The 52,014-nt window shown below is 51.0% G+C and overlaps 3 protein-coding genes across 3 annotated transcripts in view; all 3 read left to right on the top strand.

Annotated features, from left to right (window-relative positions):
• Positions 1–2,167: 2,167 nt before the first annotated feature.
• LOC130581612 (lysosomal alpha-glucosidase-like) lies at positions 2,168–13,945 on the top strand. Its single transcript, XM_057379838.1, has 20 exons — positions 2,168–2,246; positions 3,922–4,450; positions 4,651–4,796; positions 5,752–5,917; positions 6,399–6,495; positions 7,438–7,557; positions 7,780–7,898; positions 7,968–8,099; positions 8,885–8,995; positions 9,765–9,878; positions 10,039–10,123; positions 10,949–11,066; positions 11,412–11,545; positions 11,647–11,798; positions 12,251–12,399; positions 12,532–12,673; positions 12,834–12,932; positions 13,042–13,206; positions 13,286–13,432; positions 13,640–13,945. Exons 2-20 carry the CDS (start codon positions 3,932–3,934, stop codon positions 13,700–13,702), a joined length of 2,778 nt encoding a protein of 925 aa, XP_057235821.1. The 5' UTR covers positions 2,168–2,246; positions 3,922–3,931; the 3' UTR covers positions 13,703–13,945.
• Positions 13,946–14,764: 819 nt separating this feature from the next.
• INTS1 (integrator complex subunit 1) lies at positions 14,765–42,644 on the top strand. Its single transcript, XM_057379839.1, has 47 exons — positions 14,765–14,912; positions 15,031–15,321; positions 15,868–16,064; positions 16,265–16,402; positions 17,026–17,185; positions 17,520–17,625; positions 17,882–18,068; positions 18,182–18,327; positions 18,624–18,765; positions 19,091–19,267; positions 19,502–19,610; positions 20,221–20,341; positions 20,981–21,058; positions 21,532–21,689; positions 22,846–22,942; positions 23,337–23,428; positions 23,756–23,816; positions 24,201–24,398; positions 24,685–24,814; positions 24,958–25,137; positions 25,226–25,375; positions 25,924–26,103; positions 26,287–26,391; positions 27,180–27,347; positions 27,658–27,769; positions 28,088–28,249; positions 28,998–29,144; positions 29,523–29,621; positions 29,978–30,102; positions 30,790–31,350; positions 31,888–32,047; positions 32,667–32,807; positions 33,145–33,325; positions 33,409–33,532; positions 34,055–34,173; positions 35,132–35,219; positions 35,814–36,040; positions 37,022–37,145; positions 37,611–37,744; positions 38,104–38,296; positions 38,575–38,702; positions 39,175–39,287; positions 39,829–39,942; positions 40,768–40,838; positions 41,340–41,431; positions 41,507–41,616; positions 42,031–42,644. Exons 1-47 carry the CDS (start codon positions 14,855–14,857, stop codon positions 42,144–42,146), a joined length of 6,870 nt encoding a protein of 2,289 aa, XP_057235822.1. The 5' UTR covers positions 14,765–14,854; the 3' UTR covers positions 42,147–42,644.
• Positions 42,645–51,628: 8,984 nt separating this feature from the next.
• MICALL2 (MICAL like 2) overlaps positions 51,629–52,014 on the top strand; it is a 24,008-nt gene continuing 23,622 nt past the window's right edge. Inside the window, exon 1 of the mRNA XM_057379849.1 lies at positions 51,629–51,880. Within this exon, the coding sequence (XP_057235832.1) occupies positions 51,738–51,880 (143 nt within the window). The 5' untranslated portion in view covers positions 51,629–51,737. The remainder of the gene's footprint in view (positions 51,881–52,014) is intronic.

The following is a 52,014-nucleotide window of genomic DNA, read 5'->3' as shown; positions in this document are numbered from 1 at the left end:
TTCTAATCAACTGAGTTGCCTCCTCTGGACTCACTCCAACAGCTCCACGTCCTTCCTGTGCTCTGGACCCCAGAGCTGGACACAGCACTGAATCTGGGTCTCACCAGAGCAGAGCACAGGGACAGAATCACTGCCCTTGACCTGCTGACCGCTCTGCTTTTGCTGCAGCCCAGGACATAGTTTGCTTTCTGGGCTGCAAGTGCCTTGTTGGCTCATATCCAACCTCTTGTCCACCAGCACCTGCAAGTCCTGGAAGGGCTGCTCTTGATCCATTCATCCCCCAGTCTGGGTTGATTCCAGGGGTTACCCAGACCCAGGTGCAGCACCAGCACTTGGCCTTGTTGCAGGGTGAACAATGGTGGGGAGACATGTCCTGGGCACCCCAAGGCTCTCTGGGGAGYTTACAACTTGTTCCCTGGGCTCCCTGAGGTGGCCACTGGCCAGCCTTGTCCTCCTCCACCATCTGTGGACCGGCCTTTGCCCAGCAGTGCCTGTCTGGGAGTCCCCCAAGCATTGCAGCAGGACCGAATCCTGCCCAGGGCTGGATCCTCAACCCAGTCTTAACTCGGGCAGCTACAGGATCTGCTAAGCACAGTACCCTGRCCCCAATGKTGTGAGCAGCATTTCAGACCCCAAGAACRTCCAACAATGATGATAATGCATCARAAMACGTAATAACAGAGGCAGTTGTTTAAACCAAACTGTCTCCATTGCAACTGGGTTCCTTTTGATTTCTTTGTGTCTGTAACAGTAATAGAAAGTCCATGTTATCCCCCTGCAATTTGTGCTTTCCAGACATGAGGCCCAATATTGGAGCAGCTCTAAGAGCTGTAGTTGAGGCTTTGAGCAAGATCCCATCTTTTCCTGATCCTTTTGAACAACAAAAGCTGCAAAACATGGGGAGTCTCATGTCTGGCACAGCCCCATGGATCTGGGCAGCCAGAGCAAGGTTTAGGCAAATGCACCKCCCTGATGTTAAGAAATCCTCATTTATCATTGGAACTGAGCTAATGAGGTTGGCTAAAGCTGCCGGGTGGTGGCATGAAGCTGCTGCCCAGTGTAGCTGCAGCTTCTTTGGCCTTCACCTCTCCCAGATTTGCAGACATTTGTTGAAATCCTGCACTGGGTGCTGGGACAGGGTGAGCCAAGGGTTGGAGGGCAGATTTCAGCCATGTATTCTCCACTGATCCCTCTGAGATTTGTCTTCGGATCTCCTTTCCATCCAGGAGGATGGACAAGAAAAGCAAGGAGAGGGGTGCTGGTTTGGGAGTCCTGGGGCCATGTCCCCAACACAGCCACCTCCCTTGTGCCCTCTTTGCATGGCCAGAGCCATCCTGTATCATCCCAGGTTTATCCCTGAGATATCCCTGGTCCTCCTGGCAGGAGACGTGGGCTGGCCAATCACATGTGGCAGGAGGGGAGCAATTTTGTCACCTCAAATTCTGTTCATGGCTGAACTGCCCTGTTCCCAACAGGTTACTTTTCATTTTCAGTCCCTGCGGGAAGTACCTCTGTTCCAAAGGTCTGTTTTCATTCTCTGCTGAACTTTAGACTGCAGTGGCCTTATTGTAAACAAGGAGCAGCTCTCCAGTCATTTTAAAAAGTGGGACAGCCTGTGCTTTAACACACTTGTTAAGCAGATGAAGAGGAGTGTATGGGAGACAGTAACATGGTGAAAACTTGCATGGAAGAAGGGCTGTGTGTGGGTTTTTGTGGGTCTGGCCTGTGTCCTGTGTGCTCAAAACACATCATGGATCCCTGAAGCCACAGCGCAGGGTTCAGCACGGGGACCTCTTTCACTCTGCTTTGGATAAAATGCTGTCACCCTGCAAGGGGCACAGAGGCATTCCTTCTCCGGATTTTGACACCCTGCGTGCATCTAGAAATGCACTCGGGGAAAACCTAAGAATTCGCTGATCTCCCATACGCACTCTCCACTCTTGAACAGCACTCATCGCAGATACAAACATTAAAAATAAAACTAAAAAAGCACACCAAGCCGAGGAGAGAGCGAAGGAGGGGCGTGTACGGATGCGCTGCTACTAGACRGGTGCGGTAGGAGCCGGCAGAACTCGTCGGGTGTTTACGGCGGAGCCGTTCCCGGCGGAGCTGCGGAGCGGGGAGCGCTGCCCGCCCTCTGCCCGCCTTCTGCCCGCTGCTCGCCCGCCTTCTGCCCGCCTTCCGCCGCTGCCCGCCCGCTGCCCGCTGCCCGCTGCCCGCAGCCACAATGTCAAGAGGAGACACGTGTATGTAAGCGCCGGCACGGCCGGAGCGGGGCCCGCGGGCGGGCGGGGGCTCCCGGGGCTCCTACCGGACAGCCCGGCTGCGCTCCGCCGCACCCGCCCCGCGGAGCCGCCGCTGCTGCGGGCCGGGAACGGGCCCTGCGTGTGTGTGCTGCTGCCGTGCCCAGCTCCCGGGGCTGATAGGAACCCTCCGTGCATGTGCTGCTGCTGTGCCCAGCTCCCGGGGCTGACACAGGCTCTGTGTGCATGTGCTGCTGCCGTGCCCATGTCCCGGGGCTGGCATGGACCTTCCGTGTATGTGCTGCTGCCGTGCCCAGCTCCCGGGGCTGGCAGGAACCCTCCGTGCATGTGCTGCTGTCGTGCCCAGCTCCCGGGGCTGATAGGAACCCTCCGTGCATGTTCTGATGCCGTGCCCGTCTCCCGGGGTTGGCACAGGCTCTGTGTGCATGTGCTGCTGCCGTGCCCATGTCCCGGGGCTGGCAGGGTCCCTCCATGCATGTCCTGTTGCCGTGCCCATCTCCCGAGGCTGGCATGGACCTTCCGTGCATGTGCTGCTGCCGTGCCCGTCTCCCGGGGATGGCAGGGACCTTCCGTGCATGTGCTGCTGCCGTGCCCAGCTCCCGGGGCTGGCACAGGCTCTGTGTGCATGTGCTGCTGCCGTGCCCATCTCCGGGGCTGGCATGGACCCTCCGTGCATGTGCTGCTGCCGTGCCCATCTCCCCGGCGGGTTGAGCCGTCCCGGAGCCGCCCGCCCGTGCGGAAATAAAACTAAAGGCGGAGGCGCTGCCGCTCCGGGAGGTTCACGGCCAGGCCCCGGCGGGTTGAGCAGCCGCGGTGGCCGAGCTGGGGGAGCGCTGCCCGGGAATAAAGCTGTTTGCGGGGGTTGGAGCCGCTTTCTGAGCCTTTGGAGGGAACAGGGTCTGAGTGACAGTGACAGGAGATGGAGAGAAGAAAGTTGTGTTTCTTTTTTAAGGTGGTGAGATTGTTCCGTGCAAACTCACTAGGAGAACGGGGGGTCTCTGTTCACTTAGAGTCCGAGAGATGTTTGCTTAGAGTCTGAGAGTGTTAGCATCAGTTTTTATCAGTGAGAAGCAAGGACTACTGGCAAATTCCCAGCCATCCCATGCCCAGCCCTCCGCGGGTCTAAAACCTCTGAGTCAGGGCTTTGGATAATGATGACAAAGGATGCTCGAAGAGAATGCYCAGAGCAGAAGATGCTCGGAGCAGAGAATGCTCCACACATCGGAGCCGCAGCTTTCAGCACCACAACTCTGTTCCTACAGACAGAGCAAGCTCGATTTTGCTTGCACCTTCCAGAAACACTGCAGCACATTAATTCAGACTGGGAAAAACTGCTTGAGGGGCCATGCTTCCACCCCGCAAGAGCAGATGGGGGTTCAGGCAGACGGTGCTTTGTCCTCTGGGGTTGATGGGGAGTCAGGAGTAACCATCTCCCCACACTTAGCAGGGTCAGGACCACCCAACCTTGGCAAAGCCTTCCTTTGCCCGGTTTGCCAGGTGCATCACAGGCAGAGGTGCAGATGTGATGTTGCAGGGTGCTGAGGTGGGCAGGCTGTGCCTCAATCAGGCATCAGGAGAGGAGGAAGCTGTCCTTGAGGCCTGAGCAAGCTCTCCCTCTCTGTCTCCTTCACACCTGCCCATCTCCCCTTCCTTCCAGCACCAGGACAATGAAGTCATACCAGAAGCTAAAAACAACACRGGCAGCATGCCGGCTGGAAGAGGAGGGGGCTGCCCCCGTGCCCACCGGCCAYGGGAAGCTGGCCCCATGGTGGGTGGGCACTGGACTGCTGCTGTGCTCCGTGCTGCTGAGCACCATCACTGTCTGGGTGCTGCGGCAAGTGTCGGGGGGCTGGCTCGGCCCCACGCCGCCCCCCAAATGTCTCGTGGTGCCTGAGATCCATCGCTTCGACTGCTACCCGGAGYGGCGCCAGGTGGTGACCCAGGAGCTGTGCGAAAGCCGGGGGTGCTGCTTCATCCCGAGTCCCCTGCTGGAGGAYGGCAGGCAGGGGGTGCCCTGGTGCTTCTATCCCCCTGATTTCCCCAGCTACAGCCTGGAGAGCCTCAACCGGACAGCGCTGGGCATGGCGGGGCTGCTGGTGCGAAGGGAGAAGGCTTATTACCCCCGGGACGTCGAGAAACTGAGGCTGGAGGTGGAGTTTGAGACGGACACGCGGCTGCACATTAAGGTGAGCTTCGTGCTGGTTGTCCTCAGGAGCCTGTTTGCACTCCTGACCCCTGAAACTGCTGTCCCATGGGTGACCATCCCATGCTTGGACCGAATTTGGAATGTGCTGTGCTCCAGGCATGGCTKTGTGGGGCTAATGAGCATCTCCTCTTTGCCCTCTTGCTTTGCTGGTCCTTAAAGYGCTTTTTCTCCTTTTTGCAGATAACAGATGCAGCCAACCCACGCTATGAGGTTCCCCTCGATGTCCCCCGGGTGAAGAAGAGAGCTGAAAACCCCATTTACAGCGTGAACTTCTCCTGGGACCCCTTTGGGGTGGTGCTGCAGCGCAAGGCAACGGGGACAGTGCTGTAAGAACCCACCTTGTCATCATACTGTGGTGGGGGGGAGAAGCTTACCCCACCCTGGGCAGGCTCCAGCATGCTTCCCAGAGGTTTTTTTTAGGAAAACTCATGCTGTGAAATCTCCAGCCAATTATTACTCTTCATCTTGCATCTTTTGAGCACTGCTCATATGGGGATGTGACAGCATGTGGCTTCTAGGCCATGTGCTTCTTATGGCCATGGCAGAGCTGTGTGGGATCGACACCTCTCCAAAAACTTCCCAGTGCCTTGATTCCTCGCTGGGTCCTACAGAAGCCCAAAACTGTATAGGTCCTGGCACATTATCACTCAGTGTCCTGGTGGCTCAGGAAAAGGGCCAGTGAATGGTTGTGGCTTTGCCCTCTCCCTGTTTTTGGGTTTCCCTGGCTGTCCAAGCTATAGGGGCACCCACAGCTCCAGGCTTTTAGTGGAAAGGGACTGCGGGTAACTTTGCTGTACTTTTTCTGTCACCTGCACAGCTTTGCCCACACTAAGTTGGTGGCAAGCACCAACAGCTGGGCAATGTCTGGCCAGGGTGTTTTAGGATTCCATCCTTTCCTCCTCCTCCCTGTTTGCTGGTGTCTGTGGCCTGTCCTGTACTTGGGAACTGCTTATCAGTGACAGCAGGCTGAGAATCCCCGAGGCCATATCGCCWTGGTGGTTAATAATAACCTGGGTGGAAACTTCTGGAGTCAAAGGGAAGGCTGTTCTGTGCTGGGTCAGGCTGTGTTGGGCTTGGGCTGCACCTTGTGTCCATCCAGACCTGAATTTGCTCCTGGAGCAAAGTGCTGGGGCTGGATGCAGGGTGGGATGTGCTGCTGACTGGCCCTTGAGATGCTCTGAAAGGAAGGAGATCAATTATTGATCCTAATGGGTAAATGGATCCTAATGGGTCCCAGAATCCTCTCTTGACCCTCTCTCTTCCTCGGTATCACCCTGGCAGGCTCAACACCACCGTGGCCCCGCTGATCTTTGCTGACCAGTTTCTCCAGATATCCACAACCCTGCCGTCCAGGTTCCTCTATGGGCTGGGGGAGCACTGTGGCAGCCTCCTGCACAGCCTGGACTGGAACACCCTCACGCTGTGGGCCCGTGATGCYGCTCCAGAGGTACATCTGCCCTCTCCCCGGGGCTGTGGGGGTGAGGACAGGGCTGCCACTCTGCTGTGCTTTGGACAAAGCCTGGGAAAACACGKCTGGGAGAGGCGGGGGATGGCCGAGGCTGATGGGCAGGTGTGTGCCAGCGAGGATTTCAGAGCTGTTACACAACACTCTTGGCTCTCCGAGGGCGCTGGGTGTTTCCTCTCCACCCCGCTCCTCGTGCAATGTGTTGTGGTGAGGCAGGAGCCTTCCTGCTCACCCAGCCCAGCTCAGCAGCAGCCCCTGAGCTGCAGGGAGAAGAATCCTCTGATGGCCTTCAGCACCAGCTYTGCAGCCATCCTCATCACTCACCTGGTCCCCCCGAGAGGTGACAGATAGCTGGCTCTGTGGTGGCAGCACATGCAGCTCAGAGCCATCTACTCACCTTCAGTGACATGGGGCTCTCCTGCTTTTCCTTTTTTGCTCTCTTACTGTCACCTCCTCCTTGCAGGGATCGTTCAACCTGTACGGCGCTCACCCCTTCTACCTGCTGATGGAGGAGGGTGGAGATGCTCATGGCGTTTTCCTCCTCAACAGCAACGCCATGGGTAGGTGTCCAGGGCACCCGGGGCCAGCTTGTCCCTGACAGATTGGGACAAACAGGAGCCGCTGGAGTGGCCAGTTTGGGAACTTGGGGYGAGAGGAAGCCATAAAAGGGAAAGATGTGGTTTGATGGCTCCGTTATTGAGCGCAGCCATCTGTTTCCTGGCTACGGCGAGGCTCTTTAGCAACTGCCGAGCAGTTTAACCACACGCCCAGCTGCCCAGTTGCCATCAGGAAGGAAAATCCCCTGCACACAGGACCATGGCAGTTCCCCCCCTCTGAAATGTCCTTGTCCTCAGGCCTGGCAGCAGCGGGGATGCCGTCTGTCRGCTGTGCTCTGCCCAGATGTGCAGCTCCAGCTGTGCCCAGGGGCTCTGCCTGTGTGTGCCAGCTGTTAACAGCAGCTCCTGCGAGCTCTGCCATGCTGGGGGTGGCACCAGGGCCACCTGTCCCTCCCTGCAGCTGCTGCTTGCAGCACCAGGGCTCCAGCAGCTCCAGCTGTGCTCAGCTCTGTTGTGCTGATGCTGCTGAGGATGAGCTCCTGCGAGATGCAGCCACCTGAGCTGAGGTGCAAAGGCTCCTTCATGTGAAGAGCCCTTCCCAGGACAGGCTTTGCTCACACATGCTTGCTTACAAGTAGCTCTCTGTTCACTTAGGAGGGGATTTTAGAACATGAAGGAGAGCACTGTACTTAAGTGCTTAGTCTTGGTCCAGCTGATGCAGATTTTAGCTTAAARAGCAGATTTTCAAGATAGCATAAATCAATGATCTCTCTGGGCTGTGATGATTTAAGCTTCYAGACACACATTTAGCATCTGCTGAGTGCAAGGCAGGGATTTCTCTATTCCCCTGCCTGTGATGCTGCCTGGGCCCCACTGTGGGGGCTGAGATCTGAGGGTTGCTCCTAAATTGTCACTGCCTTTTTCTCTTCTCCTTCCCRCTCAAAGAGGTGGCCCTGCAGCCTACTCCGGGCCTGACCTGGAGGACCATTGGAGGGGTGCTGGATTTTTACATTTTCCTGGGGCCCARTCCCARCATGGTCATCCAGCAGTACCAGCARGTGATAGGTGAGTGCYCAACCCCAACATGACTATCTGCATGCCCACATCCCTGTCGACCCCAGCTTTACCACCCTCCCCAACCCTCCCAGCCAGGGAGGGATCAGCATCCCCCAAGCCCTTCCAGCACGCTGAGGTSAGTGATCACCTTTTGTCCCCTCTCTCCCCATTCTTTTGAGATGCCACTGCCATTTCAGAAAACCCCTCTGTTCTCCCACTGTCCCACTGCAGGATTCCCAGCCATGCCACCCCTCTGGGGTCTTGGCTTCCACCTGTGCCGCTGGGGCTACAGATCCAGCAATGACACCTGGCAGACTGTGAGAGCCATGAGGAACTACCAGATCCCCCAGGTAACCCCTCAGACCTGTGGAGCAGGGGKTCCAGTCTCCATCACCCAGCCCTGAGCCTCTTTCCTGCAGGATGTGCAATGGAATGACATTGATTACATGGATGGGTACCGGGACTTCACCTTGGATTCCCAGAAATTTGCCTCCCTCCCCTCGCTGGTGGAAGATCTCCACAAACATGGGCAGCGCTACGTTATCATCTTGGTATTCCTCCTCCTCCTCTCCCCCTGCTCTGCATTTGCTGGGATGTCAGACAGGGCTGTTAGGGATGTTCAGACAGGGCTGTTATGGATGTTCAGATAGGGCTGTTAGGGATGTTCACATAGGGCTGTTAGGGATGCTCAGCTGCTCACCCCTGGCCCTGTGAGGCCGGTTCCCAGTGCTGGTCAGGCAGCTGTAAACCACCACTGAAAATCCCTCTAATGCAGGGACCAGAGACATGGGACAGTTTCTTGTGCTCTGCTCCTGCCTTTCTGAGAGGGTGCAAGGATGTCCCTGACCCTGTGGGTGTAGGAATGGAGGAACTKTGGGTCAGGCAGTTTCCCTTGTGGGTGCTCAGCTGAGGTGCCCTCACACCCCCATAAGTGCTGGCATCTTGTGACCTGGTTGTGATATCCTTCCCTCTAAGGAGTGAGGACCAGAAGATCCTTGTGGGGAGAAGGTTGGATTTCCTCCTCACTGAACTCCCTGTAGCAGCCCAAGCTTGTCCATGACCTGACATTTCTTGCATAAGCACAAGATTTCTTGTATTTGTCCCCCCTCCCCAAAACAAGCTCATAACGAGTCCTGGGGACTTGCAGAAGTRGCATTTTAGAAAACATGCCTGGAAGCGTTGAACCAAGTTTCTCTTCCCCTTGGGGGGAAGCAGCTGCTGTGTGTGGGCTGTGGCTGACCCTGTCTGGGTTCTCTGCTGGGAATCACACCGGTCTGGCCAGGGGAGGGAATGGGGCTGCCCGGGATGGCACTCACCCTCTGCTCCATCCCCCCAGGATCCTGGAATCAGCAGCACCAGCCCAAATGGCTCCTACTGGCCTTTTGATGAAGGTTTGAGACGGGGYTTGTTCCTCAACACCAGCCAGGGGCAGCCGCTCATCGGGAAGGTGAGGAGGAAATCCCAGCCCCGTGGCTTGTGCAATAGCAGGACTGGGATTTCATCACAATAGAGGGAAAGCCAAGTGGCCAAGGGATTTCTCTGGGAGAATTGCCAGAGCCTGTCTCAGCCCTTGTCCTCGTGTGTCACCTCCTGGTGTCTTCGCTGGCCCYGGGAGCCAGCCCGTGGAAATCATATGAGCTTAACAGAGTCAGCAGTGCTGCCTAAGGCTGGTCATCTGATTTGCCTCCCTTCCTGATTCTGGTGTGAGGGGAGGTTGGCTGTGATGGTCAGGGTGCCTCCAGATCTGCTCTGCATCTGTTCTCTCTCACTCTGACCCCCCTGGCTGTTTTCTTCCACCTGCTCTCCCTCGCCATCTCCAAGGAGGGGGCTGTTGATATAGCCTGCAAACGTGGGGGAAAATGAGTTGGCTAAAAGTCCTGGAATGAGGCAAATGGAGAAATCCTGGCTTTTCCCTGACACGTTCTTGGTGAGGTGGCATCCAGCCTTGTGCAACTGGAGACCGAGCAGCTGCTCCATCAGCTGCCCCTGCCCTCGGGCTGTGGGGAGTCCTCAGCACCTCCCAGTGCCATGGAGGAAGGAGGGATGCTCTGTGTGCACTGTCCAGGGCTCAAAGCGTGGGCTGGCTTTATTTTCTGTCTCACTGTCTGTTCCAGCCCCAGGTGAAATCCCTGCCATGCTGTGGTACCCTGTTCCCYGTGGCAGCTCCCCACAAATCACCTGCTTGCTGAGCTCATGGATTTGTGGTGTCCCYGCAGGTCTGGCCTGGTTTCACTGCCTTTGCTGACTTCTCCAACCYAGACACACACCAGTGGTGGCTGGAGAACCTGCAGCACTTCCATGCCCACGTGCCCTTTGATGGCCTTTGGATCGTAAGTCCCTCCTTGCTGCTGGGTTTCTCCCTKCCCACAGCTCAGCTCATGCCTGGTGTGTGTCCTGGCAGGATTGTCCCTCAAGGGCAGCTTTTCCAGGTCTACCATTAATCCCCCAAAACCACACCCTTGAAATCACTCCACAATTTTCTTTGCTTAGGACATGAATGAGCCGTCCAACTTTGTGGATGGGTCTGAGCACGGCTGTCCCCCGGGAGAGCTCGACAACCCACCCTACACTCCGGGTAAGTGGAGAGATGAAATCCAAGGCTGTGCTGGTGGTACTGTGTGCTCTGAGATCRCTGCCAACCCAGTGTGGTGGGGGAAAGCCATTTCTAAGAGACMCCGTGTCTCTTTTACACCCTGAATGTCTCCTGCATGTGTGGTTATCTGTGTCTAAACTTGTGGCCGTGTCGGGGTGTGGGATGGAGCTGTCTGCTTGAGCTTTTGGCGCTGGGTTGGCAGTGATAACTGGCTCCTGTGGAGGAGTCCACATCCCCTGCACCCCAGCAGCAGTGTTGCCTTGAAAGGYCAGTTTTTAATAATGACACAGACACGGTTAAGGGGATAAAAAGGGTTTTACCTCGGTATTTGGGATCCCAGGTGCACAACTTGATGGCAGAATGCACACAGTGTACAGCACGGGTACAAGTTTTATAGGTTTCAGGAATTAGCATATCTATCTAGGATTCCCCAATAAGAAACTTAACAAATGCAGTAATGTCCCCCTATTCTAATGAATCCCCCCAGATGAGGCCAGAGCCCAGTTTACACAGGATGTTCTGGACAGAAGGCTTCACCCAAGGCTGAGCTCAGGTTTAAGCTTCACCCAAGGCTGAGCTCGGGTTTAAGATAGCACAGAGCACACTGACTCCTTCCTCAGGATGTTTGGTCTCTCTGCCCAGCAGAACTCCTAAACTAAGCTGGAATATCAAGCTTCAGGAATTACAAACATGTTGGCTAAGGGGTACAGGCGGATGCATAGAGGGTACAGAAAGCATAAAAGGGAAAAGCAAAGATCATCAGGCATCAGCAGCAGCAGGTGCCAACTGGGCTCTCCCTCCTTGCAGCCGTGCTGGGCGGTTCCCTCTCCACAAAGACGGTGTGTGCCTCGGCGCAGCAGAAAGCCTCAGTGCACTACAACCTGCACAACCTCTACGGGCTGATGGAAGCCAAAGCCACAGCCAGGTACCTGAGCATCCTGCTTCTGACAGCYTGGGGATGGGCTGGGACAAAATCCTTCTCAGAGAACAGGGAAAGGATGGGGATTTGAGTGTCTGATCTGAAGGGAGGAGCTCTGGCTGCTCACAGCCTCCAGGATGGGAATAACCCAGAAGAAGGGAGCTGGTGCTGCTTGGGATGGGTGRATGAGGCCAGTCCTGGTGCCATGCCTTTGCCATACTGCTTGGGCTAGCTCTGTGCCACCGCAGAGCTGCCAGGGCCTGGAGCTCTCCCTCAACTGCTGTGGGGTAAAGCAAACACCTGGTGGGCTGCTCTTACCTTGTGAGCCCAGCTCTCCYTGGTGTTTTCCAGCGCCTTGATCCAGATCCGGGGGAAGCGCCCGTTCGTCATCTCCCGCTCCACCTTCCCCGGCCAGGGCCGCTACTCGGGACACTGGCTGGGTGACAACCAGAGCAAGTGGAAGGACATGTATTACTCAATCCCAGGTGGGTGGCACAGACCCCCCTACCAGCACCCCCAGAGCTTTCTGCTTATTTGGAGATGTCTCCAAAACTCCCTGTGCTTTGCTGAGTGTCCTTGYCCTCAGGGCTGCTGAGCTTCAGCCTGTTTGGGATCCCCCTGGTTGGGGCGGATATCTGTGGCTTGGCGGGCAGCGCCTCGGAGGAGCTGTGCACCCGCTGGATGCAGCTCGGGGCTTTCTACCCCTTCGCCCGCAACCACAACAACCTGAACGACAAGGTCCAGGCCAGGGGGAGGTGTCCCAGGGGTGGGGGGTGGGATGTGGGGTGGGATGCTGAATGGGGGATGCAGGATGTGGGATGGAAGGGGTGGGATTTGGGGTGGGATGCAGGAGGGAGGATACAGGATGTGGGATACAGGAGGTGGGATGCACGGGGTGGGATTTGGGGTGGGATACAGGAGGGAGGATACAGGATGTGGGATACAGGAGGTGGGATGGAGGGGGTGGGATGGAGAATGGGTGATGCTGGTGGTGGGATGCAGGGGGTGAGATGCAGGATGTGGATGCAGGAGGTGGGATCCAGGAGGTGGGATACAGCATATGGGATGCGGGAGGTGGGATGGAGGGGTTGGGATGCAGAATGGGTGATGCAGGATGTGGSATGAAGGAGGTGGGATGCAGGATGAGGGTTGGGAGTGGGACAGCTGCCGAGTCCCCACGTGTCCCCCAGGCCCAGGACCCAACAGTGTTCAGCCCTGTGGCCAGGACAGCCATGAAGGACGTGCTGCTGACCCGTTACTCCCTCCTGCCCTTCCTCTACACCCTGTTCCACCGTGCCCACGTGCACGGGGACACCGTCGCCCGGCCCTTGTTCTTTGAGTAAGACCATCCCCACTGGAGCTGGGGACACGCTTGGGCTGGATCCCAGAGAAGCTTGGGCTGGATTCCAGAGAAGCTTGGGCTGGATCCCAGAGATGTGGCCGATCGAGCGGCGTCTCCATCCTGCCGCAGGTTCCCTGGGGACGTGGCCACCTGGGATCTGGACAGGCAGTTCCTGTGGGGCCGGAGCCTGCTGGTGACCCCGGTGCTGGAACCCGGGGTGGACTCAGTCACAGGTTATGTCCCCCGAGGCACGTGGTACGACTTCTACACGGTGAGGAGCATCACAGCGTTTGGGGTGATCCTGCTTGACCCTGGCTGAGCCCAGCGTGCCCTGATGGAGGAAGGGATGGGGGTGGCTGCTCCCTAGACCTGTCCCTGAGCCCCCACCGTGCCCCTGATCCCTCACACCCATGTTTCTCACCCCTGCCCAGGGCTCCTCGGTGACYAGCAGCGGGGAGGTGTTGAAGATGTCAGCCCCTCTGGAGCACCTCAACCTGCACATCCGGGAAGGTTCCATCCTGCCCACGCAGGTGAGTGCCCACCCATCACCTCCCTGGGTGCTGTYCACCCACACCTCAACTCCTAAACCCTCATCCCCAGTGCTCGTGGCCCTACAGAAGCCATGTGTTTGAACCCCAGAAACCAGGAACCACCACAGAGGTGACTCGAGGGAACCCCCTGCACCTCATCGTGGCCTTGTCCTCAAATGCCACCGCCTGGGGGGACCTTTTCTGGGACGATGGCGAGAGCCTGGACACCTTTGAGAAGGGAGACTACTCCTACGTGGTGTTCAATGTCACGCAGGTGGGGTGTGGTGGGGAGGGCACGAGTGGGGGGTCCCATGGCACCTGGTCACCTTGAGCTCAGCTGTCCCCTCCTACAGAATGTCTTCACCTCCACCGTCCTCCATGCCAGCACTGAGGCCACCAAGGTCACCATTGGCTCACTGAGCATCTTTGGAGTGCAGACACCGCCCAGCAAGGTCCTTCTGAACGGCCAGGAGAAGCCCTTTTCCTACCTGGAYAACCAGGTATGGCTCCATTCCAGGGTGCCCTTTCCTGGGTGRGGGTCCCCATCCTGAGGGTCTCCATCTCTCCTTCTCCAGGGTCACASTGTCACCAAAGAGGCGGGTGGGGACTCTGTGTGGCTTTCCTGCCATTCCAATATTTAGGGGAACGCATTCTCCATTTCCCTCCTGCCCAGGCTGTACCCCAGAATGTCTCCTGTCCCCCCACAGGTTCTGGCCGTGAGTGACCTTGGCATCAGTCTCCACCAGGGCTTCTCCCTGCAGTGGCTGTGAGTGGGGGGCTGTGGGGTCACCCCCACCTCACCAGCACCACCCACACAGGAGATGCTCGCTGCTCCAGCCCCTGGATGCTGCTATGGAGGGGACATTGGTGACTGTCACTGCTGCTGTGTGTCCCCCTCCAGCTGGGGACGGGGGCGTTGGCTGCTGGGTGCCCCTCGTGTGGTCCTGGGTGCGTGGTGTGGGTGGAGGTGTGGGCACCCCGATCCCTGCTGCAATAAAGGCATGTGGAGAGTTGTCCTGGGAGCATGATGTGGGGACAGAAGGGGTGGCAGGGGRAGGAGGGGGTGGTGGCCAGTGACTGTGGGGCCCCCAGTTTTGGCACCTGGCCTGGGTTCTCCTGACTCCATCCCTCTGATTTCAGCGGCTCAGTTTCAGCCCCAATCCAACCCCCTGATTGCAACCCCACATCCCAGACTCCCAATTTCAGCCACTACTTTTAGCTCTCCAGTTTCATCCCCTGACTCCATCCCCCAATCTCTCCCACTCAACTCACCTCACCTCACCTCTCTGATCCTGAATCCCCCAATCACAGAGTCATTTAGGTTGGCAAAGACCTCAATGATTATCGAGTTTAGCCTTTGACTGATCAAGACCTTTTCAACCAGACCATGGCACTGAGTTCCACGTGCAGTCCTTGAGCATCTCCAGGGCCGGTGACTCCCCCACCTCTCCGGGCAGCCCATTGCAATGTCTAATCACCCTTTCCATGAAAAAAATCTCTGCTGGTGTCCAGCCTAAACTTCCCCTGGTGCAACTTGAGACTATGTCCTCTCACCTTTGCTAGTAGCGTGGGAGRAGAGACTGATCAAACAACAAAAAGCATAATTTTTTTWAAAAAAAAWTCCATTTTCCACGCTTGTTCTGTACATATTTCCACACTCGGCGCTCTGTGACCCCCCCGAGCCCGCGGGGGCGCAGTTCCTCCTCCCGCCCGCCAGACGGCGCTGCGCGGGGGGCGGCGCGGCCGTGCGGCGGTTCCGGTTCCGTGTGGCGGCGGCCGCCGCTCGGTGCCGGCTGTCGGTGCCGCTGTTCGTCTCTCCGTGTGTCCGTGTGTCCGGCTGTCCGTGTGTCCGTGTGTCCGGCTGTCCATCCGTCCATCCCGGCTGCCATCGGGCCGTGCCGGGCCCGCTGCTCGGCGGCGCCATGAACCGGCCCAAGGCGGCGGCCGTGCGGCGGCCCAGCGCCGTGCCCAAGCCGTCCGGTGAGTGCCGGGGGCCGGCTGGGGGGCTGCGCTGCTGTCGCTGTCTCTCGCTGTCGCTGTCGCTGTCGCGGTCTCTCCCTGTCGCGATCTCTCACTGTCGCTGTGTCTCCCCTCGCAGCTCACCCKCCGCCCGGAGATTTCATCGCGCTGGGCTCCAAGGGGCAGAGCGGCGAGGGCAAGGCCGCCGTCACGCTGCTGAAGCCGGCGCCGCCCGGGCTGCCCTCGGAGCGCAAGCGGGACGCGGCCGCTGCCTTGGCCGGGCCCGCCGGGCTGCCCGGCCTCACCAAGCGGCCCAAGCTCTCCTCCACGCCGCCCCTCAGCGCCCTGGGACGCCTGGCAGAGGCGGCCGTGGCGGAGAAAAGAGCCATCTCGCCCTCCATCAAGGAGCCGTCTGTCATCCCCATCGAAGGTGAGGCATCGCTGTCCCCTCCTGCCGAAGCCGCAAGAAACTTCTCCTTTCTCTGGAGTCTCAGCTCAAGAGTCTTTCTTGAAGTCTACACAGTAATTACGTGCTGTCCTTGAGGTTTTTCTTCCCTGGATATAGGGCTGAAGCCATGGTTTCCTCTTCTGTTGGCATTGGGTTATGTCCGTTCTGTCCGAGAGCTGTTTAGGAGCCGTGTATGAAATATGCCCTTGAGGAAATCTCAAAATCTGGATTGTGCTATTCTATTCACATACTTCTTTAGCAGGCTCTGGGTCTGAATGTTGCCTTTTGAATTGTCGTTCCATTTCTGATGTTGGTACATTTGCAGAGGAGTGTGCTAGCGTGGCAAAACAATTAAGGGGCATTGTCGGTTGTGAAACAGAACTTTTAATGGCAATTGGGTAGGGAAAAGCTATTGTAGGGGCTAAAAGTGAGGTGGTCTGTGCTTTGCTGTCCCTTGAGAGTGGTCCTGCAGCACCTCAGGGTGATTATTTGAGGGTAAATGCTGATCCTGTGTGTTGGTGGTTGCAGTTGTCCCCACGGTGCTGCTGGATGAGATTGAGGCAGCAGAAGCAGAAGGCAACGATGACCGTATTGAGGGSGTGCTGTGTGGAGCTGTGAAACAGCTGAAGATGAACAGAGCCAAACCTGACACCACACTCTACCTGAGCCTTATGTACCTGGCAAAAATCAAACCCAACATATTTGCCACCGAAGGGGTTATCGAGGTGAGGACTTGTGAACTTACTGAGGGATCRTTGCTGCCAAATTGTGAGCAGAGCTGCAGTCTCTCTCAGGCTAGAGCATGATCTGCAAGGCTTTGTAAATACCAGAGCTCTGTGACAAGCTGCTGCAATTTGTATTTCTCTTCCTTTCTCAAAGATGTCATGTTTATTATTTTGGTTTTTTTTTGTGATTGATATTCCAGGCACTGTGCAGTTTACTCCGAAGAGATGCCTCCATCAATTTCAAAGCCAAAGGGAACAGCCTTGTGTCTGTGTTGGCATGCAACCTTCTCATGGCTGCTTATGAAGAGGATGAGAACTGGCCAGAGATCTTTGTCAAGGTGTGTGAACTGAGAGGACTTCTGCTGGACAGAGGCAGTGGTGGACAGATTGGGTTGGGAAATGTGGATATGTTGGGTAGGAGAGCAGCACAGGATTTATTACAGTTGAAGGGAAGGGGGTAGCTAGTGTCCTCTTGTCCAGTGTGGGAATGAAGCTTGAGGAGGCAGAAATTGAAGCCTGGGCCCATACTTTTAAAGAAAAATCTCCATGGTTTTCTGGAATGTGGCCTCCATTGCCTTTTTTTGCCTTATCTCTGCTCTTCTCTGAGATGTCTTTGACAGTCTGTCTTGAGGTAAGTATTGCAGAGATTTCTTGCTGTCTGTTTGGTCTGTAGAGATTAAAACAGCCCATTAATTTAAAAAGGCTGAGCTGACCAGCTTCTGTTTTCTGATGGCAGAAGTTGTTGTAAAGTCTTTCTTGAGAAGCTGCCCAGTAGAGCATGGGATGTGATGATTTGTTTGTTTTTTTTTTCTTGTGTGTGACTTGCTTGCAGTCATCTGRTCTGGTTTTCATCCATGCAATGGTTATGCTAGTTTCCTACTTTGCATACTGGAAATCCATAGAAACTCACAAATACTCCTTGAATTGACCCCCTGAATGTGGACTGTTCTCCTTTCTGCAGGTATACATTGAGGACTCCCTTGGCGAGCGCATCTGGGTGGACAGCCCTCACTGCAAGACATTTGTGGAKAACATCCAGACAGCTTTTAACACCAAGATGCCTCCTAAGACCATGCTCTTGCATGGAGAAGTTGGACGCAGCGGAGGGGACCTTAGTGCTGGTAAGAAGGTGTTTGGGAAGCAGGAACAAAGGTTTAGGGAGAGGATGGAGCCTGCAGTGCTTATTGATTTGTGAGGATAGTTTGTTACTGGATGGAGTCATATAGGCCAGGCTTTGCTTTTCCTCTCTTTGGGACTTGTTCATGTCCAGGGGATATTTGAGGGTAGTGAAAAATGGGCCTGTGTGTGATGCAGTGTGAGGAGGTGAGTGGCTGCAGCCTATCTCAGTGATGCTCAAAGAGATCCCTGAAAGAAACTGAATGAACTTGAGCATGAATGATTGATCTCTTGAGAGAGGAGTTGTCTCATGGAGTGTGCTTGTCCTGTCTCTCTTAGGGAGTAGCCCACACCCTTCCATGACAGAGGAGGAGGACAGCCAGAGTGAGCTGCTGATTGCAGAGGAGAAAATGAGCCCGGAGCMGGCAGGCCAGCTCATGCCCAGGTACAGTGCCTCTTCCTCTCCTAACACAGCTGTGTGGCAGATGTGTCTGTAGCTGTGTCTGTGCAGAGCTGGGGCAGGGAGTTCCCTCTCTGTGCTCCTGGGCACCTGCTGGGGGATGCTTAGCATCAGATCAAACTGGTTCCAGGAGAAAAGAGTGGGTTTTGTTTGTTTGAAARTCATACCACAAACAAGAAAGAGTGCTGATGTCTGGACTGGCTTTTGTGGARATGAGTAAAGTGCAATTTGTGTGGCCCAGGTATGAAGACCTTGCAGAGAGTGTGGAGGAATATGTCCTGGACATGCTTCGGGACCAGCTCAACCGGCGGCAGCCCATGGACAATGTCTCCAGGAACCTCCTCCGGCTGCTGACAGCAACCTGTGGCTACAAAGAGGTGCGTCAGATGGCYGTGCAGAGGCTGGAGATGTGGCTGCAGAATCCAAAGGTAAGGACAGGAGCTGYTGAAGCACAACCCTGCTCTGGAATCCAGCCAGGAAGGCTGCATTCTGTACACCAGTAATGGAAAGTGGCTGGAGCTTTTCTGTTCTTTCTTTGCAGTTGACCAAGCCAGCTCAGGACTTGCTGATGTCAGTCTGTATGAACTGCAACACCCACAGCTCTGAGGACATGGAAGTTATCTCCAACCTGATCAAAATTCGTCTCAAGCCCAAAGTCCTTCTCAACCATTACATGCTCTGTGTCAGGTGAGGGTCTGTGATGGGAAGAGGAAGCACTGTGGGAGATGTGCCCAGGGACTTGACATCCTCAATGTCTCTGCATAGTGATTTCAAATACCAGCTTGGGAGCATGGAGTGTCCTGTGTTCATTTAAATGAATTTCATTGTCCTGGAAGTCTTTCAGTGTCCTTTGATATTGTCCTTTGATATGTGCTGTTCCATCCTTTTCACTTTTGTGTGCTACATTCTTCAAGGAGAAATCAAAACAATGTGTCCAGCTGCAAYGAAATGTTAGCTCAGGTATCTCTGTTTTTTCATTGCAGAGAGCTGCTGAATGCACACAGAGATAATCTGGGCACCACTATTAAATTTGTGATTTTCAATGAACTATCAAATGCAAGAAATCCCAACAACATGCAGATCCTGTATACTGTGCTTCAGCACAGCTCAGAGCAGGCACCAAAGGTAGGTGCAGCATCTYGTGTGAGTGCCAGTGACCCCAGAACCCTGGCAGATTTAGTTGTTTTGAGGCTCAGATGAATCTTTACACAGACACCTGTCTGAGCCATATCATACTACTTTGAAATTCTATTATTCTTGGTAGAAATAAACATAAATGGGCATTTTCTAACATTTGAATGATAATGTAGTTTCATGGGGGACACATTATTACAGCTCCTCAGGGGTCTAAAGGACAGAACATCAGCAGCATGTTTTCCTTGTGTCTCATCATGTTGTGGATGCAGCCCCATGACAGTGCACTGAAAGTTTTCTCTCTGTGTGGCCCCAGTACCTGGCAATGGTGTTCCAGGACCTGCTGACCACCAAGGATGATTACCTGCGAGCTTCACGGGCTCTGCTGAGGGAGATCATCAAACAGACAAAACACGAGATCAACTTCCAGGCTTTCTGTCTGGGTCTTATGCAGGAAAGGAAGGAGGCCCTGTATGCAGAGATGGAATTCAAGGTACCATTTTTGACCCTCATGTTGCTGGATGTGCCAGTGATGCACTGAGCTCTTCTGTATCTGCTTTTCTGGGCTTTGGTATCTGAGTGAGTCACTATTTGTGTGTCTCATAGCAGCACTCCCATATCTCATTTCCAAACACCCATGTTCATCATTTTTGRTGACAAAACACTTCCAGAAGGCAGCTTTGGGTATTGCTATTCAACTCGCTCTTTTTTTCTTTTCTATTTTAAGGAGMGGTTTGTCATCCACATAACCGACCTGCTAGCTGTCTCCATGATGCTTGGTATCACAGCCCAGGTGAAGGAGGCTGGAATTGCTTGGGACAAGGGAGAGAAAAAGAGTAAGCAGAAGAAGCTAAGTTCTCTCTGATGATGGGCATTTTGGTAGACACCTGCCCCTGATGTTGGGAGCCTGTTGTCATCCTGGGACTGACAGAGATAGCAGATGTGGTGTTTGCATGGCTGGGTGCTTCTTTTGTCTGTGGAAGCAGAGAAGCTGGGAAGGGGAGCTGTGGATGGAGGGTTCTCAAGCCTGAAGGGGCAGCTGTAAGGATTTACCAAATACCTGGGGCTGAGAGGACAGGCCTTTGGSATAACACTGATAGGATTCCCACACGCCTTCTCACAAAACTGATCCATCTCGCCTGTATGTTGGGGGTTTTGCTGCTGCACATGTCAGAAAGCAAAGTGCATGTTCTGTCAGAGCTGGGGGGCTCAAGTCTTTCTCACATACTGCTCTTCTCTGGCTCCCTTCTCTAGTGGAAGGTGTTCCTGCCTCTGGTGCAGGAGGTGGAACAAGGTGATCTTTAAGGGTCCTTCCAACCCTAACCATTCTGTGATTTACTGTTGATACTTCAGAGCCCTCATTACTGTCTTGAATCTGCCACCCTCCTGCTTGGCTCCTGATGGGGCCCTTGCTGGTGTGTACTTTGTAACCTGACTGTTTTTCAGACCTGGAAGTGCTGCGCTCTTTCCAGAACCAAATTGCTGCTATCCAACGCGATGCTGTCTGGTGGCTGCACACAGTTGTTCCATCTATCAGCAAGCTGGCTCCAAAGGACTATGTGCACTGGTGAGAGTCAGCCTGGTCATCTCTGAGCATAACCAGTCCCTTCCCCAACAGTGTGATGTGTTAGGAAAAACCAGGTATACGCCAGGGTTTGGTTAGATTTCTCCCATTTTCAGACAGGGAGCAGAAGTAGTTTTAGCAGAGTTCAGTCTGGGACTGTCTCCATCTCTGAAATTCCTTCAGATGCATTCTCTTAYGAGAAATATATGATGATGGATAATATTTCTGATTTGTGTTATTTGGGTCCACTCAATAGGGGATTTCTAGTTACCTGACCAAACACAATCCYGTGTTTTTTCTGTCTGAAATCCTTGTTCAGGCTCTGTGGCTGAGGGCTCCATGGATAATTCTGTCTTCAGGAGGACAGGTGGTATCCTGGGGACTTGGTACAAGGCTTTATTGAGGCAGGTCAAGCCAGAATTAATCATAAGCAAGATAAATCAGTGAGAGTATAAAACCCCAGGGCCCATACTGTATCATCCTCTCCRTTCTGATTCATGTTTTCACTGTTGCTAGACTCACTCATCTGAGGAAGCTCCTTCGTGTGTAGGATGGGAAGCTTTAACAGGATTTGGGGGAGACTGGACTGTTGTGCATTCTTGAGCTGCAGTGATGTGTTTACTGTCCTCTTCATCTCTACAGCCTCCACAAGGTGCTCTTCACAGAACAGCCAGAAACCTACTACAAATGGGACAACTGGCCCCCTGAGAGTGACCGCAAGTGAGTGTGTGCCCCTCCCGTGGCGGGTGCAGGTGGGGAGCTGCTCTAGCTGGAGGCACAGGAATGGCTTTTTGSTGATCCTTATATAGCTCTGTGTTGGAAAGGCTTGGAGCTGTGCTCAGATTTTCTTCATCTGTTACCCTGCCATAAAATTGAGCGGTGTTGTTCCACTCTCCATCTGTTCCTCTTCCTCCTTCATTCCTGTTCCCTGTGCCAAGCTSTTCTGTATCTTGGAGTTGTGAGGAGGGCAGCCCCGCACTGTGTGGGTAACTGGGGTAACGTCAGGGAGCTCAGACTTGAGGAGGCTGAAACACAGAGGTACAAGGCAGTGACACTCCAATAAGAATTTGTTTCACATAGTAACATTTGGAGCTGGAGACCGGGGAAGGTATCCTAAGCAAAGCTGAGTGGAGGGTTCTAGGAGCCCTCACGCTGCTGTTTGAAGTGTGATTGATGTCTGGTGTCTCCTGCAGCTTCTTCCTGCGCCTGTGCTCCGAGGTGCCCATCCTGGAGGACACCCTGATGCGGATCCTGGTGATTGGTTTGTCMCGGGACCTGCCCCTGGGCCCTGCAGATGCCATGGAGCTCGCTGACCACTTGGTGAAGAGGGCAGCAGCTGTGCAGGCAGATGGTGAGGCTGCACACAGCTCCCACCAGCAGGAGCTGGCTTCTGTCTCCACATCCTCTTACTGCCACCCAGGGCTGAGACAGCTCCTACCACCCAGCAGAGAGCCTTTGCATCACTTAAAGCATATTTTAGTCGTGATGGCTAAGCATTTGGCTCAGAGCCAGACAAGTACTGCTGTTGCTTTCTCACTAGAGAAGCTTCTTATTTTCTCTTACTGTTTCTCCCTGTTACTAATTTTGTATCATGGAGTGTTTGGGAAATTATTGGTTGTGAAGAGAATGAAGGACTGTGAACAACCACCCAGAGTTTTGAGTCAGCATTTTAAAATTCAATTTAGTCCTTCATACATACTGTAAAATGAAATTTATAGRCTATGCAAAAATGGAAGGGTTGGAAGTTAAATTAATTAACCAATTGTGTGCTCTTCCCAAGTTCATTATTGCTACACTTACAGAATAGCAGTTACAAGAGCAGTCTTTACTCTTACCCCTTTTMTGAATTAATTTAGCATTTGTCTAAATCCCTGCATTGCTGGGAAATATGTCCATTCAGCTGAGCTGTATGTGTTTTTGGCAGAGTTGAGGATGTTGTCACAAGTTTGATTCTAAAGCATCTTACACGCTCTTAGTGCTGACTGGTTAATGGTAGACTTTAATCCCAAGCTGGTCATGGAATGATCTAGACCTTGCTGTTCAATATCCTCTGAAAATGTGTCCAGGTTCTCATACAGCATTTAAATCCTGCACCATTTCAAATACTGGAAGACTCAGAATGAGTCTGAAAACTTGCAACTAAGTTCAAATGCATTTTAGTTCATCTGAGCCCCAGAAGTTCTGATTTGTTGCTTACCTGAARGAGTATATCCAATTCTGAAAAAGTTACAAATATCATATTGGATGGATTTGGGAAAAAAAATACCCTTAAGAATTTAAACCAAATTGCAACTGCAAAGATCCATATCCTTATATATTGACTTAGAGGGTTTTTTTAAGCGTTGTTGCTTTTTAAATGTTGATGTTTTGTTTCTGTAATATCATGAGAGCAAGCCCACAATAACATAGTTGCTTGAAGTAAAATTTTTTTTACACTGTTAACGCTTTTCTTGAAGGAYTTTCAGGCAAGTAGACAGGTCAATAACTTGTTTGGTCTTCTCCTCCAGATGTCGAGGTCCTGAGGGTAGAAAGAATCCAGCTGATCGATGCAGTCTTAAATCTGTGCACTTATCACCACCCAGAGAACATCCAGCTACCCCCAGGGTAAGGCTTATCACACTGATAATCTTGCTGTGATCTACCTCACTTTCACCTTGTGACTAACATTCCTCACTCACAGATTTTAAGATGCTTTTCTCTATTAAAATTTGTAAGAACAAAATGAAAAGGAAGCCTTTTCAGGGTCATGTTCAAGTGGGTATTTCTCCTGAGTCATGGAATGTGCTTTGCTATGCAAGCACTGACCTTTCTGCCCTAGAAATCWTCAGCTGTCCCTCCTGAAAGGTTTTTTTGTGTGTTTGTGTGTGTTTGTTTTTTGAGAAAACCACTGAACTGGCATGACTGAATCTAAGCAGTGCATGATTAAGGAGAAAAGCAAACTTGAGATGGGCTTTAGGAGCCAAACTTGGCCACTTCTCTCTGTTGTTGGCTTTTGCAGGTACCAGCCTCCAAATCTAGCTATTTCTACTCTCTACTGGAAAGCCTGGCCTCTCCTGCTTGTAGTGGCTGCATTCAATCCTGAAAACATTGGTGAGTGTGGACATTTCTCAGAATACCAGTTCTGCTGCAAAAAGTGGCCAAAATGCTTYCTGCAGAAATCTGGTTGCTTGTGTGCATGGCCTGTGCTGGGTTGGTGAGGTAACTGCAGTTAAATAACTGTGGATCTCCTGTTATTGGGTGAAAAATGCATGCAGGTGGGGTTTGGGCCAGCACGTGTCTGTAATTACCTTGTTAGTGCTCTTGAGTGTTACCAGCTGTTTTGAGTTTGTCTCCCCACCTTGTAAGGTGTGACAGACTATATAAAAGCTCTGGTTTTTTTTCCTGTCTTCCTGATTGTTTTTTTCTTCTTTGCTGCAGGTCTGGCTGCGTGGGAAGAGTACCCCTCTCTCAAGATGCTCATGGAAATGGTCATGACCAAGTTAGTATGGTTAAATCCCTGCATAAATCAAATAGGCTACTGAAAACACCCATTTCTGAATTAAGTTTGTGCCATGCAACTRCTTCCTTTCCAGTGGGACTGGTGTAAAATAAACTGGCATCAACACTGTAGTTGGAGTGGGAAAAGTGCCTTCCCTTGACAGAAATATTATAAGCAAGGGAATAAAGCTGAGAAAAAGGGGGAGGGGGATGACTGTGCTGTGCCTTGCTGAGAAGGTCTCASTCTCCTGGCTCCAATGAGAAACTGCTTGGTTTTCTCTCTGTTGTCTTTCAGAGCTGAGGTCCTGTKTTCTTTCTGACTGTGCTTCATGAATTTTGAATAGGACAAGATAACCATTTCCTTTTTTAAAATTTCTTTTCACAGTAATTATTCCTACCCTCAATGTACCTTGACGGATGAGGAGACGCGCACAGAGATGATTAATCGTGARCTCCAAATCTCCCAGAGAGAAAAACAGGAGATTCTTGCATTTGAGGGTCATCTGGCTGCTGCATCCACWAAACAAACAATTACAGAAAGCAGCAGCCTCTTGCTGTCCCAGCTGACAAGTCTGGACCCTCAGTGAGTAGCCTTCTGCATTCTGGTGCCTTTGTGAAATCCCGGTTAACACTAGGCAGAAAGCCTGCTCCTCCACAGGGTGGTTGATGTGGGCAAGAAGAGTCCTGTGGTGTGGTAGCCTGTGGGATCATAGAATCATGGAATGGTTTGGGATGGAAGGGATTTTAAAGATCATCTGTTTCTGCCTGTCACCTTCCTGTAATGTCCCCATGCACTACAGAACAGACTGATCCTCCTCAGGCCAGAGTGAAGATCTCAGCCTGTGGATAASTTGTTGTTTCTGTGACAGGGGCCCCCCTCGCAGACCTCCACCACATGTCCTGGAGCAGGTGAAGAGCCTGAATCAGTCGCTTCGCTTGGGCCACCTTCTGTGTCGCAGTCGCCATCCTGACTTCCTKCTCAACATCATTCAAAGACAGGTGGGTTCTGTTGGCCCTTCCCTCTGTAACTTGAGCAGAGTGGGGGCAAAAGGAATCTAAGTGARATTCAGGGGAAGGTGGTTTGCTGCTCAGGAATTAAATGATGAGTGTGYTGCATCTATTGTTGCTCTCATCCTTTCCAGGCCTCATCACAGTCAATGCCATGGCTGGCAGATCTGGTTCAGTCCAGCGAGGGCTCCTTGGATGTCCTGCCTGTGCAGTGCCTTTGTGAGTTCCTGCTTCATGATGCTGCTGATGAATCGACCTCAGGAGAAGAAGAAGAGGAGGGTGAGAGTAAGGACCAGCGTGCCAAGAAACGCCAGGTGAGCAGTGTCTGGAGATCCTTCTGTACCTGCTTGCTCTGCATCCCAGATTTGGTTTCACTGGACAGGCCAACTTCTTGCTCCACAGAGACAACAGAAACAAAGGCAGCTGCTTGGACGYTTGCAAGACTTGCTGTTGGGACCCAAAGCAGATGAGCAGACAACCTGTGAGGTGCTTGACTACTTCCTGCGACGCCTGAGCTCCTCCCAGGTGGCTTCCCGGGTGCTGGCCATGAAGGTGAGCAGAATGAAAAAACATCTTGACTGAGGTTTGTCAGAAGCCCAGAGCWGAGCCCTAGACTGAGTTCAGAGCCAGCACAGTGAAATTGTTTCATGTTCATCCTCCTTCAGTGACTTGTCTCCACCTCCAAACCCCCATCAAATGCACTTCTGCACTCTGCTGCTCAGAAGTGTTTGTTCAACAGCCAAATTGTACTTTTTTCTTAAGATAGAGCTGGCTTTTGGTACGTTTCCTGTGAAGTTCAGGTGTAGACTCAGAAGACTGTGTGCCATGTGGAGCAATTTGCAGAGTCTGTTATCTGTGGGGAGTGAGTGAGTAGTGAGTGAGTGCCTGGTGCTCTGGAGCACAGTCAAGGCAAAGAGAATTGCAAAGAGCTCAGAAAGATCATGATCAGGCTGAAAATTCAAGCAGGGTGTCTGTCAAGAAAACACATTAAATGAGATGAAACCTGTTGCATGCTGTATTTGGATCGTGCTGTGGTGTTTGAAGCTTGTTTCTGTGACATTCACTGCTATGGAACAGCTCTGTCCATGTGATTTGTGCAGGGCCTGTCCTTGGTGCTGTCAGAAGGAGGAATGCGTGATGGGGAGGAGAAGGATCACCCCATGGAAGAAGATTCTGGCGATTCTGAGCTGCTGCAGGGATATCAGTGGCTGCTGAGAGACCTCCCGAGGCTGCCCCTGTTTGACAGTGTGAGGGCCACGACAGCTCTGGCCTTGCAGCAGGTGGGTGTGAGCAGTGGAGGGATCAGTGCCCAGCTTGTTCTTTTTCTGCTCGTGCTAAAACACTGAACAAGCTCTGTCTGATTGTGACACTGACGTGTGTATGTGCTTGCAGAAGAATTTTTCTTATGTTGGTACTTGTTTTCATTAAATCCTGATTTCTAATGAAAGAAATTCCCATTCTAGGCCATCCACATGGAGACAGATCCCCAGACCATCAGTGCTTACCTGGTGTACCTCTCCCAGCACGCCCCAGTGGAGGAGCAGGGACAGCACAATGACCTCGCWCTGGTGAGAGGAGGGATCTCATGGGGGACATGGGACATGCTGTATCAGCACAATGAGTTTTTGGGAGCATGTTTCTGTCTATGTGTGTGGGTCAAAGGGCAGCCCATGTGTCTGGTTCATGTAATGAAATGAGATCAGAGCAATAACCTGCAGTGCAGCCCATCAGATGGAATGGGGAATGCAAGAGTGGAGAGTGGTTTGAAGGAAATCCCACCACCTGGCAGTGTTTCATGAGTAAGCAGTGTGTGCTAAACCCACAGTCATATGTGTTTGGGGAGAGATTGGGAATCAGGAACTTTAGTGATGGGATATGTACTCCCCTGTAACCAAAACTAGCTTTCTGGGTTTATTTGTGTGTGTAGATTTTGTTCTTTTTTGAAAAGCTTTTGGTGAATTTTTTTWAAATATTTTTTATWTAAATTTTTCTCTYTGGGTACCTTTTTCTTTGCTTTTAAGTCTCATGTGCTGATAGTGCCTCCATAGATCTGTTTATATACGTAGAGGAGGTTAAATGATAAGCATCAGTAGATTTTTTTCTTCAGAGAAATGCTATATAAATGGTTCCTCTGTAATGGGGTGCATCAGAATGCATCTGTGCTCCACTGGAGACGCTAAGATTCATGCAAAGCACTGGCCTTTTCCCTCTTGTGTCAGCCCTGCTCTTGACTCCACAAGCTGATCTCCAGAGTGGTGTTTACTGGGCTGATGATGGAAACTGGAGAATGATGCAGTGAAATGGGGACCTGGCAGTGTTTTGCAGTAAACACCTCCTGGATGTTTTTTCCTTGCAGGATGTAGCCAGACTGATCGTGGAGCGYTCCACCATCATGTCCCACCTGTTCTCCAAGCTCTCCTACAGTGCTGAGTCAGATGCTGTGCTCGTGGCTCTGCTCTCCATCTTCTCCCGCTACATCAAGCGCATGAGGCAGAGCAAGGAGGGCGAGGAGGTGTACAGCTGGGTGAGTGCCTCCCTGCCTTACCTCTGCAGGTCACAGAGGTCACAAGTTAGCAAAAGAGAAGCCTTTTATGGGTTGCTCAGTCTGAATAAACCAGGTTTACCTCAAGAATTCCCTGATCTGAAAATAATCAGATTATGGCGTAGTATCAGAGCCAAGCCTATGTGTTTGCAAAAAGCTTTTTTATCTTTTTCCCCAATATCTTTTGTGGCCACTGTTGGAGATATTCAGTCAGACCAAACTTCTCAATTTGTCCATTCTCATGTTCTCCTTTCTCTCCCCACCTTTGCTGTGTTTTTCTGCCTTTCTCCAGTCAGAGTCCCAGGATCAGGTGTTCCTCCGTTGGACTAGTGGGGAAACAGCCACWATGCACATCCTTGTGGTTCATGCCATGGTTATTCTCCTGACACTGGGGCCACCTCAAGGTTGGTGAAGTATGCTCAGATTTTTTTGGGGGGTAATGAACAATACAGGGAGGCTTTTCTTTATCTGCTGTCTAACATGTCAGGCTGGTGTTAATCCTTCTACTCACAGGCTTGACCRTTGCAGTACTTGTTTGTAGCTGTAGGATTTATCAGAATATTGCTGCAGAGAGTGAAGGATTTACAGGCTRATTTCTTTTTTGTCTTCTGCAGACAGCAGGAAATACTAAAACAACGTTGTGCTGTGGCGTATTGATAGAGAAAGACAGGGTGTTCTAAGTGCTTAGGAACATGGGAAATAATTCTGTATCCCTTCTTAAGCAGGGGATGGTGATTTTTACACCTTACTGGATATATGGTTCCCGGAGAAAAAGCCCCTTCCTACTGCTTTTCTGGTTGACACCTCAGAGGAGGCTCTGCTGCTCCCTGACTGGCTGAAGCTGCGGATGATCCGCTCCGAGGTGCCACGCCTCGTGGATGCAGGTGAGCCTGTGGCACGTTTGTGGGTGTTTCACACCTTGCTGAAAGGAAAGGGAGAGGCTTTCCTGCTCAACTGTGCCCAGTAATCCTACTTGGATGCCTTTAGATGGGAACCATCAGTCACTATTACTTTTAAAGCAAGGGAGTGAGTSTGCATGGGTATTGTGCTTTCTGTGTATTTTAAAGGAAATGGGGGACTCTGAATTGGGGTCCCATCTCTTTTACAACAATTCAGATGGAGCTAAGCTATGCAGTCACCAGACAACAGGCACTGTGGAAAGCTGTGCCTGAAGATGTGAGCTAAATCTCTGGTAGCTTTGGTCCTCATACCACTTGTCAGTGCTCTCTTTCTTCTTGGTATTCAGAGCTTTCATCCCATTTTGCTAATTAAATGACAGCTGTCTATAGCCAAGGATTGAATTATTCAATAATTCCTGCCTGCAGCCATCAAGAGATAGGGTGGAAGTTATTCTTTAATACAAATGATTGCGTTACTGAGGTTCTAATAAAATTAAACAGAAGATCAAATTAGCCAGTGAGTGAATTAACTGGAAGATGCAATAAGGCAGCAATGATTTGCAGAGGAAAGAAAATATAGTAGGCAGCTGTCAGATTTCTGGCTTTAGGCTCTCTTCATCCCTATCATTAATGTGTCACTGTTGGTCCAGACAATAGCATAAGGATCAGGTAATAAAGATGACTGTCTGTGGTCAGCTCAGGGGTCTGAGCAGTCAGTGTTTTTGTATTTCAGCCCTGCAGGACCTGGAGCCACAGCAGCTGCTTCTCTTTGTCCAGTCCTTTGGAATCCCAGTTTCCAGCATGAGCAAACTTCTGCAGTACCTGGATCAGGCAGTATCTCATGACCCACAGACATTGGAGCAGAACATCATGGACAAGAGTAAGAGCTACATGAGGCTGACCAAGGATTTTACTTTTCCTTGAGCAGTTTCCATGAATATTTCCTGTGACTTCCTTGGAAGAATCCAAGCTAGTTCAGCAAACTCTGTGCACAGGCTGCCTTGGAGCTTGTTGTCACTGTAGACACCTGGGTGACCCTTGGCTGTGTTTCTGGAAATAGAAAAGGATTTTTTGGATTGGAGAGTGCAGAGTCCAAAAGTACTTTGGAAGGTACTTTGTCAAAGAAACAAAGCTTCCAAGGGATCATGTTTACAAAACTCTAGGGGAATAGCAGATTCTCTTGTSTGGGGTAGTTGTACAAACAGCCAATTATATTATGCTGTACTGAGGAGGGTCTTCTCTTTTTTTCATTTTTCAGACTACATGGCTCATCTTGTGGAAGTTCAACATGAGAGAGGAGCAACAGGAGGCCAGACTTTCCACTCCCTGCTTACTGCCTCCTTACCAGCCCGTAGAGGTACTTCCTGGGACAGCCTAATTATCAAAGTCATCTTCCAAAATTCTCTCCTTTGTTGCTGTTGAGAGGCACAGGCAGAGCTGTCTTCAAAAGCAGTTGTAGTGCAATAAAGCTACAGTTAGACACCAGTCCTTASTAGAGTTTTTTGCTTCTGGCAAAGGGAGAAATTCCAATATTTTTGGAGTTTATTACAATGAGTTTTTCTGAGTGATACAGAAAAATAGGTTTTGCTTAGACTCAAGAGAAAAGCTGCTGAATTGCTCAGTAGTTAGAGACTGTAAAGCTGAAGGTGATCTGATGTTGGGGCTCCAGATGCTAGCTACCATAACAGCATTTTCCTTTCTTTCCTCTTGCAGACAGCGCTGAGACTGCAAGGTCAAAATCTAGTCCTGAAAACTCTCAAAGTCAGAGCCGGATCCGGGCCTTGAGCCAGGTCCGTGTTCTGGGCCCAGAAGATGATCTGGCAAGCATCTTTCTGCAGGTATGGGTACAACCTCCAGCTGAGTAGCTGCTTCCCTGCAGCAGCTTTACACAATCCATCTCTCTTACACTTGCATCTTGTAACCCCTGATCCTGCAGTGTTTGCAGGYAGTAAATATGAAAGCCCTGATGCAGCGAGGCTGTGTCATTACAGCCTGCCAGAGTTGATACTGGAATTTTTTTCTTGTAGTTGGACGTGATGTGGCTTTTGATCATGCCTGGTTCTGTCAGTGCCTACTAGTGTGTTGCTTTCTCTGCACCTTGTTTGTTCTGTGTGTAGTGCCTTGCCCTTCAGCAGTGGAGGCAGGATTTGTGAAATGCTCACAGGGCCCTGGCAGCAAAGCTGTGTGCAAACAGCATTTGTAAATCTGTACTTGTCTGCTTACAGAGCTCCCCTCCCTCCAYTGACTCCAGAAGGAGCCTACAGGGAATTAATTGGCCAAGTTGGTTGTTGGTATTTGGGTAGCAGGATTCCCCTGCAGTGTCAGTGTTGATAGTCACGTTGGGGTTGCAGAGATACTGCTCATGTTTGTGTACCAGGCATCTTGAACAAGCTCTGTCAGAGGGTTCCCGTTAGCCCACAGTCAGTGTAACTGTGAATGTAAATTACTCCTCTGCCTCAGGGAGGTCATGGTACAGCAAACCTTTCATTTCCTGTCACAAATTTCCTCCCTGTTGTACCCCCCAGCTCTTCCCGCTGACCCCGGATCCTCGGTGGCAGAACTCCAGCCTGCGGCCGCTGGCCCTGGCACTGCAGCAGGCGCTGGGACAGGAGCTGGCTCRCATCCGCCAAGGGACTGTGCCAACCAGCGGYGTCACGGGCAGCGGTGTCAYGGGYGGTGTCATCACGAGCARCRGTGTTTCTGCCAGCAGTGTCAYGGGCAGTGTCATCACGGGCACCGGYGGCACGGCCAGCGATGTCACAGGCAGTGTCATCACRGGCASCGGTGTCACGGGTGGTGTCATCATGAGCAGCGGTGCTTCTGCCAGCAGTGTCATCACAAGCAGTGGTGTCACGGGCAGCAGTGTCATCACGGGCACCGGTGCCACAGGCAGCAGTGTCACGAGCAGTGTCATCACGAGCAGCAGTGTCACAGGCAGTGGCATCACGGGCAGTGGCATCACGGCGCGGCTGCTGCAGGCGCTGGCAGCTCTGCTCAACTCCGCGCACGGCGGCGCCCTGGTCATGGCCATGCACCGCCATCACTTCATCTCCTGCCCGCTCATGCGCCAGCTCTACCAGTACCACGTGAGTGCCTTTGGGAGCGTTCCGTCAACAGGGCTGAGGGAGAAATGGGAAATCTGTGGTGKGGCTGCTCTGCTGTGTGCACACCTTGGGATGCTGAGCTCAGGTTGCCTGGTCATGGGCACCGGGATGCAGGCTGGGCACATTAGCCTAGCACTGCTGAGGTTACCTGCACAGTTGGGTGTACCTKACCTAGCCTGGTGACTCTGCAGCACCATGGATTTACAGTTGGGGGGCTCTGTTGGTTTGGGGATCTCTAGATCATGCTAGATTGGACGTGTTGTATGAGCCAGGTAGTTTGCAGGTAGTTTGAGCTGAAGTCTGATTCATAGAGTCATAGAATGGTTTGGGTTGGAAGGGACCTTGAAGATCACCTGGCTCCAATTCCCCTGCCATGGGCGGTCACCTTCCACTAGACCAGGTTGCTCCAAGCCCCATCCAACCTGGCCTTGAACCCTCCCAGGGGTGGGGAGTCCAAAATCTCTCTGGGCAGCCTGTACCAGTGCCTCACCATCCTCACTGTAAGGAATTTCTTCCCAGCGCTCCATGCCACAGGACACTGCCTTCTCCTCSCTCTTCTTCAAAGTGCTGATGCAGATGCTGCAGTGGCTGGAGAACCCYGCCGTGGAAGATGGTCCCCTGCGTGCTCAGCTGAAGGCCTTTGCTGTGCAATACTCCTCAAGGCACCGGATCAATGATGGTACTGGCACTGGGCAGCTTATGGGACTCAGAGGGGACAAAGTGGGACAAGAAAGAGACAAACAAAACTGCACCTGGAGCAGGAAGTGGGGTGGGCAGCCTTTTAGACAAATGTGCTAAGGAGTAATAAAAGTAGTACGGTGTGGTGCAGAAACTCCTTGAGGGTGTGRACAAGTGCCTTAGCTCTGGGGGCTTGCAGTAGACACCTGGTAGCATTTCACCAAGCACAGCAGATCTCTCAGGGAAAGCTTCCAATTTCTCAGGCCAGGAATTTTGTGTGAGCTGTAGTTTTGGTAGATGAGCATGCAGGAATGCTTCTGSAACAAGGTCACATCGTGACTTGTAGAGTTGTTTATCATCTGCCATCCCTTGGAGGCAGGAGTGTAACCAAGAGCTCAGGCATGGAAATGGGTTTGTGCTTTTGGAGCTTTCTCTTGGCCACATGTCCTGTAAGATGCAGGAGAGCTGTCAAGGGCTGTGGTGGCAATAATTGKCAGTAGAAGGTGTGTTTGAATGTTTGAGTAGTTGTGCCCTGGAGCCACTTGGGGAATCTGTAGGAGGGAAGTCTGCTGTGTGGGCTGGCTTGTCCCTGTGATGCCAATGCTGTGATTCCCTTGCAGTTCGAGGTGGCTTCCTGCACCTGACAGAAGCTCTTACTTTCCGACGTGACCCTGACCTGATCAGCTCCACRGTCTGTGCCATCATTGCAACCCTGAAATCAGGAGAGAAGTGTAATGTGGAGCCAGAGCTCATCAGCAAAGGTATGGATGTCCTGCTCTCCTTCTTTAACTTCCAGCCCAGCCCTGCTGTGCAGGCTGTGGGAATCTGCCTTCTCCCTGGGTCAGAAAATGTGAACTGATCTAAACGTGGCCCTGTCTTACATCACCTCCTTCCCCCCACTGTTTGTGTGTTTATAAACTGTGATTGGAGGCTGGGATTAAGTCTCTGTGGAGACCTGTTGGTTTCCACTAACAAATAGAAATGGAAGGCTGCTGTCACAGGTTAAAAATGGCTTTCCTCTTCCTCACTGAGCCTGGCTATCAGGAATATTGCTTACAAGGTTCCATAGCTTTCACCACATCTTTCTCCCTCTGCCAGTCCTTCAGGGTCTGATTGAAACTCACTCTCCATACCTGGAGGAGCTCCTGACTGTCCTGTTCTCAGCTACTGTTGAGACCACTGCCAGGTGTCCTGCCATGAAACCAATTGCTGTGGTGTGCTCCTTGCTGCTCCAGGACAAAGAAGAAACACCGGTGAAGAAGGAGGTGGAGAGCTGCAGGTGAGCCAAGGCAGYGATGGGAATTCACTGGTAGGTCTGGGTGCATGAAATCAGCACTGACAATGGCCTTGCTTTCTCCACAGTGCTGAATCAGCTTGGCCAGGGCCTGCCTCGGGCCTTCTCAATGACTGGCTGGAGATGTTGGACCCTGAGGTCATCAGCAGCTGTCCTGACCTCCAGCAGAAGCTSCTGTTCTCCTGGAACAAAGTAAGAATTGTTGGACAGAGGGGCTGCTGTGCTGAAATGGCTTTCTGGGGTGCTGACCTGCACCTGGAAACAGGGCAAGGGGTAGTTTTGTGTTTTGCCACATGCTATTATATGAGTTCCAAAGCAGTACAGGTTGAGTAGGAGGGGAGTTCTGGTACATCCTTCTCAGGGCAAGGCTTATGTTTCATCTTACCTTTATATTTCCTCAGCTGTGTTCTTTTCAGAACTTCAAAGTGCATTACAGACACAACTCGGTCCCTTAACAGCCCAGCCAGCTGTGTTTTTGTTGATATTTTTGCAGACAGATCAATAGTTTGCCTAAAGTACCATGCCAGGGTTAAGGGTGAAACTGAATTTCCCATCTGATGCCGTGTTCTGTCAGAAAGTGCTGCCCTAAATCCACGTGCTGTCTGTGCTGTCTGCCTTCCTGGATTGTCATCCTTGTGCCATACACAGGACATCTCCAACATCCACCACACCAGGGTCTGTTTATCACATCTCYTCCTCTTTTGGTGCTCCCAGGCAGGGTCCCAGGTGCCCTCCTTCCGCCCGTACCTCTTGGCTCTTCTGACCCACCAGTCCAGCTGGACCACACTGCACCAGTGCATCAGGCTTCTGCTTGGCAGGAGCAGGGAGCAAAGGTGAGTTGTGTTTTTCAGGCCTAGCAAAGGGCTTGAGTTGGGCTTTTGTCTGTCTGAGAGAGAACAAGGGCTGCCCATGTTCATGATGTGTCTGCCAAAAATAGACTTTGTCAGAAGGATGCTGATTTCAGTCCTGCTGATTTGTGTACCTTGATATAAATGTTGCCTACTGTTTGATGGAAGCAGCAGATAAAGATTTGGCTGTGTTCTRAACAGGAAGTGCTAATTGTGGGTAATCCATCTTGCATTGCCCTTGTTGATAATCTTTATGAGCACAGGATTTACAGGATGGCTTGGATGGCAAACTGAGGGCTGTCTCTGTACCTGGGCAGGCTCTGATGGATCTTTTGGTTTTACTAAACTCCATTTCCAGTCTTTCTCTAACCCTTTCATGACATCAGGCTCCCAGTTCYGATCTCTGCAGCAGCTCTCAAATGCTGAAGTGCCACTGTCATGGTATTGTGCTTAAACTTTGTACAGTTGTAGAACAGGAAATCCTAACACCTAATAACAGAAAAAAAAAAGTAGTATTTCAATTTATTATTTTATTCTTGATCTCTTGCTCAAAAATACATGAATTTCTCAGCTCAAGGTAACAGCTGTGATAGGATGTTCTACACACTGGGGCAGTAAGGTCATGTGTCTGATGGTACCAACTGTTTGTGTTGATGACCTACTCCTGGCCTTGGTGCAAGGCTCCACGCAGCCCCCACACTTGCTGAGTGCCATTTGTTCTGCTCTGTACCCTGTGCTGTGYTTATTGCAACCAATATTTAGTCATAATCTGGGAACAGAACCAAGCCCCTTCTCGGGACTTAATAGATCCTATTTTTACATTTGCAGATGTTTCTTTCTTCACAGCACTCATCATGTTTAGTGATGCTTCCATGTGTTTGTGTGCTGCCYGAGGGCTGTGATGACTCTAATTGCAAATCTGTCTTCTTTTGTCTTCTGGCAGGTTTGACCCAACTGCATCCTTGGATTTCTTGTGGGCCTGTATTCACATTCCTCGGATCTGGCAGGGAAGGGACCAGAGAACTCCTCAGGTATTGGTTCAGTTCTTCCAAGATTCATCTCTGCATGGAGTGAGAGGCAATGTTTTCACAGTGCCTGATTTTTCCATGGCCAAGAGGTGGCTGGAGTGACTCAGGTGCAGCGTGCCAAGTTTGCTGCCTGTACCTCAGCTGGTTACTTAGCTGCTCTGCTATGTTACATATTACAGTGGCAATTTAGAGTCCAAAAAGCTGATAGGAGCACACAAGGTTTGCCCACTTGGCGCTTTCCCTGCAGCAATTGCCACAATATCTGGTAAAGGCACAAGGCTAGAGTGGCAAGCAAGCTAAAACCCAGCATGGGATAACTGCCATTTTACAAAGAAAAGGAGGTCATGTCTCTTCTCCACAGAATTTCTTTGGTTTGGTGATTGAATTATGATTTCTGACCCATCACACATGCTGAAATGGAAGTAAATGAAGAAGTAGAGGAGGGGTAAAGAGGTTTTATTTGGGGCTGTGATGCTTTCAGAGCCCTAGATATGATTCTAAGATGTTCCATTCCAATTGGGGAAGGTGTGACTAGAAKGAACTAAGGATCTTGGGATTTGGTGTGGAATCATTTTGGGGTGTTGTCTTGCATTACAGAAGCGCCGTGAGGAGTTTGTGCTGCACCTGAAGGCATCAGAATTGATCAGCATGGTGGAGCTGATCCTGGCTGAAGCAGAGACCAGATACCAGAACACTGACGAGGCCTCCTGCACACTCATCCAGTCTCGACTGCCACTGCTGCTCAGTTGTTCTCATGGAGACCTGGAAAAYGTCAAAAAAGTAACAGAATATTTGACCAGCTGCATCCAGCAGTGGGGKAGCAGGTGAGGCTGCAAATGGAGAGCACTGTCTGCTGGAATTGTATGTTTTGGGCACAGGCAGGCAGGTGTGATGAGACTTGCCAGCATATSTTCATTAAGAATATCATGTTCCAGAGCCTGTGTGAAAAGTGCATGCTCTCCTCCCAGAGGTTTGGGGAAATAACAAGTGATTTTAAGTGGTATTTAGACCAGGAAGGTGACTTCAAAAGTGAAGTTTWGGGGCTATTTTGCTTTCAGGACTGCAGAATGAAATTCTTGACATGCTTGGAGTTTTTTTTCTTTCTTTAAGGCAGTGGTTATTTTTAATTACTAGTTCCTAATGTGGGATTTCTTGTCTACTCATCCCTTGAGTCACTGCTTATAATACATCCTGCTTGTGACTTTTGCTTTCAAAGCTGAATAGAGACCAGATTGTTTCCTAACAGCTATTTTAGGACTGTGGAAAGAACAGGAAGATGATGTTTTTGTGGCAGTGGAAGGAACTGACCTAATTCCTAAGCCTTGCTTATGGGTGATATTAGGAAAGATTCTGAGTAATCTCAGWTGCTTTCTACTGCCTCCTAGTACAGACTGTGCCAGGGGTTTCAGGTGTGTAGAGATCGTGTTGGCTAATCTGAATAGCTCTGGTTCTGACTTCTTTTCCAATTGGGATGGAAATGGCCATGAGTACCACATGCCAGAACTCTGCCCTGGAGATGTAAGCAGAGCTTTCTTGTCCTGTGCCCTTTGTAACTGCAGTTTTCAATCTCCAAATGGCTTAGTGATGGATCCCCATAGACTGTGGATAGATTCCTGTAGAAGGTGAATGATTTGAGTTGTTCAAAAGAAGCAAAGACTTAAAAAGCACTGATTGAGATGAGTGATGTCTGTGTTTTCACATGTTTGCCACGTGCAGGAAGGCTGCTCCTAATCTGATAGGTCTGGGATGTTTGCTGGTTGAACTAACATAGTGGCCAGTGGCTGACCTCTTCCTTTTTCCTTTAGCTCTGTGGGGAAATGCTGCCAGGACCTTCTGCTGCAGATATACCTGCAGCTACCTGAGCTCCTTGTGCCTATGCCTGAGATGCTTCTTACCAGYGAAGGAGCCAGGGACAGCAGCACTTGCAAGGTAAAGTTAGAGGCATAGGAGAGCCCCTTTCCAGTTGTGTGTGCAGAATGGGTGCTACCTTGATGCCCAGTTTRGAAGGCAAGGACTGGCAAAAGCTTCCTGGGTGACTTTGGTTTCTTTATTTTGCTCTTCTCATACCCCCTCCCTGCCTGCACTCTCCAGAGCTGTGGKTTATTTTGCAGTGTCCTTCTATAAAGTAGTTTAAGCTCCACAAGCTTCTTGTGCCAAAGGCTTCTGTAAGGCACGAGCATGCAGGCATCTGATCCTGCTTTGATGTCTGGAGGGACTGTGGACTTCAGATCCTATGCCAGCTGGAACACTGCATCTACCCACAGATTCTACCTGAAAATAATTTCTTTTAACCCCCCTGTGTAGCTGGAAAGGAATTGGGAAACACTGCTGGAGAGCCAGGGGCTGGTTTGCACATTAAACTTCTTAACAGTTTGCTCATTATTTCCCTTCCAGCTCGATGCCCTGGTTCACAGATTCATTAACCTCCTCGCAGACACCAGTGACTCCAAGTCATCCGAAAGCCGYGTGTGGGATGCCAATATGGCCTGCAGGAAGCTGGCTGTGGCTCATCCCATCCTCCTCCTTAGGTACCTCTGTGGGGCTGGGGCTCATTGAAAAGCATCCACCCATGTCCTAGAAAGGGAACAAACTYGCAGCAATCACAATGATGGTGAGACAATTCACCTTCATGTTCAGAAGTCAGGAGAAAAGGCAGTAAAGTTACATCTCTTACAATGAGGCAACACCTCGTGTYTGTCAGGAAATAATCTTGGTATTGGAGACATGAGGGCAGAATATGGGTGGGAAATAGGGCTTGCTGAGTCTATGGATATAGGGATCAAGATCAGGACTCTGAGAGAGGGTAAGAGATTTTACTTTCCAGGGAATGAGGTAACGTGACTTTCCTGAAAGATATAGATGTGTATTTTCTTATTTGGTGTTTCAGGCASTTGCCAATGATTGCAGCACTGCTGCATGGCCGCGTTCACCTCAATTTCCAGGAATTCAGGCAGCAGAACCACTTGACCTTCTTCATCCACGTCCTGGGGATCCTGGAGCTGCTCCAGCCGCAGGTCTTCCAGAATGAGCACCAGGCGGCACTCTGGGACTGTCTCCTSTCCTTCATCCGTCTGCTGCTGGTAGGAAAATCCCTTCTTCCCTTCATGTGCCGGCTGMTGGCCACTAGATGGGGAAGCTCGTGTAAACCACGGCCAGCCTCAACTCTTCCCATTTGAAGGGAAAGCCTTCCTATGCCTAAGAACAAAAAAAAAAAAAATGTATTAAGCACCTTGGAGGGCTTGAAGAGGAGGCAGGAGGAGACCAAGAGACTGCTCCCTGGTACCCAGTGGTGCAGGATGGGGCAGTGCATTGCTGCTTTTTTTTTTGGTTAACTCTCACCTTTTTGATCCTTTCCCAGAACTACAGAAAATCCTCRCGGCACCTGGCTGCTTTCATCAGCAAGTTTGTGCAGTTCATCCACAAGTACATCACATGCAATGCCCAGGCAGCTGTCTCCTTCTTGCAGAAGCACTCGGATCCACTCCAGTAAGCTTCCTTATGCCTGTTGGTCCATGCACAGATTGCCAGGAGCTAATCAGACAGAAGACAGCMAGAGGATGTGACAGAGTAGCTGTTAGTGTGGCACTTTTTCACCCTTGCCTCCCTTAAGCCTCTACTGAGATGAGCAGGGTATCTCCTTTTTATGAATGAAAACTGAGCCCAAGGAAGTCACATAATGACTTTAACTCATATAATGGCCTAAACATCATATTGAGGTGTTAGTGTCCTGCAACCTTTTCCAGAGGGGCAGCTGGAGAATCTGTCCCCAGAGCAGTGGCTGCAGGGTCCCACCTGCACATCTGTGGGGGAAATGCATTGGAGTTCCAGTTATGAAGAAAGGAAAAATCTTGTTTGTGCTTCTGAGAAGCTCTTTGTTTCAGTGTACATATGTGTGCTGTAACCTGTGCTCATGCCCTTTTTACTACTGAAAGCCAAACATGCCACCTCTTTTTCCCAGTGACTTGTCATCAGACAACAGTGACCTTGCAATGCTGAAGTCCCTCCTGGCTGGGCTGAGCCTGCCYAGTAAGAGTGGCATCTTGGACAGGGGCTCTGATGAAGAGAAGGATGGTGAGTCTGGGTGGGGGAAGAGTTACTCCAGGTGGTGAACCTGCAGTGTGTTTTGGAGAACTGGTGTTTTTGTGAGGTGAATGCTGTGCTTGTTCTTGCAAYAGCTCAATGTGTTTAGAGTGGAGAATGGCACTTGTTTGCCCAGTAGTTGGGAGCCAGTAGCTGGGATGGGTTACTTTATTTTCCTGCCAGTGGTATYAGTCCTTGAGCAGAGCAGCCCTTAGCAAGGGTGAGTTTCCTGGCTGTGGATTTTGCCTTTTTCAATCCACACTGAAGGATGGACCTGTTGGGGGGCACTCTAAGGGTACATCCACTCTTCCTCTGTTTATAACTTGCATGGGAAAATGATTCAGTGTTAAAAGAGCTTGCAAAGCTTCTCCTCAGTGTGAGCTGAGGGGGTGACAGGAGGTGCAGTGAGATTAGAGATAYCACAGCATTGCTGGTGGCTCACCATCACACTGCACACTGCTGGGGAATGCTGGCCAGTCCACAGGCTGTCAGGAGTGACCTGCTCTCTCTCTCTCTCTCTCTATCCCCACAGATGAAGCAGCTGCTGGCTCTCTCCCCCTGGTCAGYGTGTCCCTCTTCACTCCCCTGACCCCAGCTGAAATGGCCCCGTAYATGAAGAGACTCTCCAGAGGCCAGACAGTGGAGGGTGAGTGAGGACCTGCAGAGACACAGGGCAAATGAAGACATTTGTCAACTTTGTTACTTATCTGTCAGCAGCAGCCTGGTTTCCTGTTTCAGTCTTGTGTTTGGAGGTCACCAGCAGTTAAGATGTTGTTCMATTTTTGGATTAACTTGTCCATAACCTCCCGTGATTCTGGAACAGAGGCTTCCTRTGATTCTCTTATCACTTAGCTCAGCAATGCTTCAATGGCCTCTGCTTTGAGGCTCTTCAAGGATCTTTAAGTATTTTGAGAGATAGTATGAGTAAATCAAGGAGTGCTACAGTTTATGTCGAGCCAGGTCTGGAGTGCTGATAGCAATGAAATACCAAACTGWTGAGAAGTAGGATTTGTTAGAAATCCCTACATGGCCTTCATGGAAGAAAACCATGTTAACCTGGCACATGGGAACAATAATCTTTTCCAGAGGTCTTCTGAAATGTCACATGTCCAGTGTTCAAACCTAAGTTGTGACAGTTTCCTTTTCAAGGTAGAATAGGACAGAGAAGTCCTGCCTGGACACTGTTTTTGAAAGAGACATTCTGTGAAGATCTTYAGTTACAAAAGAAGGTGTTCTGGGACTAAAACCCTCTCACCCCATTTAATTTCTTCCTCTGGCTGGGCAGGCTGAGATGTGCTGATCTGGCACATCCCTGTTCTCCTTTTTGAAGAGCTGCCTTTATTRCCCTAACTCTGTGTGCAGGTGGGARAACTTGATGGCTTGGRAGATTGGTTTTGTGAAAAAGSAAAGAAAAGACCMTTTACTGGATCAGRGGATTTCAGTCACCCTTTCAACYTGTGTCTTTCCCCAGACATCCTGGAGGTGCTGACAGACATTGATGAGATGTCCAGACGGAGGCCAGAAATTCTTGCYTTTTTTGCTGTGAGTATTGGTGTCTCAAAAACTGTCACTGGAAGGGATTCTTCTCACCAGAGTCTGTGTTGCACAGCCAGCTGAAGCACTACCCTGTGCTTTTTGAGTGGTTGTTACAGCATCTTAGGAGAAATGTATCCTCAGTTAGCCCTTCTGAGAGCAGGTGCTATTTCCCTCCATTGCATACTGGGTCTGCCATCTACTTTAGGTCAGAGAAAGAATTAACCCTCTGTCCCTTCCCAGGATTAGGGCAAGGAGAGAACAGAGCWGCTCTGTTAAAAAAGCTGGAAACTAGGGAAAACTCAGCTGTCCCACATGAAATAAGATTACAGAAGGGTGCTTTAAAGTATTCAAAACCAGGATAATCTGTCATACAAAGAGAGATTTCTGGGGTCAGCCAGTACCTGCTGGATTTGTGTTGGGCTGGTTTGGTGTGGAGGGGGAGTTACGCCAATCTGAGCAGTTTGTGCTCCCTGAATGGTCCCATGATCCAATTTGTCCATCTTTCAGACAAACCTACAGAAGCTGATGAGTTCAGCAGAGGATTCCTGTCGGAACCTGGCCTTCAGCCTGGCTTTGCGCTCCATCCAGAACAACCCCAGGTGAGCYCCCCTGGGACTGGGGCCGTGCTGGCTGGTGATCTGGGCTGCACTGACACTGTCACCTTTCACTCCCAGCCTTGCTGCAGATTTCCTGCCCACCTACATGTACTGCCTGGGCAGCCGGGACTTCGAGGTGGTGCAGACAGCGCTGAGGAACCTGCCYGAATACACCCTCCTTTGCCAAGGTCAGTGGCATCTGCCACCTTTGGGGCACAGTTGGCCCCACAAGGGTCAGAGCTGGGATTCTGTGCTGGGAGGAGAGCAGCTCCCATGGGAAGTTGCCAAGGATTGCTGTTTCTTAGACCAGGCTGTCAAWACCAACAGTAGCTTTGGGCTGAGCTTCACAAGGGGGGTTTGTTGTAGAGACAAGGGGGGCTTCCTTGATGTAGATTTGCTCCCTTAGAGTTTTCTCTGAGTTGTGACTTCTCACATGGTGACAAATCCACAGAGCTGTTAGAGGGTGGATTGTGCCATGTTCTTATGGAAGGAGTGAATTTCTGGTGTAGTTGCAAATATTCACCTAGTGCTTGTTGGTGGATTGCTCTTGCTTGCACGTGAAGCCCTTGGGCCAGTCCTCACTCTGCCTTTCTCTTTCCCAGAGCACGCTGCAGTGTTGCTGCACAGGGCCTTCCTGGTGGGAATGTAYGGCCAGATCGACACCAGCTCTCAGATCTCAGAGGCCTTGAAGATTCTGCACATGGAGGCCATGATATGAACATGTGGTTCTGGGAATTTCACTTCCAGAGGAGTTATTTTAATGGATTCATCAGCTGCATTACAGAARAACAGTGTATTGCACCCCATGTGCTGGAGGATCAAAGAGGTGATGAGGCAGGCCAGACTGTGCTGGAAAAGGAGAGGGTGCTGACTGAAGATYAGAAAGGGGCAAGGATCATTCTGGCTGGTTGAGATGCCATTATTGTGGGAGAAAAATCTCCTGAACATTGTGCCAAACAGGGACCACTTCCTTCATGGGGTCTTGGGGCAGTGGCTGCCCGTTTGTTGTTTAGGGTTTTTTGTCAGTCCAAGAAGGCAGAGCTGCTGAGAGAACAGAAGGGAGTGAATGATGGCCCTTGCACTTGAAGTGTCTGRACTCTCTGTGTTGGAGAGAACATTCAGATTTGTGCAGGGGAAGAGACCACTTTGGTTTCTGGGGGCGGGTGGTTTTTTTTTTTTTTTTTTTATTTTATAATTAAAATTCTCTTTGTTTCCATTGTGCCTTTCTGTGCTCCTTTGGGCGTAGGTTGACATCCCTCTCCCCCTGTTCTTCAGCCTCTTGTTACTCTGGACAAAGCATCTCTCAAAGATCTGTCTCCATGTCCAAGTGCTCACAGAGCTGTCTTGGCTTTTTACAGGATGTGCCAGAAATGRAGGAGCTTTGGCAGGGTCAGTGGGGTACCATGGATGAGTTGGGTCAGCACCAGCTGCTGACAGGGCAGGACAACTTTTAAGAGGTTCTTCAGAAAACTTTTGTTTAAAAACAAATTAAACAGACTTCTTGGTACATCAGCAAACATCCCAGCAGCTGGCCACTGTCACAGTGCAGTCTTTGAACAAGCAGCTGGGTTTCCTTTTTGGGATCTGCCCGTTCCTCCTGTGATTCTTCTGACCATGGCTCTCTGGTCCTTGCCTGTGGATAGGAGTGATGGCTTCTTTGCCAGCTGTCATTTGAGGACAAGGCTGGGGTCAAAAGCTTCCTGCCCCCTGCTCCAGAGAAATTGYTGCTCTGTGTGCTTGTTCTCCAGCCTCACTTAACACTAATCACTAGTTTGTTCTCATGCCATTTGTCTCTATTCCTCTGGTGCTCCACTTGTTAGCAGAGGAACTCTGCAGTATACTGAAGACAAACATCCTGGAGGAATTTTATCYATATCTCCTTGCTGGTGGCAGGGACAGTTGTGACCTCATAGGTGGCTGGGTGGAKAAATATTGTCTGTCCTTGCACATGAGGAATACCACAGCTGAGCACTTTAGCTGGTGTGTCAAAATATGAATGAATGTCCAGCTGGCTTTGCGGAGACATGGAGGAGGAAAGGGGGAGAGCTGAACCTCCCATCAACTCTTAAGTAGCCTTGTCTTTAAACAGAGATTAGAGCCATCAGTTMTGGATGCAACATGCTCTTTTCCTCAGCAGCATCTGCTTCGCATCCGGAGCCACTACTGTGGCAATTAGTTACATATAAATTATGTGGAGGAACAGCTGAAGGAGATCAAGTCAGTGGAATGGCTTTCCTGAGGGGCTCGGTGACAGCAGGATTAACGCCTGACCAAGGGGAGCCAGTAATCTCACTGGGAACCCTTACCTTAGTCCCTTATCACACATCATTAAGGCACTGCTCAGTTTGTCAGGGCAGGGAGACAGTTCTGGTGCTGCTGTGGGCCTAGAGCAGCTGGGAATTTGTGGGACTTGTTGGAAAAGGGTTTTCAACAGGGCTTTGAGTCAAGGAGCAAGAAAAATGTCTCAAGACTGTCATTGCGCAAAGGCAGTGAGTCAAACACAATAGTGGTGCTTTGGTGATGATCCTCTCTGCAGCTGGGGCTTTCCAGAAATCCCACTCGGGGGCTGCATCTAGAAACATTTACAGGCAAAAGCAAACAATGTGGTTGGTCCCAAGTTCTCCTGTGTCTGTTTGGCAATGCCTGTTGTGAGCAGTCCTGGTTTACAGGAGCAGGACATGCTTGGATGTTGGCAGAACTACTTCATGACCCCTCAGTGCAAAACAGGCAGGTTTTGCAGAACTCTGGAAAGAGATGTGTCTGGGAAGGTGAAAGGAGCAGCTCTTCCGCAGCAGCAGCAGCAATCATCTTTTGGGAACTCAGGAAACAATGTCAAAGGGAGAGAATGTGGGTTGAAGTCACTCTGCAGAACTGAGACTTCCCATCCATCTCCCAGTACAAAAGTCATTATCTGTGACTTGTTGATCTTTTTGCTGTATTGAAGGTTCCCACAATGCATTTTCTCTGCTGCCATCCTCTGTTTGGACCCGGTGGAGCTGAGCAGGTTGCCTTGGCTTGRAGCRCATCATCAAAACCAGATCAGTGCTGCAAACAGGGCTGTCAGGGGCTGCCTGGCTGTGTGGAGACAGCTCAGGGCAGGAGCCTGCCCTGCTGTCGGGGAAGGCAGCTGTGACTGCTCTCTAGTCACAGTGGTACTGATGCCCTGCCTRTAATCTGTGCTCTGTAACTTCCATCTCTGCCTGGCTGAGCACCTCTTCTCCTCCCATCGCAGCTGGGCTGACATTGTCACCCTTCACAGCTCTCCCAGGCTCCTCCCRGGGCTGGAGCCMTCTYCTCTTCAAGAGCTTGTGCCTTGATCACCAGAGGAGTGGTGAGGARATGTGCTGGGTCCAAGSCTGTGGGSCCCCATGGCTCACCCAAGAGCAARTCCCTGCTCYCAYCTGCCTTACAGGCAGCACATCCCAAACTGGTGCGAAATGCCTGCTTTAGGCACTTCACCATCTCCTCCATGGAGAGCTTCCCTAAGAGAACTGGGCTGCCACAGCTGGTGTCTGGGGCTGGGGAATGTGCTTAACTCTGGCTTATGGGCAGAGATACTCTGGGAATCCCATCCCAGCTATAGGGGGAGGCATGATGGGGAAGAGAAAACTGGCCAGAGGTTTGTTGCCCATCCCGTGGCTGCAGCCAGCTCAGGGCAAAGCTGGCACTTGTCCAGCATGGACCTCTACTGCTTGGCTGGGCACAAGTGGGCATCTCTGAGCTGGCCATGCCACGCACCTGCCAGGCCCTGTGTGGCTGGAATTGTGGTCCCTCACGTGTGCCAGTGTCCTGGAGCTTTGTGGCTTCCTCACACAGCTCTGGGCAAGGTTGAGCATTCCGGGAACAGTGAGTGAGGGGTATCCTGGAGCAGCACGTGAATCTGGTCATGAGCAGGGCATGACTAACCAGGGAGKTGCCTGCCTGTTCCTGCCTCAGTGGCTGCTGCCCTGCGTGGCACTGGGGAGCTGGAAGAGTCCCAACAGTGAGCTCAGAGGCAAATCTGCCYGATCTGCTGCGTCAGAAGCAGGGAGAGGTGTGCAGGTAACAGCCACCAGCTGGGGTTTCATGGTTAAAAGCTGATGTGCCAGCTAGAAAAAATGAGAAAGGGTAAAGAGAAGCCTCACTTTGCAAGGGGCAGCAGGCAAGTCTTGTGCAAAAGTAAAAGGAGAGGAAAACTCTATCTCCATTACCTCGCCTCTGTGAGTGGAGTCTGTTTCCAGGACTGCTCCCTGGGGCCCTACCATCCTCTTCCTCCAGCCAACCCCATCTGTGACCTCCATCGGTGACAAATGCAATCCTGGCCCTGCCTGCCCTCAATTAACTTCCTTCTGGCCATGCCACAGTTCAGGACAGTATCCTTCACACTTAACTCGAGTTAAAAACTAAAAATGGTAAAGACTTTTGTTAACTTTGTGAGTGTCAAAGCCAGCCCTCTGCCAGCTAAGTAGYCTGGCTGCTACAGGGGTAGCATTTGCCTAAGGGGGACTGATCTCTGTTTTACTTCTCCTTGTATTTAAATAACCTGCCCCTAAAGCAGCAGAACATAGACCTGGCAATTTCCTGTCATTTTAAAATCAGAAAATCTCTATAGTAACGTATCTGCCTGGCCTGCATTGCTGGTGGTGTCTTACCTTTGGTGTCAGCCTATTTTCAGGAACAGCATCTCTAACACAAGAAGATATTGGCAAAAAATGTCAAGACCCCCAGCAACAATTAAAAAATTAATTAAGCTACAMTAACCCAGTCATTGCTGGGTAATTATTAAGCTGTAAGAATTGCTAATTGTCTTATTACCATTAAGCAATTATGCAAATAATGGAAAACATACCATAAGTGTAGTAAAATTACCTCCCTCTCTCTCTCTCTTTTTAAACCAATAATGATATTAAAAATCTAAAATGATGCATAGGGTTTTTTTTGTGAATATCTCTGAAGAGAAGTGAGACCTGTAAGGGTGCTCAGCCCTTTTGGGGCATCCCAAACACATCCACCATGAGTTCTCTTGCAGAGCTCTGGTTCTGCACCAACCCAGACACCAGCACAGGGGCACATCAGGTTTGGTCTGGGTGAAAACAAGGCAATTTCTAGTTTTTCAGATCAATTCAGTGCAAAGGTGGAAAGYTGTGGCCTTCAGAGTTACTCTGTCTCAAGGATTTTATTGCTATTGAGTTAGTAACCTGAGGTAAGAGCTGGCTTCTTTTCCAGGCAAGGTTCCAGCTGGATTTCAGGGTTCAGCAATAACCTGAATGATGAGCAAGTGTCTTTGTGTTCCTTGAAACAAGAACAAGACCTTGCTTTTCCTCACTACCAGGAAAAGGAAACTTCACTTACTCATGCTCACAACAGGCCTGGAAAACAGTGATTTTTTGCTTCAGCACGTTCATACAGTTAATCACTAACAAGTTTTATTGGTTTTTGTAGGCTTTAAACTCTGCTCTAGTGATAAGACACAGCATTTCAAAGTACCCAAGCCAGTTCCTGCTCCAGGGTGTGTCGTGCTGCCGTGGTGGTGCCTTGATAAACGTGGGGTCACTTTACCCAATTGCATGATCCAAACAGGTTTTGGACTGCAGAACACACCTTTGCTTTCACTTTCTGATAAAAATGGGGATGTTTGCAGATCCTGGAGGACAAGAGAGAATGCTCTGCCATGGCATGCAAAGACTGGGGGTCACCACTGCCTGTTTCCCCTTCTTGGAAGACAAGGGGAGATCACCTTATGACATAAACACCACCCCAAACCTCTTGGAGAGCTGCTTTTATCTCCCTGGGACTGGTGACCCACCAGACTGCTGTTCATGTATTTTCATTTTTCATCTCACCTGATGTGCAGGATGCAGTATGTGGGCAGTCTCTCATTGCTTGTTGCCTGGAAATGACTTTCTGAAATCACCCTCTAACCCATCCCTCACCTCACTGCATTGGGGGACAGGAAAGCCGGCAGGAGGGGCAAAGGAGAGAGAGTTCTTTTTGTTTTGAWGTGACATTGTGTTATGCCTTTGCTCTGATACCCACTGGTTTTTGTCCTGTGAGGTTTTAGGATAATGGGTTTACCATTTATGAGCTTCTCAGGGGKATGTGTTGCAGAGAGATTTACAAAAGTGCCTTTTCCTGTAACTTCACGTTTCTCTTTCATCTTCTTGGAAGAATGGAAGAAGTCTAAATTCTTGTTCAGACTTGAATTTTGTGATAACTTTTTTTMTGCTACTTTTGCAGGTCAGACTAGTCAGACTCTGAGGGGAGGCAGGTATCATGTGGAAGCATTTCTGCGTGAGTAGCTGTGAAATTGTTGGGGTTTTCTTTTCCCTGTTTTGGGCCTTTCTGTCTCTGTGGAGTCAGCCTGGCTGCCTTCTGGGAAGAGAGAGCTGATGAGGCATGTTACTGATGAGACGAATATTTTTTCGTTCTTGTTTTAAATCCCTCAATTTAATTCAAGCCATTGGCAGGGGAATGTATGAGAGCTCTTGGCTACAACACACACTTCCTATTGTTGGGAGTGAGCAGCCCTGCACACAGCCTGCGGCRAAATTATGAAGTAGCTCGATTTGATCAGCTGATTTCTCACAATAGTTAAAAGATGTGATTTTTTTTCTCTGTTGTTATGCTGTCTTATGAGAAAAAAAAATGSATCACTTGGTTCTCAGCTGCATGAGGCCTCACATTTTCTGACACAAGGAATCAACCCCTCACACCTTGAGTCTTCAAGCTGACAAATGTTGGTTGTTTTTTTGGGGTTTTAGGGTGGCCTAGTCACATATTTAAGTTTTTTCTTTACCAGTGGCAAAGTCCATTAGTTGCTGCATTTGGGAWCCAGGATAAATTTAAGAGGTGATGGCAGAGTGATCCCTACTAGTCATACTCTTTGCAACTATCAGGAAGCACTCAGCATTTCTTTGGTGCAGTTTGGTATTTAAGAACTGAAAAGAACTGAGAAAGAAGAGTGTCTATAAGTAGGGAAAAATAAATTAGTCCATGTCTGTGGATTGCTCCAACAAGCTTCCAACCACACCTTGGGAAGGGATCTCCAGGACACACTCTGCATCACCAGTGGGAAACCTCACCCAGCAGCTCTGGGAAAAGCTCAGTGAGCAGGGGACAAGGTCTGCAAAACAGGATAAGGACCTATAAGGCTCCCTCGAAGGAAAAGATGTAGAAAGGAAAAGTGTAACGCAGAGTAAGGATTTGTAAGCATCATCCCCTGAGGAGCAGCAGTTGTGGGTCATAGGCAGCTGTGCAGGCAGCTCAGCTCCCTTCCTACCCCATTCCTCTCTCAGTATGTGTTACTTTACCTGTTGGTGCATTAAACACTCATCATAGCTGYAAACTCCCACAGAGCTCTCCTTAATCACCAGCTAACACTGCACGAGCCTCCGCTGCCTGTACTTTGAAAAGCCATTTATTGGGCCAGCAGTAATRCTCTTACTGCATTAGCCAACTCCTTCAGCAATGTCATTTTAATCACCTTAGTGGATAATGTGGACCTGATTCTTCGGGTGTACCAAGGGCTGTACCTCCAGACTAACCCTCTTGTGGGATGCACAGCTTGGAGCCAGCAGCTAATAGTTTCTTCTTCTGGAGTCTGCAAGCCTGGATTTGTGGTGTGACTGCCCCAGTGATGAGGTGAAACACAGTGCCCTGTGACTCACAGGAAGCCACAGCTGCTCTGAGTCCAGCCTGCCTTTCTGTTCCATGGGTAGGTGTCCCCTGTCACCCAGCCCCAGCTGCCCCTTCCCAAAGCACGAGGTAGTGAGAAAGATTGACTGCATTGACTCATTAAGCYGGGTTCGTTAGAAGACAGATTGTCATGTTAAACAAATATATTTTAAAAAACTAAGTCTCATTCCCTGGGCCGTGCCCCATCTGGGCYATTAAATCTGAAAGGGGTAAGTACAGCTGTGTCAAAGCTGTGTTCAGGAGTTGATTTTCACTGTTTTTATGACTGGCAACTGGCAACCACTCCATTTGCAAACATCATTTCTCTCTCCTCGTTTCCCAGTGCTGCACTATGGCAATTGGAAGCATAGCAGGGATGAGCACTGCTAAACGGAAACTCCACAGATAGATTTCCTAAACTCAGCACTTCTTTATTTCACCAAGCCCTAAGTTATCTCAGGATGGGGAGGGCTGCTCATCATTAGCCAGGCTTTTTGTAAATAATGCAATTTCACCAAAGGTGGTGTGGAAATGTGGGACAGCTCATCTTTCAAGTGTCTTTTTTGAGAGAAGCGAGGGGTAAAAACCCAACTTTGAGTTAATCCAGCATTTCTTTTGATCRATCCCTTGGTAGTCTGATTAATTTCAAGTGCAGATGTTTCTGCTTTCCATCACAGAATACATCCAGGACTTGGGAGCAGGCTCACAGTGCCGTATTTCCTCCTCACCACACCACGCCACTCTTGTTACGGTTGTGCAGCAACATATGCTAAGGCCTTATTACAAGGGATTCCTATAAATGGCATAAAGGATTAATAATGTATTTATAACACAACTTTGTTTTAGTATAAAGTGATCTATAAATTTGTAATAAATGTTTTATAATGTTTTTGTAGCCTGTTATAAATGATAAATGGGAGACTATAGATGCCACATCAAATATTCATGCTGCATTGTGTGCATTATTATGCCATTACTGTTCAGGAAACCATTAATAATAAAGTGAATGGAGATGTAAAAGTTGCTGACATGCCCAGCAAGCCATTTATAATGAAATGTATAATCCTTACCATAAAGTAAATACATTGGCCCGTGATTGTTGATGAAATGGAAACACTCTGAATTATTTGTGAGGTATTTATATATTAATGTATATTATCCATATCATGTCACAGAAATGCCGTTAATATATTATATGTATTATTGATTATTTTTACCTAATTTATAGGCAGCTGTTTAAGTGTTACCTTGTCTCTTCTCGTGTTTTGTCAGCTGCCTGAGGTCTGGTGAGTTATTTTACGGGATGTGCGTGCTGCGGGGCAGCTGTTGCGAGCTGGATTGAGCATTTTCGTGCCCCTTTCACCCAGCCACCCCAAACTTCTCTGTGAGCACGGGGCGTGGAGGAGCTGCGGGGCTTTTCCAATCCGAGCGATTTTTCCATCATTTCAGGGCACTGCCGATGCCTGAAGCGCTGCCCCAGCACGGGCAGACCCCAAACTCCCTCTTTTCCTAGCCACAACGAGACCTCTGGGCAGGTTCTGGGGAGGTTTTTGGGCAGGTTTTGGGCAGGTTCTGGGCAGATTTTTGGGCAGGTTCTGGGCAGTTTTTTGGGTAGGTTCTGGGCAGTTTTTTGGGACGCTTCTGGGCAGTTTTTTGGGCAGGTTCTGGGCAGGTTTTGGGCAGGTTTTTGGGCAGGTTTTGGGCAGTTTTTTGGCAGATTCTGGGCAGGTTCTGGACAGCCGAGCTTCGTCCTCCCTCCTCCTCCTCGTCGTTCTTTCTCTGGGGCGGGGGAGCGGCTCCGGCTTTGCTCGTCCTTGGTGTCACTTGGTGATGCTGTGGCTCTATCCGCCCACCTAGAGCGGGATTATCCAGCGCATGGTTACATTTAGGCGATTTATGGCGATTTTTAGCTCTCTCACCTCCAAACGGGGATGAAACATCCCTCCCAGTAACTAAATACGATTCACGCCTCCCCTGATGACCGCCCCGTGTGGGGCAGGACGTTTTTGTGCGGGAGCAGAGGAAATTCCCCTTGCCCTTGGCAGCGGCGCGACCAGCGGGGCTCCGTGTGGCCGCAGCGGGTGCCGGGGGAGCCGCTGCCCGGTGCCCTGAGGGGAGGCGGCCCCACAGCCGCAATCGAGCCTTCCCCCGCCGCTTCAGCTCCGGGGGTCCCGGTGCCCTGAGGGGAAGCGGCCCCACAGCCATAGCCGCGCCTTCCCCGCCGCTTCAGCTCCGGTGCCCTGAGGGGAGGCGGCCCCACAGCCGCAATCGAGCCTTCCCCCGCCGCTTCAGCTCCGGTGCCCTGAGGGGAGGCGGCCCCACAGCCGCAGTGGAGCCTTCCCCCGCCGCTTCAGCTCCGGGGGTCCCGGTGCCCCGAGGGAAGGCGGCCCCACAGACGCGCCGTCCCCGCCGCTTCAGCTCCGGGGGTCCCGGTGCCCCGAGGGGAGGCGGCCCCACAGACGCGCCGTCCCCGCCGCTTCAGCTCCGAGCGCGGCCCCTCAGGGCCGACCCGCCCCTCGCCCGCCTCTTTCCCCGCCCTCACCGCCGGTCCGGCCGCCACCGCCGGCTGCTCGGCCCGGGCTGGGCACGGCGCGGAGGGTCCCGGCTCTGCCCGGCCCTGCCGAGCCCCGGCGCCCACCRGGGCTCCCCGCGGGCCATGGCGGCCATCCAGAACCTGCAGCTGTGGTGCCGGCAGCAGTGCGAAGGCTACCGCGATGTCAGCATCACCAACATGACCACCTCGTTCCGCGACGGCCTCGCTTTCTGCGCTATCCTGCACCGACACCGCCCCGACCTCATGTGAGTACCGTGCGGGGCGTCGAGGGACGCGGCCCGGCTGTAGGCTCGGAGGGGCTGGGACACGCCGGGACCCTCGCTGGGCTGGGGCCATTCCCCTGTCCATGGAGCTGTGGATGGGCTGGGGCCATCCCCCT

The sequence above is a fragment of the Malurus melanocephalus genome, unplaced genomic scaffold, assembly GCF_030028575.1.
Source record: "Malurus melanocephalus ecotype Western Australia unplaced genomic scaffold, MMel_1.1 scaffold_425, whole genome shotgun sequence".
Lineage (NCBI taxonomy): Eukaryota > Metazoa > Chordata > Aves > Passeriformes > Maluridae > Malurus > Malurus melanocephalus.
This window is presented reverse-complemented; position numbering and strand designations above follow the sequence as displayed.